Source organism: Cryptotermes secundus, unplaced genomic scaffold, assembly GCF_002891405.2.
Source record: "Cryptotermes secundus unplaced genomic scaffold, Csec_1.0 scaffold537, whole genome shotgun sequence".
NCBI lineage: Eukaryota > Metazoa > Arthropoda > Insecta > Blattodea > Kalotermitidae > Cryptotermes > Cryptotermes secundus.
In genome coordinates, this window is record NW_019740661.1 from 1,705,233 (window position 1) to 1,777,321 (window position 72,089).

General features: G+C 39.2%; 2 protein-coding genes across 3 annotated transcripts in view; both read left to right on the top strand.

The window, feature by feature from the left end:
* The first annotated feature begins 8,141 nt into the window (after window positions 1-8,141).
* LOC111872513 (eukaryotic translation initiation factor 4 gamma 2) lies at window positions 8,142-55,954 on the top strand. 2 transcript variants are annotated; one of them, XM_023866510.1, is made up of 17 exons: window positions 8,142-8,229; window positions 10,950-11,055; window positions 16,893-17,003; window positions 17,748-18,008; window positions 18,626-18,811; window positions 20,877-21,038; window positions 24,814-25,025; window positions 28,979-29,157; window positions 31,758-31,910; window positions 33,262-33,401; window positions 33,766-33,934; window positions 35,189-35,341; window positions 42,825-42,985; window positions 43,745-43,996; window positions 44,291-44,477; window positions 50,026-50,147; window positions 54,938-55,954. In XM_023866510.1, the coding sequence occupies exons 4-17, from the start codon at window positions 17,787-17,789 to the stop codon at window positions 55,007-55,009; spliced, it is 2,370 nt and encodes a 789-aa protein (XP_023722278.1). In that variant the 5' UTR covers window positions 8,142-8,229; window positions 10,950-11,055; window positions 16,893-17,003; window positions 17,748-17,786; the 3' UTR covers window positions 55,010-55,954. The 2 variants fall into 2 exon arrangements, with proteins under 2 accessions (XP_023722278.1, XP_033610610.1); XM_033754719.1 differs by lacking the exons at window positions 8,142-8,229; window positions 10,950-11,055; window positions 50,026-50,147; window positions 54,938-55,954 and adding an exon at window positions 49,697-49,895 and having other exon boundaries at window positions 16,921-17,003.
* A 2,552-nt stretch (window positions 55,955-58,506) lies between these two features.
* The window catches only part of LOC111872504 (MOB kinase activator-like 2), a 72,960-nt gene continuing 59,377 nt past the window's right edge, over window positions 58,507-72,089 (top strand). The window contains exon 1 of the mRNA XM_023866492.2: window positions 58,507-59,030. Within this exon, the coding sequence (XP_023722260.1) occupies window positions 59,026-59,030 (5 nt within the window). The 5' untranslated portion in view covers window positions 58,507-59,025. The remainder of the gene's footprint in view (window positions 59,031-72,089) is intronic.

The window sequence follows — 72,089 nt, forward strand, 5'->3', positions numbered from 1 at the left end:
TTTACAAGCTGAAAAACCCGTTTAAAATCTGACAGGTTCCTGCAGTAGACTTCCTTTCATTGCAAAACAAGGCCACTGGTTTCCAAACATTTTCTTGTACAGGTGCTTAATGATTAAAGAAGTGAGGAATATGATGATGGGGGAATGAAATGCGTACAGAATGATGTGAGAAATTTCTTATGCAGTAGTCATTGATTAATATAGGGGGAAATGTCGTGTATTCAGCTAGTTCAGTATGATGCTTCTGGGTGCTGAACATTTGATTTCAGCAGCCACCATCATGACCCTGATCCAGTTCGGTACACTTGACATTTTTGTATTAAGCAGTTCCTGTTTGTCAGAGGCAGTTTTAGACTGGTTTTTAGGTGCATATGCATATGGCCAGAATGTCTAATGAAATCACCCTGTCAGTATGTTCACATGAAACGAAATTAGAATGTATGAACTAATTTTAATTAAATTTGACGTTTTATGGATTTTATGGAAAAGTGACAAGCAGTTTTGATTTTCATTCACGTTCGACAATTTGAGTGACCACTTTATATAAAATATAAATAGTTTTTTAGTTTTTCTCAATAAGCACTTAAAATAGAAAAAAAATGCAGAAATTAATTTTTTGTTTACTGAGATCGGGAGAAACGACACTACAGCATTTAATTAAAAATTATTAACATTGCCAATTACTTTTTCTTCGCGTAATTTTATCAGAGCAGGACATTTTGTATTCCTCGTCTTCCCACGATCCCTAACAGCACACATCATTTCTTTTCCATTTTTTCCTTGGAGAGCATGTTTATTGTCATGCCATGCATACCGTAATTCCTTCTGTTGAACGTGCCTATTAATTGTGTTTTGGGGCCGGAGAAATTTTTCTATAAAGATCAGTGTTCTGTTATAGTTAAGTGTTGCTGTAATATCATGAAAATAACGTTACACTCTGAAGAAAGCAGCCTTCTTGGATGTGGCGCCGTGAAGATATTGTGTTAACCGACGTTTCGAAGGAACGTAGCGCCTCCATCTTGAGGACAGAAGAAAAAAGAAGAAAATCCGCGAGCGAGGAACCAGCGTGAGCAGGCGCTAACAGACTAAGTCGAATAAACCCAGATGTAATCGACTTAGTCTGTTAGCACCTGCTCACGCTGGTTCCTAGCTCGCGGGTTTTCTTTTTTTTCTATTCTGAAGATGGAGGCGATACGTTCCTCCGAAACGTCGGTTAACTCAATATCTACACACATCCCAGATGACTACTTTCTTCATAGTCACCGCCGTGAAAACATCAAATCTTACAAGGTTGCACTCTGACTGACAGCTGGCTAATTGCAGTCGATAGTAAATATTGTAGCATATATTATGCAGTTTTTGATACCATTTGATTTGAACTTTATGAAAAGTAGAGTTTAAATGTGGTCCCTTTGTATCATCAAGTAATATACCATTAAGACGTATGGGAGAGTGAAGGTGAGTGGTCAGGTTCACGTCTCGGCCGCTTTGTCCCTGGGGGAAAAAAACTCTGGTGCGCACTGGATGGGAGGCTGAGTGAACGCTAAGAGTCGTTTTAGACGCTTACCTTTGCCGGAAATTGACCCTAATTTTCTGGTCGCGTAGTCGTTAAATAGCTGTGCGGAGCACCGAAATAAGGGCCAAATTTGATCAAAATAAAATCCGAAAAATATTTCATTTAACTTTTTGCTCTGGAACATTTCGTTTTGACTCTGAAAATACGTAAAATTTAATATCAAACTGAAGCGGGCGATTCACCGTCATTTGATAATTGCAGGCTAACTAGGTTAATTTCCAGATGCAATGCTGTTTAGCAGGTCGTCATATTGCGTTTGATCTAGCTCCCCAAGGAATTTGGACAGTGTAGAGGCGTAATGAAAGGAATTTCAGGCTGATAAGTGTTCGCAGTCATATAGAACGTTCTCGAGCGTGGGTCTTAATGCTCCGCTCACCAAGAAACGTTTTTTGAACAGCCTCATGGTCACACGATTGGCAGTGCAGGATATAGCCTCCTCTCTCTCTCTCTCTGCCCCCTCCACTTTGGTTTTGACAGTCAGCTGTTGATGATTCACATATGCCATGTCCTTCGCACGCGTTGCCATATGCATTGACATCTACATTTTTTAATATCCAGGTTCGTTGCAGTAAGTCCTGTTCTTGATAGATGGGGTATTATGGCATTGTCTAGATGGTAGCCCAAGAACGAGGAAATAGAATTGTATGTCAAACGTCTATGTATTAAGTCCGTCAGTAATGCAACTGTCGTTACAGCATTCACCATTCAACACCAACACGACATGTTTCGGCCACAGACGGCCATCTTCAGGTGTTTCACTGCGTCCAAACTGTTACATTGCTTTGATGCGCGTTACAGTCCTCTTAAAATAACATAATTAATTACTTAAAATTCATTAAAATCTTTCGTAAAATCCTATTCCCCCTAGTAAAGGGCGTCGTCCACTTGTTTAAAGTTATGTGATATTCCAGACAGTTTTTCCGCAGCTTGTTTCTGTTTCATTGGCCCATCTGCAATATGTCCTTTGGTTGTGTGTTATTCCCTTTATCAGCGTGTGGCGGGGCTCTTTCGCTGGGGGTAAAGTGGCCGGGGCGTGAAGACAACCACTCACCTCGAACTAGCGCAGAGGTCAAGAAAATGTGTCTCTATACATCCACTTTCCCATACGGCTTCGTGGCATAGTGCTTAATTATTTAAGCACAGGAACACCCTTACCTTGCCGTGATAATAGATAATGATGATCCTCATTCAAGCTGGATGCGATGTTTCGTCAATTACTGGCTAGGGAGCCAAGTATTGCTATTTACGTTCCCGAGCATGTACACAGAGAATCTCATTCGTCCTGGATAATTAAATAGAAATTTTCTTGAACTAGTTGGAACGTAACGTTCTTCATTTCAATGTAATCTTTCACTGAAGCCCAAATCAGTTTGTTGGATTAAGGTCAAAGGGTAAGAGAGGCGATTGAGTGTTGATTGGCCATGTTCTCCAGGAAGGGCAACTGTTTTGTGCGCTATGAAACGTGGTTCATTTAGATTGTTTTAACATCTCTTTATGTAAAAAGGTGTTACGGGCGGTTAACCAGAAAATAATTTCACCTTTCCTTGAAGATGGGGGGGGGGATTAATGTGGCCATCAACACAACACTTTATGAGTAAATAAAAGTAATATTGACGTATTAACACTGTTTTTTGTTCACCGCAACTTATTTCAATCAGTGTGATCATCGTGGGTGCAATAAGTACATAATCCTCATCATGAATTGCTGGACTAATATAGATCCTTACTAGTGAACATCATGAATTAAATTTTAAATTTCTAAGTTTTTGTATGTATTTGTTACTTTATTGGAGGAGCTATTTCAAGGAAATGGCGGCTCCGGGCTAGAAAACCGAAATTAATGGCCGCCAAAATTCGTTGCGCTGACCACGCAACACCCTCCAACCGATAAAGTTGGCACTAACTTCGCTGACAAGCGGCGGTCGCTCGGTCGGTATAGTTTGCTTGCGGACTAATACCACGGCGTGTGTTTTATTACTTCCTTATGGTATGATAAGATTAAAAGTTGAAAACTGAAACATTGAATACGAAAAGTAGTTGAATAAAATTGATTGATAAATTATAATGGAACAGAATACGGTTAGAATGATCTCTGTAATATGTTTCGTCATGTTTTCCACGATGTTTGTATATGTGAAAATATAGACGAGCTTGTATATGTACGTATGGTTGTTGTAATTATGTGATTTGGTATGGGTGGCTACTTACGTTTCATAGAGATGTGTGGTGACCAGTCGGTTGTAGGTGTGAAGTACAGTAGTATCCGTTTTGTAGATCTATGCTACATAAATTGGGCGATTAGTTGTATTCGATTCGTTTCGGACTTTCTGCAACCAGAACAATGACAGAGGGACGGCATATTTTACGATAGTGCATATTCTTGTATTTATAAGTTTATTTCGATGGAAAGCAATACTTTCGTTGTAGTTCTTGTCGTATATAGGAATATAAGACAATCGATTCAGTGTGTAGAGCTGTAGTAAAACGCAGTCCTTACGTCTGTAGCGAGTAGCCTGATTCACAGATCTGTATACTCAGAAACGGAAAGAATAGTCCTCTAGTTTCATGAGACAAGGCATTAAATATTTACAGTTGCAAGACTTGTCCACCCTAACGCAAACCCCGTAGTTTTCCGTTGAAGTGTTGCCCGGACATTTGTTGGTGTGTAAGAGGACGGACCCACCAAAAGATATTGCTGTGTCATTTTCCTATGTAAGAATTGCTTATTATTCTTACGTGCTACTGCTGCTTTAAAATTCTTTTTAACAACAGGTTTACCAAATTTTTAATCACACTTTCAATCGAACCGGTGTGGAGTCTCAGGGTGACACCATAGTCTTTTACCTGTGGACGTTCGCACAAGAAAACGAGATGTTGGTGTTGCTGGGCCATGAGTTTCATTTGGTATAAAATTGTTTCTCGTTGCTCTTTTATGAATTTTAGTCTCTTGTATATTTTTTCAGACATTTGCCCTTCGTTTTCAAACCGTTGCGGTCTGGGTTCGATCCCAGTTTTGCTCTTGTTGATTGTGTGGTAGACAGAGTGACTCTGGGTTAGGTTTTCTGCTAGTATTTGGATTTCCCTTTCTACTTTCTGTTCCATCCTATCATCGATGCTATATATTCCCGATAATGACACCGTTGTTAAATAACAGCCAGCCTGACATTTGTCTGTTTTTCAGGGCGTTTCAGTTCGCCTCTTTTATATAAAGTCTGAACTTTTTAACTATTTTCATAGAGCCTCATACCCTGCGTGAAAATTAATTTTTAAATAAAACTGACAGAGAACTCAGAGCTCTGTAATGTTGACCCTTTTCTTCTTACATACTTGTCGACTTCGGTTTTAGGATATGCTCTGACTAGTTTCTTGTGTGGCGTTGTGTATAGTTTTGATATCTGTTATATTTTTTGATAATCCGCCACAGTGTAACACGAACTTTCACAGCATAAAATAAATCTTATAGTTCTGTCAATATTACTGCTTTCGTTTCTGTTTCAGTAATAAACATATTTTGTGTCCTGACATTACCACCGACTTTCTCACTAAATTCATATCGATGCCTGAGCTCCATTCACTGTCATTTGGCTTCTGAATTTTGTTTTATTTGTGGCTTATTATGGTGGCGTTACGAATGAATGCAGTTTGGAAGAAGATGTGGAAGGAAACTGGTATGGCATAATTTGAGATACTCTTTGGTATTTTCGCGAAGTGGCTGAGGAAAACCATGGAAGACTTGAGGATAGTCGGTCTGCTGGAAGAGTTTTGAGCCGGGCAGGCAAGTCGGAACCGTTGTCGTTTTAGGTAGCTTGCCCAGTTTGTCCTCTGCAGTTGATGTAGTGTCATAAATAATTACCGGACTTGGGGCATACATCTTAACTCAAGTAAGTCGGAAGATGCAGGTAATATTTATGACAGGAAGTAAACAGAAAACATTTGTAGGAAANAGGAAGATGCGGGGTGAGGAACGTAAGGTAATATTTATGACAGGAAGTAAACAGAAAACATTTGTAGGAAATATCCTCAGCGGACGCGGTTCTCGGATGCAGTACATAACTCGATTTCGTCTGAAGGCACTTAGCCATTCTGCATTTGCTGGAAATATCGAGATTTGAAGACTAATGTATTTTTTCCGGAATCCCGGGGATCGTATTGCTTCGTGCCAGATTCTGCGAAGCAGTGACGTGTGTCAGAAGGCCTTGCCGAGTTAAGCCGAGGACTTCAGACTTCTTTGTATTCTTAGTTCCGTTTTTCAGTTGAAGATATCAGGCAATTTCGCATGTCCGTGCTCAGCAACTGTCGTAAGTGAATTGATTTAAACGAAGTTTAGTATTTACAGAACGTTCATGAAATGCTTGGGTTATGTTGAATTTTGGACCAAATTATACAAGGTGCGAAGGTCGCTGCCACTTCGACGTGGTGTACTGGTTAGCTTCCGAAGATTCCATGTTCGAATATTAACAACGAGGCTTAATTTTTCTCATTCTGTGGAATCTGTTCTCATCGCCCAACACGCATAATATTTCGTAGCGATCACCAATACATATTTGTAAACCTTGGACACTATATAACGTACGAAGTTGGTAAGGCGAAGGTAAAGCAGCAGGCACTGAGTTGGCGGTTATTTGTGTCAGTATTTTGAACCCTTTGCCGCCCAGTAGCTTAATCCTAATCTGGCGAAATATGAAAACCCATTTTTCTTTGGAATTTTATTTTAAACCGAACTACGCATTCAAAGTTCAATGAACAGCGTAGACTTAATTATGAACAATCCTGAACTCTAGTCCGAAGGATGATGGGTAAACCATAACCATGTTGCCAGGTTAGCGAGATTTTTTTGGTATTGCGCGCGTCAAGAACTGCATCATTCATCGACAAGGTTGTGCAACAATTGGTGTGGAGCTACATACTGCATGTGCTAGCAAATATATGATATCGTGTTTTTGTACTTTTGTTATGTGATTCGAGGTTTGGCAACAATGCGTCATCAGGCCACGACCTTGAATATTTGAGCAGTGTTGAACTTTGTCTTAGCTGGGCTGGTTTTCGAGCAGTGCTGCCGGGTGTCATTGACCGTGGAGATGCGGAGCGTACAAAAATACATATGTAATGTTAAGGACGCATTTGTATGTTTCGTTACTTTGGTGATTCTCCTACGTTAACACAATTAGACAAGATTATCGCACTAATTATTTTACTTACGTATTGATTGCACAACTTCACGATAAGTTATATAAAGTTGTCCACATACGACTACTTGTAGCTAGCACAAGAGTCCCTGGAATATAATGGTCTGTGATGTTGCGCCTTGTAGTCTCGTAGTTCNAAGATTTGAGGTTTTCAGGCGGTGACTATGAAGAAAGCCGTTGTCTTATATAAAGTTGTCCACATACGACTAGTTGTAGCTAGCACAAGAGTCCTTGGAATATAATGGTCTGTGATGTTGCGCCTTGTAGTCTCGTAGTTCATTGTTTCGGAGAAACGAACTGCTTCTCTATTCATGGTCGAACAAGGAAGCAAACATCCAGCAGGCTTCTGCAGTGAAGATGGAAGCAGTACGTTCCTCCGAAACATCACATTTCAGAAGATAGTGATTTTCATAGTTATCGTTGTGAGAACTTGTAATTAGGGGTATTTCTTCGACTTGAAAGGGACTGAAATGTGATTTCGGGGTAGTACACGTGGTTCATACGGGGTTCTCAGGGGTGAGTGAATGGCGTACGGAGGTAGGGGAGGTGCTTAGGAGGGGGAAGCTGTTCGCGTCGATGGTTGCCATGCCTGGTCGAGGAGGCAGGAGGGGTATTTAATCAGTAGAGCATTGGAGTGCTGTGGACGGCAGATTTTTTTTAACATCAGTGGTGAAGAAAATATCAACATTTTCATGTGCTGATCAATGTAAGTTTTTGCGTCTGGTTGTGGTGTTTTTAGCTGTTGTGTAGGATTCGTTTCACGTCTGTCTTTTATGCAGGTTTTTTCTTGAAATTACATCTTGGTCAACTAAAGCCAAGGCCATTTTGAGTGAGACTTGCCGACGCAACAGTTTTCTCTGCGTTTTTCTTATTGTGTGTTGTGGTTCTAGGTTGTTTAGACTGAACTGTACAGTATATTGTGTTCATAAAAATTACTTATGTGGCCAGAAATGGACCGATTTAAAGAGAAATTCCTCTTCTTAATATTGATCTGTCTCCCCAAGCAAAATTTCAAAGATGGCGACTGCATATTTCTACGTTCAGTTGCTGAACTAAATATTGGTGTATTTTTGTTACATATACTTCTATTTAATGATTGAAACATTTCTTTATTTTACTTTCGAAATGTTTATATTATATCAGTGGGACTGCTTTAAAACCAAGAATCCCAGTAATTTGGGCAGTGGCTTGTTTTGGGGTGAATGAACTTCGTTTCCTGCATTCAGTTATATGTAAGCCGTGGTTTCATTAATTGTTTCACATGCCTGTGTTTTTGGCATTCTCATTTTAGTGCCCTTATATTGGAAGATTTTGGTTCTGTTGTAATGGATCAAATGTGTCTTGTTTCAGCTTCCCAACCTCATTTATCCTAAAGTGAAACTTGTTCATTGTTTTGGGGGCCGATACACAAGCAACAACGGACGGCCCTAGAGGACCGGGGGGTGCTTCTCGTGTCTTAGGAGGAAGGTGAGTCAGCCATTGTTTCTTGGCAACCTTTTAATTATGTGCCCATCTAACATATATATCTTCTTCATTCCTAGCTTGAATGAAAGAAACTGTAGGTTCCAAAAAATGCAGTGTTGCTGGAAGGAATATTTTCAGGTGTCCACATATACACATTGACCATTTTTGAACTAAAATACACACTGGAGAAACTTATGGTTCATTTAACAGAAAGGTTCAAATGTGGATTCACCAAGAGTATGGCATGTTACACTGCTTTCTGTGGAATTTCATTGGTTGACTTTCAGGGGTCTACATGGAGTTATAACACTGAGGAGAATCCACATAGGCATGTCACATCTGTGAAATGACTTCCAGAAGCTTCCAGAGTTTGTATTTACTACCACTACAGGCACATTTTGCTCTTGATTTGACCAGTGCTGCATTTTGACTGAAGTTCACAGAGCACAGTGAATAAATATTGCTTGTGTATCTGTGTTGCATAGTGACAAATTGAGTTACTGAATATTGAAGTCCGTTAGGCGTTACTCCACACAGTGCTACATATACAGGGTGTCCCAGGAGGAATGTGCCAAACTTCGGGAGGGTGTTCCTTATGTTAAAGTATGCCGATATAACCCAAAACACCTATGTCCAAAGTTGAACGGTTACGGAGATAATGGCCCGAGAAAAGTGTGGTCTTCTAGCGGGTCCACGGATTATACCTATCAGCTGAGAGGAATTATCTCTGTTTGTCCTTGACTGCCGTGATTCATCCTATCCGTGCTTATGGAGTTGGCTTTATCAGAACGCGCAGTCAGCACGTTACGTCATCGCTTACCATTCATGTGTCATGTACAGTGCTTGGAACTCTTAAACGACAACTTTGAGATGGCATGCGAGTTTTTTGTACTTCAATTTTATGGCTTCATGTCACTCACAAGTTAGTTTGATGTTACGTACATTATTAACATTACAGAATCCACATATTCCTGCCAGTTTTAATATCTATTTTGTAATCAACAAGTGTGTAACCCCGGTCAAAGTTTGACACTTCTCTGGCCATTATCTCCGTAACCGTTCAACTTTGGACATAGGTGTTTTGGGTTATATCGGCATACTTTAACATAAGGAACACCCTCCTGAAGTTTGGCACATTCCTCCTGGGACACCCTGTATATGGATGTGCATGACTTGTTGCCAGAATGTAGCACAAATTCCTGACAAGGATCAATAATAAATCCTTCAAGAGTGTGGCAAGACTGAAATATTGGGGAATGACCATAACAAATCAGAATTACATTCATGGAAAAAGGAATAGAGGATATCAACTTCAGGGATTATTACCAATAAATTCTGAATCTTCTGACTTACTATTCTGTATTCAAAAATATAAAGATTGAAACATACAAGATTTTAATTTTACATGTTGAATTTCTCGTGGGTGATATGCCGTGTCAATTTGAGTTGCATTATTAGGGTTTTGGAGAGTGGCTCCACCTCTTTCATTAGGGAATGTAGTGATGGATAATACAGCTGTTTGTTGAGTATATACATGCTGTAAGCTTGTGTATGGTTCTCCTGGTCTGCTAATTGTCCAGTAGTTGGGTTCAAGCAGGCACAGTTTCATCGTGCGTATGCCACAGTAAAGTTTGCTTATTCTCACAGTATGGGTTGATAGTGACCATTAACTCTTTAACTTCCTTGGATCTTAATGATTGTTGATGGCTGTGCCTTGTTGGAAGTATGGCACTAGCTGAGTTTCAAAACTGACTTGACTGAATGTCATGTCTCTTTGAAGTTGTTTTATGTTTCCAGTTCTTGGAGGTTTGTCTTATTGGGCTCCACCATGTAGTTATAGCCAACAGTGTAATATTTTGAAGTTTATAATGTTCTGATTCAGTGTTTTGTTAAGCCACCACTGACTTGTCCAGATGAAATAGCCTTATATATTATCTTGTGCACCCTGGCTATCCAATATGCTTTTTGCTACATTCGCAGGGGAGTGCAGAATATTCGAGGGTTCATGAGAATTAGATCTTCTTTTCCTGGTTTCAGTAGGTGTTCTGGAAAGTATTACATCCCTTATGTTGAACCTTACCAGGGGCATGCTGATCTTGTTTGATGGGGCCTTCATATGTAATATGGTGGGTCAGTCCAGTTGACCCTAGTTACTGTAATTTACGTTGGGAGTTCACCATCTGATGTCTGTTGCACTGTAGCCATTCTGTGTGAAGGTAGTTTTGAGGCTTTGGATTTGTATGTTGAGACTTCACAATCCTGTGTGCTTTTGTGCGTCAGACAGTTGTTGAGAAAACGCCAAATTTTTGTTCCCTGTTAAAGTAGAAGGTCTTTGAATACTAACAGATTTTATCAAGGTAAAGAGAACATGCTGGTCATGTATTACATTTAGGTTTCGGCGTAACCATAACTGTTATTAGATGAGTGAAGTTATATAGTGACATCTTAAACACATTTTCTTTGTATTACAGACTGTCTGTGTTTGTCCATAAGTTTTTTCCATGTCATAACTGCAGATATCAATGTAGAAACCTGCATATTTTGTTGCATCATTCATGTTGATTAAGCTTTAGTGCTTAGCTTCTGTCCCTCCTCAAGTTTTGCTTGTGAACATTGTTGCTTGGTTTTAGGCTTCCTTAATGGCATTTTGGCAGGAATTGTAGTTGTTTGGTGTAAATTGTGCATAGGGGATAAGAGAATTGCATGTTCATTGTTTATTGCAGGGACGAATCTCGCTCCCTTTCCACAAAGCGGCGCTGGATCCCTCCTTCAACCGTAAGACGAGATGCACTCACCCCAGAAAATCGCAATGATCTCATTTTCCGTAAGGTAAGAGCTTTGTTTTAACAGGAGGCTGGGGTAAATTGCAGAAATGTGCTTCATCACCTGTACTTGCAAGATATTGTTAAAATGATCAAATAAAGTAAATTGAGGCTGCCAGGGCATATAGCATGCTTGTCTCTACTGGAATCTCAAAAACAAAGACTACCTGGATCCTAGAGGGGGGGGGGATGAAAGGGTATGGGGAATTTTCATGACTGCCTGAGCAGCTGTTAGGTCTAAAGAAAAATTTTGTTTTTGTTCGTGTGTTACGATAATGTAAAGCAAGTACAAACTAGTCTCTGGGCAGTGCAGTATTGTGTGTGTAGTGTCCAGTTACATGAATTTGGTTTTCTAAGTGCCCACAAAATATTTGCTAATGCATGCTTGTGATGCAATGGCATTAGACTACAAACGGTCTCTGATAGTATTTTGCTGATACTCAGTGCATACTTTACACAAAATAACACAGAGTTACTGTCGTGCCATTTTTGAAGGCATAGCAGAATTGTAGCTTCTCACCTCTTGTGGAAACAGTACAAATTATGAAATGTTGTAAACATGTCAGTACAGTGACACCTCAGTATAAAGTGGGTGGCTTTAAACATCCATGTTACAAGCAAAGTTAGCTAGCAATTTATTTGATTTCTGTAAACCTTCTTTACTTTTTATGTGTATAAGTACACAGCCAGTTTAAAAGGTATATTACACTTATATTTTTTTCAGTTTCACTGATATGTAAAACTATAAAAAATAATTTATGCCTCTAAATTCAAATAAACAAGCAGTTTAGTTTGCCAGAACTGATAAAAGTGTTCCTCTTTTGCATGATGCATTAGACTTTCTGGGCATTTAAATTCTGGGGTCTAAAGTAGAGGTCTTGGGTTTTGCATTGTATGTCAAAAGAAACTCTTCTTTTGCAGATTTTGAAAAAGAACAGTACAAAAAAATACATTAACTTAACCAGGTCTGCACAAGTCCCAGGTGCCAGGTCGCTATTCTGCAAATAATATTTTATGTATTCTGAATTATTGTCTTTGCAAATATAACAGTTTCACATTCATACCTTGTAGTTCCAATACTGTCATGCACATGGCAGCCACAGCTTCAGTTAATAAATTCATGTGACTGTTTCAGCCTGTTCCATTCATTGTCAAGGGGGAGTACTTATATCTCTGTGACAGACTACCCTTATGTCATCTTGATTGGCATACCTGAATATTCAAAGTAGAATATTTAGAAGCATTATGTTTTGTGTGTCCAGCATCTTATGTTGCAAACAACTTAATACACATGCTGTGTGATATTTCAAGTTTTAAAAGGAGAAGCATTTTGTAACACTTGTAATCTTCTGTCTGTAATGCAACAATATCAGTATAGATTTAGATGACGTTTAATTGACTAAAATTTTTAAAATGTCGTCAAACTGTATATACATTCTGTGTTTATGTGCTACATGTTTTGGCCACATAGGGCCATCTTCAGGCAACACACTTTTAAGGAATCCACTGCACTGTGCACTTTGTCAATAGTAGTGAATACATCATTGTTATTAATCTTGATGTTATAGGGTGTCTGTTCTTCCTATCTTTTGTATTGTGGCTGCTCTCTGCTATATATAATGTTTATTAGTATGATTCTGTCCTTAATTCTTGGGTTATGCTTGCTTTGTGTGCCTAGATGTTGTATTTTTGTACTTATATGCCCCACTGGGTGTACTGCTGTCTTGGTTGTGTGTATCTTGTGTTGATTTGTGTGTTTCATGAACTGATTTGGTGGTGTTCTCCCTTAAATATCTTTCTAGGTGGTGTATGTACTGCTAACTACTGGTAAAGTTCATGTACTGTTTGGAATATATAGGATTGTGTGCTTCTTTTATGAGTTGTTCTTGCTAATTTTGTAAATGTGATAGGTGTTAGGTGTCTGCCTTTCCTTCCTGCCCTTTTGATGTCCATAGTTATCTGTTGTTGTGCCAAATGTATGTCCCTTATTTCATGTATGATTTGAATATCTGGAATTACCACTATTACTTCTGATGGCATGAGTATGTTCTTTATGTCTTATATTGAACATTCTTCCTATTTGACCATATTTTAATGGGCAATCCAGGCATTTCATCTGATATATGCCGCTATTGTTATATTTATGTCTGCATGATGTTTTCAGTATATTGTTGAATGTGTTTTGTATGTGAAAAACTACTGTAAGTTGCGTGTTTTTAAAAAGCTTGGTTATTTGTCCTCTTTTCTGCATTATGTAAAAGTGGCCCATTTTGTTTTGTGGTGTTTAGGATATTCGTGTATGTTTTGTTTTTGTGGTTATGGTCATTTTGTAAGTTCATACAAAATATGAGACAGTCTCAGCTGACATTTCTTTGCTGTTCTAATGTAGAAGAGAGATGTGAACTTAAAACTTTTATATAAGGTGATCAAAGTAGCAGACGTTTCACCAGAAGAACAGCAATCCCTCAGTTGAATAAGGAATTCAGAAGTACTGTATAGGAGCATGGTATTTGTCTCCCATAAAGGGTGTGGGAGATGATGGTAGCACTTGCTCTTACATGGCATAAATGCATAGCCTAGCATACTGCTCCTTTCAGTTATTGTATTGGGTGACTATTTCTGGTATAATCACAATTTCATTTTGACCTCTCTCACATTCCTAATCTTGTTATGAAGCTGCTGTAGAAATGACCAGTGTTTTTAATTTGGAATGCCTCATCAGAGCTTGCAAAATATGTATGTACTTCACTCCAAGTAGAAGCATATCAAGACCTTCGTGCTCACATATAAGAATAAAAAGAGGGGTAACGGAGGGAGGAATAGAAAGTACCAGACATTTGGTAATACCTGGTTAGCTAAATGATTCTTCAAGCATCCTGTATTCATTGGTGATGCAGTCACTTGCACTCATACTAGCATCACAAGGGGAGGTGTGCTAAGCTTTATGTCAGTGCTGGAACTAGGTGCTGCTCCATTACAGGAGCCATCCGCTGGTGTAATGTTGGTACCATTGCATTACAAGTGTTGTAACTGTTGTCGTCTGAATCACTTCTGTGTCCTGTCGTTAGATCTATGTTCATTGTTTGTTTTCCTGTTTTTTGTAGGAATCTGTTTCTTCACTGAGGGGCTGTGCTGGAGCTGTTGCACTTGCCGCACTCCAAGCTGCATAGTCATTTGCTCTAGATTACTCTTTTGAGTTCATTACAAGCAGTCTTCACTTGTGAAAGTGCTGCCAGCATTGTCTTCTCTTATTTTATCTTTTCCAAAAAAAATTTGCTTTCACTGGTTTTCAGTTGCCATCAATCTTTTCACAAGCATAACCAACATTGTTTGCATTATCTTTCAGTGATAATATGTTTAGATATTTTGTAACTTGCAGTTCAGAGCTGACGAAACCAGGAAGTAGATGTCTAGGATAATGGACATTGTAGGCTTGCATAATGCCTTGATTCATGGGCTGAATCCGTGCATTCTTGTTCCTTCGACATTTTCAGTTTCAGGACTTCAGCAGATAAATAGGCTGACAATGATCCAGCACTGTCAGAGGATTTTCTTCAGATTTTTTTTTGGAACACAAAGAAATGTATCCTACTGGTGGTATTAACTCACTTCCATATCACAAGATGAAAATGTCTCACATCATATTCATGTATTGGAATGCTTTATATAGGTTACAGGCAGAGATTACATGTTGGCATGCTTGAAGGCTAAATACTTTCACCACAGCACAGTGGTTTTAGCTTGTGATTTGAGTCTTTTTGGCCCACAGGAACCAAGTCACTCTGTTACTCATACCTGCTTTTCTAAGATATAACTTTTTTGTGTTAGCTGTTTATAGTACAATGCTGTTTCATCACAATTGTGTAATTGTTCATTAGTGTACTTACCATCTCCACTTACTTTATGTAGAATTTCAGGAAATTGCTCAGCTGCTGTAGATTACCTTCAAGACAAAATTGGTACATTCCATATCACATCTTCCACAACCAAAGTCACCATCCAATAGTTTTAGAATTTCTTATTGTGGCAGAGTTTATTGGATTTAACTGCTTCAAATTTAAAAATTGCCCCACTTATAGGCACACTTTCACTGTATTTTGTAAAATTATTCTTTTTTCAATTTGCTTAGTGGGGTGTGGAGTCCAACTGGGTACAGTTGGCATGGCGGCCACTGATTGGCCTATTGTAGCCTGCCCCGGGTGATTATGATGATGGAGAATTTGGTGGAATGAAGATTGGCAAGGGAAACCTAAGTACTCGGAGAAAGCCCACCCCAGCGCCACTTTGTCCACCATAAATTTCTCTTGACCAGACCCAGGATCGAACCCGGGCCACCACAGTGGGAAGCCAGCGACTAACCGCTTGAGCTATGGCATGGACCTTGTATGAAATAAAATGAAATTTTCAAATCTTTGTGTCAAGTATACGGAACTCATACTGCAGTTATCAGAGCCCAGTTAAAGAACATTAATTCTCAAGGCAACAGTGTTCATTACACATTGCAGAGGCATGTAGGCATTACTTCTAAGAAATAGCTTGTATGAAAGGAAGGGCGAGGCTTTGCAGATAGCATTGTCATGCACTGTGGTTTACGTGTGTGAGAAAGAAGCGTTTGTATCAGGTGAACATGTAATATTTACTTAGGTAAATAACAGTTCCGTCTTTTCCCAATAAAAGTGTAAGCCATGATTTTATGAATCTGGTAGTCATTCCTCTTATCTGGCCACTTTCACATTTCAGGACCACCACTTAATAATCCCATCCTCAGTTTAATCTAATAAAGAAGCAAGTGCACAAGTAAATATGGTAATTTTTAAATGAAGTAACCTTGGGGTGATTACATCTATGTTCATCTATGTTCGTTATTCTGTGCTGGTGATTATTATTATAAAATATCACTTCAGCTCATTGTGAACCTGGCTTTAAATGTATTATGCCCCCTTTTTCATCTGTGTTAACAAGCAGTCCAGGGTTATTTGAAATAAAGTACAACAAGTATAACCCCATGGAGCAGAGTCCTTCAGGAGGTGATTGTAATTCAGCTGAGCAAGAAGATATTCACTTTTTATGTAACATGAAGGATTGTTTACTGTGGTCATAAGTACTCTTCCAGACCTAATTTCATCAAGCAGATTGGCTAAAGCAGTAATGCTTCTCTCTTATTTTGGAGGTGTCTAGCTTGAATCTGAAACAGGGCACATAACTATCCTGAGGTTTTTTGTAGTTTTACTCAGTCTCTCCAGACATGATAGGATTGTACCTTAAGTTAGACCACATCCTTTCCAGTTCACTATCATCCCATATTCAACATTGTGTGGTATGAGTTAACTGACAGCATTGTTAAACAGAATCACAAGCTACCACAAACCTCATCCTGAACCAAATGAATTTAGTGCACACAGGACTGTGTCTTTCTTGGGGTTATGGTCTAGAGTTTGGTAGGCATTTTCTGTTTCCTTGGTGTGTGCTACGTTTTCCATCCGTTTTAGCCTCCTTAATTTGAGCACTTAGTAATTTGTTTGATGAAAGGAAGTGAAAAAGCCCTTCATCAGTTTCCTCGACCCCCATACTCTCTTTTGGGTCCAGATATTCTTCTCAGAAGCCCGTTTTTAAACATGCTTAATTTGTGTGTTCTTTGTTTGGCTGGCAGACAGCCAAGTTTAACACTTACATATAACGGGTACAATTATATAATTTGTTCTAGAATCAGTTTATAGTGTGGAATATAATTACAGGTGTTATGTTACTTTTTTCCTATTTGTGTTAAGGAAAGTTTGTATGCATGAGGAGGTTGAGGCTTGTCTGCAATGTTACTTTAAGGATGCGTGTTATTTATTTATTTAGGTGCGGGGTATACTCAACAAGCTCACCCCAGAGAAATTCCAGAAGCTGAGCGATGATTTACTCCAAACAGAACTTAATTCAGGTGTGATTCTCAAAGGAGTTATATTGCTGGTAAGTGGTAATGTGTTGGAAATTAATATTGAGTATGTTTGCATTTGTGAACTTAAGTTGTTTTAAAATTTAACAAAGTTCAAGGATGTGGAAAGATTTGTAATAAGCATTGACAGAACTTCTCTACATATTCAGTCTCGCTGAAATTTAGTTCCATTATTATTATTATTATTATTATTTTATCTGATATGTTAACCTTCTAAACTCCCTGTACATAATGTACATAATGTACGTACATTTTGTACGTAACAGTTTCTGTGAGTGGGAATGGGGATTGAGGAAAATGCATGATGTGGAAGTTGGTACAGTTGGGTTAAGATAGGTGAATCAAGAGGGTTATGATCTGGGCATATGTGTTGCTTGATGATAGTGTTCTGGAAACTTAAAGCCTCCACATGGAAGATTGAGAAGGATTAAATTAGGTTAGCATATTAACTACCAACATAATAATATGATTCACTGTGGGCTGTGTTTCTCTGAAATACAGTATTGAAAGAAAATGATCTCTCTTACCAGACTTGACATAAAATTCAGGTGTAATTGATGCCTTGACTGCCATAGTCATAAGTTTCTAATAGTGTGTGTATTATTTTTAACTTTAACCACACTGGTCAGTGTATTGAAATGGATTGTAAGCAAGTAGATTACTTTATTCTGAACTGAATTGAGCATGGCTCAGGATTAACAATGTTAACTTCCAGGTTCTTTGTTCATAGAGTTGCATGCATCCTTTTTGTGTTGCAGATCTTTGAAAAAGCCCTTGATGAGCCCAAATACAGTTCTATGTACGCACAGTTGTGCAAGAGGCTGTCTGAGGAAGCTCCAAACTTTGAACCACCAAACAGTCCCTGTACCTTCCGTCTGCTGCTTCTGAACAAGTGTCGAACCGAGTTTGAAAACCGTTCCAAGGCATCTGAAGCATTTGAACATCGAGATGGCCCCCTGGCGCCGGAGGAGGAGGAGCGACGACAGCTCACCAAGCGCAAAATGCTTGGAAACATCAAGGTTTGCGTGATTCTCATTGAATGTGCATGTTCTTTGACCCATGTCGTAGTATATTTTCGATCCTAGTGAAACATAAGTGGTTAAGGTTTCAAAAGTTCCAGTCTTGTCATAGGCTACATAAAACAGCATGACTTCATTATTTAGGACCAACAGATTTTTAGTACTAACATAATACTTTTTATGTTATTTCATCTCTGTTTACTAAAACTGCCAGCTGTCCTCATTCTTGCTCAGTTTTCTCTGCACATGTGGCTAGTCCAGTAGTTGTGATAAAACTGTAAGCACGTTTAATGATACTGTGGTGTAGTTATGAAGTCCATAGTGAACGGGGTATAGTTGCAGTACTTTTGCATTAAGAGCAGTAGCGAAACTTGGACAGACCATAAGAAATTCAGAATTCATAAGTAACGCATATGACAAATTTTCAGTCCTCGCCGCAGTTCTTTCACATATTGTCTGAGGTTGAGCATGAAATTTCCTTTTGTAATTCAATTTCTGTTTATTTTTTCATTCTTGGAACTAAATTTTATAACATTTTCTCTTCATCTTACACATTTCATCTTCCCATTATAACCTTTTTACATCATTAAACAATTTATTTGTGCTGTTTTCTGCAGTTTATCGGAGAACTGGGTAAGCTGGAGATATTGTCAGAGAGTATACTCCACCGCTGCATCCAGCAGCTGCTCTCTGACAAGAAGAAGAACCGTGGAAGTGGGTCCAAGGACATGGCCGAGGACTTGGAATGCCTCAGTCAGATAATGAGAACTTGTGGGCGCATTTTGGACTCTGACAAAGGAAAGGTGGGTGTCTCCTAGTCCTTGGCTTACATGATGTATACAATACAGTGGAACCTCATTATTGTGAAAAGTCATGAAATTTTAAAAAGATGTCTGTTGTGATAGATACTAGTAATACCCAGAAATGGTTGAAATGCAATATAATACTATATGCCACCAAGGTTTGAATAATAATGCAGATACAGTAATATTTCTTTGGATTGGTTATAATGGGGATATGACAATAAATAATTCAGTATTCTCATTGTTAGCATTATCTGAATTGAGATTCATCAGCCTCCAATTTAAGTATCGTGATGGTACTTAGTATTATATATTTTAAAGTTCTTGCAAGTTGGAAGGTTTCATGTGGTTGTATTCTGTGGGCCACTATCAAGTACATACTCTCACTTGAACCTGTTTGGGTTTAGCGTATTGTAACTTGTTTGGAATCAGAAGAGTCACTTCTATGGAAACGCTAGAACAGACCGTTGCATAGGAAGTAACAGTAGCAGTATTGTAGCCCCAACAGCTGGCTGTTGCGTACGAATCGCAGAATCAACAGAGCAGAGTTTCCACGGTTATAACAGAGGGTTCATTTGCATAGAAGCGGCCAAGGTTATAAAACGGGGTTGAATGCATTCGAACAGTTAGTCTTGGAATAGCTGCCGCTGAAGAAGGTTGGAACCTAAACGCCAAGGGATTGTGTAACCTGTACTTGTAAAGCTGCAAGTCATAATAGTTGTTAAGTGTGCAAGTGAATTGCAATAAAGATTCGCTATATTTAATACGGCGTTAAGTTATTTGTAGCGTGACATACCCAAGTATGCTACAGTATATTAGCACCAGAATATTCTGAGTATATAAAGTAAAAACCCATTAATTTGGTATCAGTTAATTCAAAACACTTGTTAATTTAAAGTATATAACATTCCCCAACTTGAAGTGCACAATTTTTTGTGTTTTTTTTGGGTGGTTATTTTGAAGCACAGTTTATTTTTATTTCAGAGCTGCATTCCAGCCCAACAACAGCCTAAAATTTGAATTATTCAAAATTGTTGTAACATAGCTGCACTAATTTCCCCCGTAAGAATAAGAATAGTACCTTATGCACCCCTGAAACTTCCCACCTGGGAAAGAATTCTGATGACCTTGAGCACATGACTGGTTTAGTAAGTGTTTGTGAGTCAAAACCTACCACAGTTGTTTGAGAACACCACCCTTATTTAATATTGGTGGGAAAGAGTAACTGAGTCTTCAGAGACCTCTAAGGACCAGGTATAATCAGTTGCATCTTTCACATAATAGATATTCACTTTTTTTGCCCTCCAGTAGTGTGAAAAGTTGGTGAAAAAGAAAAGTAATTGCTCGGGAAAGGCAATAACTGAAAGCCGAAGGTAATGAGGTTTGTTGATAATAAAAGAAAGGAATATGAACTGAACAGCAAGCTGTCCATGGGGGTGACGTTTCAAAGCATATGGGAATATGTGGTACTAGGCATAGTATGTGGAAAAGGTGAGGATTCATGTATGAAATGATCACCATCCAAGCATCACCCTCACCTATCATCTGGGGCTGGTACAATAGGCCAGAAGTGGCCACAGTACAAGGGACTTAGTCCCACCCCACTAGCAATAAAAAAAATACAGGACATTTGGGAAACAGCTAGAAAATCGTAGGATTAAAGGATTATTTTGAAGTGTTAATTGATTTTTGGGGTTGAATGCAGCATCAGTAGTGGGTATTTTTTAGATCTGTGGAGTTTCAGTCATGTTTAATAGTTACATGCTTTGTCCCCTCCAGTAGCACAGATAATCAGAAGTTCTGTGTGATATATACGGTTAATGAAAAGTGCTTTGAGAAGCATCAGTAATTATCAGCATGCATTGGCTTATCGCTGTGCTGCTGAATGTGTTTCCTCTACCACCTTATTCAGACACAACTTATGAGATGTTTGAGCAACTAAGAATAATAAATTTTTGTCAGCAGCATTCAAGTGACAGTGACTGATTATTGCCAGTACTTCATTCTTCAGCTTTATGGTATAAATTTTGGGGTTCTCTAGGGCCACGATTTTTGTTGTTTACAGAAACTGATGAATCAGTATTTTGAGCGGATGAGCACTCTCGCAGAGAATCAAGAGTTACCGCTGCGAATACGCTTCATGCTCCGAGATGTCATTGAGTTGCGTCGGGACAAATGGGTCCCCCGCAAGGCGACCAATACAGAGGGCCCCATGCCCATACATCAGGTATTAATTTTACTGACTACATCCAAGTGATGACTGCCATTGGTTGAAGCAATGATGATACCATGTTCTTATTCATTCGTGGTTTCCACCAGAAGGTTCTTGTAACCTTGTGAAGGTTAGAAACGTCTGAGCTTCATCCAAATTCTTAGTTTAGAATGCCCAAGAGTTCTTGTCCTATTCCTTTTTCTTCATCATGATATAATTCTTTACATTAGGGTACCATAGAATACAATGGAATAAGTAATAAATTGTCCATAAAAAAGAAAGTGGGTTTGGTGGGAAATAGAGCCCTTATTCATTAGAGCAGAACATGTATAATGCCATCCAAGCCTAGATATGAGTGCTGTGTGGCTCCCCATACTAGATCATTCAAAATAGAAAGTTTGTCATATTAAAATATTTTTTTTTGACATAATATGTGTTGTAAAATGAATTGGAGCAGTAGATTTATACATTTTTGTCTGCATTTAAATTCTGTTTTGAAATCTCTTTCAGCAGAATGTTGATTTATGCAAACATTTGAAGATGTGCAGTTACAGTATGTGTTATCAAGAAAAAGTTAAATAGTTCTGTCCAGTGTGACTGGTTAAGATTTTTTGTTTCAATTATTCATGCCCTTACACGTTTCGGTCCTCAGAGACCATCTTCATAGGGACACCTTTACATCAGTACTGTTGTCTGTTGCTCTTATTGTATGTATATATGCACAGCTACCTGCCATTGGGCATATGTGGGTCCCAGTGCCAGTATTTTTTGCTTAGCAAGCATAAGTGCTCATGCAGTTTGCTGTGAAAGTGTTGACATGTCTGTTCAATCTGAATCATTCAGCAGGCAGCATGGAAAATAACATATTCTTTGATTAAATGTTGTAGATTTGAACAAAACCTTGCAGCATTTTTGGGTAAAAATACAATATTTATTTTCTGTTATGTGCTCAGAAATAAAATATTTAATTTACTTTTTATTTTTATGATTGTTATTAACATCAGGTGTTCCTTGTATTTTCATGTAATGTGCTAGTTTTGTCATTTTCCTCTAGGTTTCTTTGCATTGTCATGTATTATTCTTTCCTTTGTTACAAGAAGATGGAGACGAATTTTAGGCCTGACACACAAGAATGCTCAAATGTTCCAAATGTATTTTTAGATTACAGACTTTTTATTATATGATGGAATGCCAACTTAAGTCTTTTGGAAGGATCCAGCTCAGAAGCTGAGAAATTGTTTACAGTGTCAAATGAAGACATATATGCAATATGTTTATCACAATTATGTTTTCCCAAGAAAATATAACAAAATTATTTTCTAACCATTTCATATAAGTAATTATTGACTGTCATCATCATCAGTAATCTGTCAGACGACAGGTCAACAGTCTCTTCCAAAACAGTTCCTCCACTTAATGCGATCTAGAGCTTTCTCCTTCAAATGACAGTATCCTCTTCTGCCCCCAAGGTCATCCAGCATCTTTTTACATCTTCTTCCTCGTCTTCTTGTCACTTCTATCCGCCCCTCTATCTTTCCTTCAATAACTTCTTTTAGAAGGCAGTTTCTGCGTAAAACATGACCAATCCAATTAGCTTTCTGTTTTCTTATTTCGTGTAGGACATTCCTCTGCTCACTGACTCTAATTAACACTTCTTCATTTCTCACATAATCGGTCCAACTGATCTTCTCCATCCTTCTCCAACACCATTTCGAAACTTTCCAGATGTTTCTGATCTACTGCCCTAAGTGTGCATGTTTATGCCCCATACAGAGCTATGCTCGAAATGTAGCATTTCACAAGTTTCTTTCTCAAATTTAAGTCCAATTTGCTGGTAAAAAGATTCTTCTTCTTGCTAAATGCAGCTTTTGCCATGGCAATCCTGGATTTAATTTCACAAGTACACCTTCCATCATCTGTTAACAAGCTACCCAAATATTTAAAACATTTCACATTCTCCACTTGTTTTTGGTTTATCTTTATTGTGACTGGGGTTGGTTGTCTCGAAATTTTCATTACTTTTGTTTTCTCCACATTCATTTCCATGCCATAGCACCTTCCAATTTCAATTAGTCTATCAATCATGCCCTGTAGCATAGTTTCTTCCTTAGCAATTAACACAAGGTCATCTGCATATTTCACAGTTTGAATAATTTGCCCTTCTATTTTGAAGTCTCTGAGCCCATCCAGAGCTTCTTTGGTAAGGCATTCACTGTACAAGTTGAACAGAATTGTTACCACAGAACAAATCCTGTGCTGCTTTTCTGTTTAATTGTAGCTTGTGAAGAGCAACTTAGGATTTTTGTGGCTTTTCATGGTATATTCTGAGTAACTTTATATTTGATTCTTGTATCCTGTGTATTTGTGTCATGCAGCTCTTTTGATGAATCCATCCAGGTCTCAAGCTTATTGTGTTCTTTCATAACAAGCTTATTTTTTATGGTGAGGTGTTATTAGCCCGATGCCTAACCCCCCCCCCAGGTGGAGAACCAACCTTTGATGGCTGTCCACGACTGCTTATTCAATATATTTGCAGTTGAAGGCCATCTCCTTCATCTGCAACCAGAGGATGTGCCATGCCTTGTTGACAGGGGACCCACCTAATCTCATTTGATGAAGTTTATAGTCATTTTTCCTCTGATTGAGCATTCCTACCTTCTTCAGGAATAGTGTCGATTTTTAGGTTGCTTCTCCACGTACATTATGAACTATCTACATTAAAGTTAGGCTCTTTCAAATTTATGATTTAATTTTCAGTAATAGACCTTACTTTTGCAGACTAATAAATAAATTCCTTCATTGTCAGGCTGTACATTGATCCTTATAATATATGCCCTTTAATGCTACCATAAATTTAGCTGTACCTGTAAAGATGCAGTAACAGATGCGGTATCTGACTCAGAAACCGTTTCCATTATTGCAGTATCCATAGTTTCTGTAACATGTCAGTTTTTATTCGATGTATAGATTTCAGATTTGTCAATAATTCACTTTCAGAGACAGATTCTTTGCTGAATATTTCTGGATCTGTCCTTGATGTGGGAGCTCTCAGTTGAAGAAACTCATTTCTGAAGACCCACAGTCACTCTGCTTTCTGTGACTAATTCAACTGTTCAACTCTCAAGGCCATTTTACCTATCAAATAAAAGTAAATTTTCAGGTTATGTGAAAGAAGATTCATTTTACGTAGTAACAACATGAATAGATATGTTTTACTTATATTTTTTAATAAAAATAACATTGAGGCCCAACATAGGAGCTTATGCTGACAGCAAAAATAGACTGGTTGAGCAGCAGCATTGATAATCTCCAGTGTGGCCATAAGAACCTCTATGTGAGAGTCCTTGCTGGCAGCTAACAAGCTGCAGGGAAGTTAGAGATTTTTAGAGCTTAACCTGATTATTTCACATCATTTAGATTTTGGTGGGTTGAATAGTGGGAGCCACAGAATCTGCTCATGTCACTGTTTTATTCCTACTCATGAGGTTTTTAGCAGATAATTTCAAAATACAGTTGAACCCCCATTTCTGTTCCTCAGCTTAAGGATTTTCCATTGTTAAAGGTTTGGTTTCAGTGACACTGAGTCAGTAAACTCAGTGTTAAATTACTTGCCTATAAATATTTCCTCTGATGTTCAAATCCACTACCCTGAAAAGAACCTTGAATTGGGACTTCAGTAAAGTTAAAGTAAGCTACAGAGTTCTTTTTATATATTGCATAGACCCAAACTGGTACAGTAAGCAGTAAATGAGACTTGGTTAACATATTGTCTGTGCCAATTTGATTTTAGATTCGTGACGAAGAACCTCGCAATAGTGTCCGAGGAGGCTATCCTCCCCATGTCGGGCCTGGTGCAGGCCCTGCTGGTCGAATTCCTGGAGCTGGAATTCCTGCTTTGTTTGGGCATCCCCTTAAGATGCGCAGTGGCTTGGAAGAAGTGTTGCCACCTTTCCCATTGGGTACATCTCTAACAACCATACCAGTTCCACACGACAAGTTCTCGTAAGTTGTTTTTATCTCTGTATTTAGAAAAATTAAATTGTTTTCAAGGGATTTTAATGTATATAATTATGTGGACTTTGTTTATCTGGATAAAGCAGCAATGAAATAGTTTTCTCACATTTCCACCACAAGATATTTATCAGGTGCTGCTTTGAAAAGTTGAGGCTTCATGTTTGCCCCTGAAAGTGTGAATAAATTTTGTTTTGAATTTGGATCAGTACTTCAAAATAATAAGTACATTAAGAATGTAAAACTTGAACAAAATTTATTTTTATATGCCTTTTTTAATGTGGGTACTTGAATAGTATATACAGTGAAATCCTTGTATAGTGTTGCCACATGCAATGGCTTTTCATACAATTTTAAGACTTCTTGTTTCACCCAAAGCATATTGTAGACACCATATTATTTTCCCATATTGGTTGAATAGAACTTTGGTATAGAAACTGTTTTAATGTAAACATTTTGGTTGTCCAGAGCTCTTTCTCTTGGTTTAGTGTAATCATTCTTGAAGCAACAGTTGGTATCCACATTTTCTCTTTGCCAGAAATTATTCATTCTGTCATTCTGTTTATTTTATGTATGATTAATTGGTTTGTGAAAAGAAAATGGTCCAATTTGTTGTGTGTTAAGCCGGCCCACACGTTCACTTTGGGGCTGACTATCCAATTCACACGTGACATTTTGATTTTGACTTATTTACATGGAACATCACCATGTCCAAGAGGCACACTTGGCAAAGGAAATTGGGTGATGTGTCAGTTCCTACTAGCATTTCCACAGCAAGGTTTGTGTGTGCCAATTGGTCACTTGGTTTAAGTGCATGAATCATTAGAATCATGTACGCTCTTACGTGTAGCCTTTTGTATAGCACATCATGCACTGTTGAGCATGGAATTTGTAACTGTAAACTAGCAGCATAAATTGATTTAAAATTAAAGAAAATGGATGCAAAGACATTGCATATACTGTCTCAAATATGATTCATCTTGACTACATTACCCTCAAAATTAAATTGATTGTTGTTCAGCAGGCCATTGTTGGTTGCTAAATGCCATACAGCAGTGAAATCCATTTGACCAGTAAAGCCCATTTTGAGAAAATGACTTTCACCTTCTGGGTGTGTAGTGCATGTACTGTTATTTTTCTATATACGCCTATGCAGGTGTATATAGGGATACGATCTTCAAAAATACTGAAATTTAGTCAAATCTTTGAGCTATATTGTGGGGAAATAGGCATTCGGTGTTTTGGGGCCCATCTGTAGGTGCTTTGGTTTTGCAAATGGAATGTTTATTGTGATGTGTTGTGCTATGGAGGACGCCCCCCCCCCCTGCCAGCGGTGACATGCCGAGTGGAGCCGAAGTGAGCCAAGTCCAAGCACGTTGGTTGCTAAGCAAAGCGAGTAAACAGCGGTTGCTAGGCAAATCGAGTAAACCGCGGTACCCATTACATAACACGGGACGCCACAGTTGCTATGTAACAGTAAACAACTCCCAACAGTGTTGCTAGGCTATCTGTAAACAGGTGACTAAGCAACAAGGAAGCAAGGCGTTTTCCCGTTGTCCGGCTGAGGGTTTATAAGAGACCTGCACTGCCTACGAAGACAGTTAAAGAGTGTATGATCAGGAGTGGCACAGTTGAAGTGTAGCAGCCTATGAAGCGAGGAGTTACGAGTCACGAGTTGGCCAGGGAAGAGTATGCAGTCAAGTAATTGTAATACTGCAGATGGCAGTAGCTGTGAGATTGTAAACTGTGTGATTGTATGAGTGATTGTGGAATAAAATTCGCTATATCCAATACAGCGTGAAGTTATTTGTCGCGTTATACACCCAACATGACATTATATTCAGTCACTGACTTAGGATGGATAAGCTTTTGAATACAGAATCTGGATGAAATCAGTCTTGACTGTTTAGGTACTATGAAGGTGCACATCCCTACTGCCATATAGGCAGTCTACCAGAACCACTTTGTGTTCACGGGTGTGGAAATGTGTAAATCCATCAATTTTTTAGATTGAGTCTTTCAGTGCTCATGGTATTCTGACACATTGGGGGGGGGGCAAAGTTGAACCGTGGAAATTTTTTCTAATTTCTTTTGGTAGCAGAAAGTAATGTTTGGTTTTTAGACTGCATCTGTGGTCTAGTGGCCAGAGTTCCTGGCTACAGATCCAGAGATCTGGATTCGATTCCCAGTGCTACCAGATTTTCTGAGAAGTAGTGGGTCTGGAACGGGGTCCACTCAGCCTTGTGAGGATAATTGAGGACCTTTTTCAAGGAAATAGTGGCTCTGGTCTAGAAAACCGAAATTAACAGTGTTGGGGATTTGTTTCACTGACCACGTGACACACTATCTGCTAAAGTTGACACTAACTTCGCTGACAAATCGCGGTCGCTCAGTTGGTATAGTTCACTTGCAGACTAAAATCATGGAGTTTGTTTTGTTTTTGTTTACCAGAAAGGAATGTTCGTTATTTTAAAGGTTTAATTATGTCACCTGAATGAATACGTCTTTCTTATTAAGACTTCATGACTTATAAATTTTTGATATGAGTGTCCCCTTAAGAACCATATTTTAAAGTAAAAAATCGTACTGTGGTCCAGGACCTTTATGTACCCAGGAAGGGCCCCCACATGTACCTCTGAACATTATGATTTAGTATGATTTTGCTGTACAGAAAGGGAATAAAAACTATGCATCCCATTGTTATGTGTTTTTTAGGAATAGAGTTGTTGCAGGTTGCACAAGAAAAACCTTGGATACTACCTTCATATGATTTTACGCTTGCAATTTATTCGTGTCTATAAAGACTACATGCATACAATACAGTTGCAATGGTAATGTAATGGTATTCTATGTATGTACTGATAATGAACAATCACATTGTAATAGTAGTTTCCGCAAGTATTGATATGTCATTCTGAAGATAGTCACTCTAACCGAAACATATTGTGACATGTTGACCCCTACCTCCCCAGCGGCACGTGGCAGTAACGTATCGCTGCGTAATAGGCAAGTCATCACCCCGCCACTCTCCCCGCGGTGACGTGCCGAGCGGAACCGAAGTGGTCCGAGCGGAGCCAAAGTTAGCGGAGTCCCCGCATCCTGGCAGCTATGCAACGCGTGGTGACGCGGAACCGCTTCCTACTGTGACGTAGCACACAACAGGCACCACTGCGGCTATATAAGGGAACTGCACAGCAGCCTGCGAGTTGAGTTGTAACGTGGCCATCACCGAAGATAGTTCCGAGTAAGCCTATGAGCGAGGGTGTTATCAACAGTTCTCCAGTCAGCCGACTACAGTTGGAGTATAGCAGCCGTCGCGGAAAGAAGAACTGGACGTGTGTGTGATTGTGTAATCGGGAGTGTGTGATGCAGTGATACATAGCTCCCCTACTGTAAACGTGTAGACTACTGAAGACAGAGTGAACTGATTTGCGCATAGGGTTATAAAGTGTGAAACCCTGCAGCAGTGTAAACAGATTAATGCGGTTAGGGTTATAAAGTGTGAAACCCCGCAACTGTGTTATAATTAATTGTAGCCCTTACTTGTAGGTCGTTGAATAAACCAATTAACGATCTCTACGGCGTATTCAGTAACGAAACACGTTACAATATCGAGGATGAGAGATTAAAAAGGAGAAAAAACATTTATCAATCATACTGGTTGGAGATGATAATCAATTTGTGAATTTCTGTTACTTCTTTCACTGCCACTATTCATGGTTCATCTCTGCTTGATGGTATTTGTACTCTCAGTTCTCTACTATTTTACTTTTCTCTCTTTCTCATTTTTAAGTAATTTTTGTTATGAAAATGGGTCTTTGCAAATTTTCTTCAAAAATGTACATATCAGTTCCACTAGTTTTTTAATTAAAATATTCAAGAAATAATGATTTAAGAACCTTTCAATTTCCATTCTTTATCATGGGCTTCTCTTTGTGATATAGATTTGGCGGAAATGGTTTCCAGTCCAACTTTCGCCCTGGTAGTAGTCAGTCACGGCCACATCAGCAGCAGACTTTCTATCCTGGAGCTTCTAATGGCAATAGACAGAACTTCAATCAGAACCACAGCAAACAGAACCACAATGTCAACAACGCCCAACAGCAACAAAACTTCAGTAACTGTAAGTATGTTACAGCTCTTACAGTACACAATACAGTTTGTCTCATTTTTTAGGCATTCCTTGTTTTTGGTACCTGAGGAAGAAAGTGGTATAGGAGTGTCACCATATTTCATTTCATCATTTCCATATATTTTCCCCAAAATTTTTTGATTAAAACCTTCTCCACTCCTTGGTTTATGCTTTGGAATTGTGAATGTGCCCAAGCATGGAAAACATATTTGGCCAATCCATAAAAATTAAAATTACTTTAGTAAGGCTGGTTATAATGGAGCCTTCACTTGGTGTCATTCCATGCCAAAGCAGCGTATCATTTGATGTTACTAACTTGGATTTGAGTGAAATTTTGTAAGCCTGTGGAATTTGATGATTATGTGATATATATGGCGTTTTTCCTTTCTTTATCAGTTTCTAAGGTGCTGAATTTTGAAATATTAATTTTTCCTTAACCTTTATCAGACGAACGTCATCATATGATGATGTTAAAAGTTAGGGCAGCTGGCCGAACGACATCATATGATGTCGCGGATTCCACGCATGTAAGGTTTTTTAAAATTAAATTAAAAATATAAATTGTTGTTTTATTTACATGATTTTTGGTCACCACCTTTATAAGGAGACAGCCTTCCCTCATGCGTGATCTAATGTAATCTACCGATGTCATATGGCCGAACGACCTCACATGATTTCGCGCATTGCACGTGTGTAAAGATTTTTTTAAAATTAAACTTAAAATTAAATTTTTGCTCTACTTACGTGATATACATTCGCCATCTTCATGAGGAAACAGCCTTCCCTCCTGCGTCATCTATGGTAATGTGGCCTTCGAGCTGTTTCTCAATTTCAGCATCTTCCATACGACGTCTTCGTGTGGCTATGGTGAACTATACGACTCTCTAGCAGTGAATGGTTTACTGCCAGCACAAAATCTCTGTGTGCTTAGACCATGACCAGAAGCCATAAATCATAACCTCACACCCACACATTCAAAAATCTCATTCACGTCTTGGCTGAACTCAATATCTGCTTCAAACATGCTAGATGATGTCATGGGTGGCTAACCTTATATTGCGATATTTCAAAATCATTACAAAAACAATGGTTTGACTGCAATGAATGAATGAATGACTGATCTGGCAACACCATATTCCGAGAATGTACTCCTGTGTCTTTCTAACAGATATTACACAGCGAGCGATTTCAGACGCCCACAGTCCTGCATAGCGACATGTCCCATACGATAAATAAGCTTCAACAAGAGATAGCATTGTATGTGAGGTCGCCATGAAGGACTTACACTGCTAAAACGCATGGTGCAGAAAATGTATTATACTGCTGGAATGCATGGTGCAGAAAATGTATGAATTTCGGGATTTTTTTTTTTTTATTGGAATCAGTGTAAAAATTTTTTATAGATATTAAAATCTGTAAATTAGAATATCTGATTCTATATTCTTTCTAGATTAAAGGAGCGTTCATTTCGTTCGTTTATCATAAAAAATGTAGAAATCACACCATTTTTAGAAACATGCTTACAATTTCATTGCTCTAGAAGGGCGGGCATTTAAATAAACTCCGTCCAGCTGCCCCTGCCGGAAATTAAATGGCCTGTCCGATAAAGGTTAATTCTCCTGGACTGTAATCCACTAAACTGCATACAACTCTGGTTTTAATTATGGGATTGCTTATTTGTGTACTCTGGAGGATTGTGTTATCCAAGTGTCCACGAGAGACTTATCAAAGGACTGCCCCTGTAAAAGGTAGTTGGAAAATTCTCAAAGAGAATGGAGTTGTGAGGAGGTGAGTCAGAGTTGAACTCCCAGAGTTGTGAGACAGTACTTGGAACAAAGGATGACTGCTGGCGAGGGCCCGTAGCAGTTTACCTGACTGACTGAAGGCAGCAGTCTAATCTTAGAGGCAGTGTAGGGCATAGTGTATGTGGATGGGAAGCAGAAATTGCTGTGAAGTATTGGTCAGTGCTGTCTGGTAATAAGTCACCAAATGGTAAGACAGTTAAGTTGCAACCTGAGGTCAGATGAATATAGGATAGTAGAGACATGAGGCCAGCACAGTGCAGATGTGTATCCAATGCGGACAGAAACAGACTTGAAATAGTCTACGCTGCAAATCATGAGTTAGTTCATTCCATGCAGATACCAGAAGAGTACAGTGCCATTATTGAGCTGTGGTGTTAAGGTGATATAGTGAGTGGACGAAATACAGACGTTAATGGCTGCTGACAGTGAGATGGCAACTGCTCCAAACAGTATTATTCATTGACATTGATGATTGCCTGCATTATTGATGAACTTGCTGCCTCTATCCTAAGTAGGTGCCATTGAAATGTTGGTAAAGATCTGTCAGAAGTCCATAATCTTCATAGTCCATAAAAATCTCCCATTATCATGTTCGTGGTGTTATGTGAGAATCAATTTCAGGCACATATAAATTGAGCCACAGTCCTGATTGCCCCTCTCAGCACACAGGACAGGCGATTCATATGCACGAAACAGCAACAAATGTTTGAATGAGTAGCAGATTTAGGTTTTATTAGTGGATATCTGGTTTTGGTACATTTTGTATGCAGTATTATATGTTTTCAGCTGGGAACAAGGAGCTACCGCCTCGTTTCAAGAATAAGATTATGTTGGCACAACAACAAGGTCAAGGCAATCTTGAGGATGTTTCTTTGAGACCTGCCCCCATGTCCATGATGTTCAAACCAACCAATACTAAGCCAGTGTTGCTCAATCCAGGTATGCAAAAAGATAAACTTTTTTGTTCTTTCATTTGCTTTGGTTTTAGTGGCCATCTTTGTCCTGAAAAGCCAAGAAATTATTCATTGCCATGTTTAATAGTGCGTATGAAACTTCAGGCATAATTAACCAATACTGAAATGCCTGCTGGCTGGCCACGAATTGAAGGCTGTATTGAAAGCAGGTTACAAGGGAACGAAAGCTGAACTGTAAGCCCATCAAAAAAGGACAATGGCCATAATGAAGGCCGGAATGGAAGAAGTGAAGTCTTTAATGGAGCATCAGGAAGTTGCTAAAGAAGAGTCTGAAGTGGAAACTATTGAAGCACTGGAGGACTGGCCTCTTAGCCATAGGGTGGCACCAGAGAAATTGACCAAGGGCATTTGTGGGTCCCAGAAGAAGTGGGCTACAGCCCACAGACAATCCGCCATGCCAGTCCTGCCCAGTGTGTAGCACATGGTCTGATGATTGAAAAGAGATGACGGTTGGGCCCAGAATGCAACAGTGGAATTAAGGACTAAGGTTCAAGATGGCAGCTGTCTCAGATGAAGTAGAGGATGAAACAGGAGACAAGCGCTACACCTCGGAAGTGTGAAGACATTATATGAGGCCCTCACACAACTAGTATTGGAGGCTGTTAAGTGAGCAGTAGGGATTTCTATCAGGTTGTGGAAAATGAGTGAATGAACATTGTGGAGGTCAGTCAGTTGAACTGAGTAGAGTAGAGTAGAGTAGAGAGTCGTTCAGTGAGTTGGTTGGTGAGCCATTCAGTCAGAGGTCTGTTTGTTTGAAGGTTTGTTAGAAGCTGGTAGGTGAGGTTGCATATAGTTCAGGAACCCAGAGGCGAGGGAATGTCCACTGTTGGAAGCCGCTGCCAAGGAACAATTTGTGAAGACATGACTGTGGACACTAGTGTGGAATTGTAAAGTGTAGCCTCATGCTGTATCAGAGTGTCCAATAAAATTGACCATCAATCCAAAACCCATCTGTAGTCATACTGATATATATGACAATATTTAAATGTGGTAACAATGAATAATCTCTTCTGTGTGTGTGTGTTTATGTGCTTGCTTGGTGTTATGTTGCCAGCTATTTTGACATTTAGAGTTGAATTTTAGTTCTTACTTCCAGAAGCCTGTCTTGTAACTGTGATGATAAATAGCTACTACTTCATTCACAGTTTCCACCAGAAGATTCTTTGAGACCTACTAAAGGGTGAAAATGGCTGAGTTTGTAGCACATTATGCATTCTACCTGTAGTAAACCACAAACTGCTTGCATTTTATGTTTTGACAGGTGGGTCATTCTGTTTGATTTGGATGTTGAATGCAGATGTTAACAAATATTACAGGTCGCCCCACTGGTTTGATGAGCGAACCACTAATGGCTCCACCTCAGCTGAAGCCAAGCCCTCCACTGCTGCATAAAGAGGCCCCAATACTCATTAAACAGGCCTCACTTGACAAGAACAAAGGGGGAAAGAAAGACAAGGTATGTGTTTACACTGAAGTTGGAAATTATTTTTAGTCTTCAAAGTAACATTGTAGTTTAATGTGGTATCTGTGTAAAAGTATCTGTCATGAGCACAGGGTCTTAGACATAAATATGACTTCTCTATAACATTTTCGTTTTAGTAGGCCAAATGAATAATGTGCATATTACTGCTCTTGCCTGCTTTATATTGGAGAACTTTTGCAACAGTGATGATGTCTACTGCTTCATTCGCGGTTTCCACCGGACGGTTTGTGAGAACCAGATGAAGGTTGAAGGCGTCTGAGTTGAACCAAGAGAGTATTTTCACAGCACACCTGATTAGCTATTGCTCTGTTTTGTAAAGCCACTTTTGTGATTTTAGGGCCCCAGCAAAGAAGACATCCTTAAGAAGATAGAATCACTTATGGAAGAGTACCTTCGATCTGGTAATGTGCAGGATGCCCTCAGCTCATACCGGGAACAGAAGATACCTGACAGATTTGTTCGCTATGTTCTACTTGCCATCATGACACAGACCTTGGACAAAAATGGTAAAGTAATTATCAGTGGTGAAACTTGTGCAGGCAGCTGGAGGAATGTCAAAGAATGTAATGAGCAAGGATATAACATTCACAAGCATAATGTGACTGTAAACAGTAAAATTTGTGGTGGAAGTCTTATGACATTGGACCTGTTGAGAAAGTAGTGATGTTAGAAGTCTCTGAGAAGGTTAGACAGGGTTAAACTCTTGTGTATGTTATGATTTAGAGACATGGAGATTGTATTTGTCGTAGGAGTAATGGCAACTGCTTTCATGTGGGAATTATGCTAGTGCAGATTGTATGCAGACATAAACTACTAATTGTGCATTTGTAATTTTTTCCACCCTTTGTATGCACATGGAAGCTTTTAAAGAAATGGTGCCTTGTAAATTATTCCAGTAGCATATGTTTTTAAATGTTACATTTTGGGCTAGATTTAGAAACTGGATGATATAGTTGAAACATTCAGGGTTTCTACTCGGTGGCTGTATGGAATGATGAAGGTTATAGTTGTTTGAGCTTCATCTTACATAGCTTTTCTGAGACCTGAAATTTCTTTCCTCTAGAGAAAAGAAGCATTCCTTTTGTGTTTAAGTTGAATCTTCAGCTATTGTTTACTTTTGTGGATTGAAGAAAGTACTGTACCGAGCCCTTGACCCTGTTACGAATTGATCTCTGCTTGCTCAATCATGCAGCCTACAGCCTGATTGCTATACTGACTGGGAGGTATGTTTCGACTACTTTTGATTGCATAAGTTGTGTACTGTGAAGATATTATTTGGAATGCTCTCTGTTCACTAATGAACTTCCTTCAACCTTGAATGAATTTCTTTTATGCTTGAAGGATAGGAGCCAGGATAGGCAGTATAGTGACTGGCTATAGGCTGGATGACCGAGGGGTTGGAGTTCAAGTCCCAGTAGGGTCAAGAATTTTCTCTTCTCTACTTCATCCAGACCAGCTCTGGGGTCCACCCAACCTCCTATCCAATGGGAACAAGGGGCTCTTTCCCCAGAGGTAAAGTGACTGCGGTGTGAAGCTGACTGCTCACCTCCAGCTAGTGCTGACATCAAGTAAATGTGGATCTGTACATCCACTCCGACATACACCTTCATGGCATAGTGCTTATTTAGTTAAGCACAGGGACTACTTTACCCTTACTCAGAAAGGCTATCAGCTGCATGATATTGGCAAATTGTTGATACATTTATTTATTGTGGCCATCTGAAACCAGCCCATAAACATGTTGTGATTATTCATTGCAGACGCAGACCGTGAGCTGGCAGGTAATTTGATCATAGAATTAAAGAAGGAATCGCTTGTGACTTCTGCTCATTTCCTGGAGAGTTTCCGTGAACTTGTTTCACATGTGGCTGAAAAGGATCAGGAGATTCCACGCATATATTCTCATGTTGCAGGTGAGTGGACCGTCTTTACTGCTCTATCCCATTCTTCTACAGAATTTGAATTTAAAATCTGGAAAAGAAAAGTCCTAACGAAGTCTGGCATGATGTTAGTTATTGTCTGTAATCTTCCTGGCTTCTCCTTGCTTTAGCGTTGATGGATTTCTAACACAGATTGTAGGATGAAAAGGCCAATGTAGGAGACCACAGTCTGTTATGTTTCACACTGTGGATATAAAATTTAGTGGCCACCTCCATAATGTATTCAATTCTGATGGCTTTTAGGATGTAGCAGAGCGTGACTGGTTGGGACCTTTGTATTCATGCAGTTGCTTATTAGGGAATTGAAAGGCATGCAGAATTATTCTGGCACATGCCTGCATAATGGAACAAACATGTAGAAATTATCATTTCAACTACCATGTATACTGGTGTATGAGACTGATGCAAAGACGATCACACATTTTCAATTAAAAGTTTAAGTTTTGGGCTTTTTTTTTTGCCAAATAAGACGTCTATAACAATTTTTTATACTAAATGCACTCAAATCCTGCAAAATCAAGATTTTAACACTGAACAGGACATCCTATTTGCACGTTTATTTCTTGGGTCTTGTACCATCATTCTTGTTACGTAATATCCTTTGACAGCATCATAATTGTTGGAGGAAACAGGTGATACTTCTAACTTGAAACAAACCTCATATTACCTTCTGTTAGATTGAGTTATGGTGGGGTCTGGGTATTACAGTAATGTTGTTAGCCTTTGTACAATATAACCTAGTATGCAGGAGTAATTACCCGAGATTGTCATGACAACTGACCATCATATTCATAAGGTCTACATACACACACCAGGAGCCTGCCAGGCATGGGGCATACATGATAACTACATCATTATTTCAAGTGCTACATACCGACACCTATTCAGCTTCATAAGTAATGCAAACAAAAATCCCTACACAGTGGTGTCTGGATAAAGAGCCGACAGCCCTCAAGCAGAATATTGAAAAATTCTAACTAAATTTTAACTAGACTTTCTTGGTTTTTAATTGATTTTCATAGAGCCCATTATTTTAAATTAGGATATATCACATTCATTGATAGAAGAAGTGGGATATACCACACAGTGAAACAGTTTTTGGCAAAAGGACTGATGATGGCCATATATGGCTGAAACATGTTGTGAAAGTGAACAGGAGATGGAGGAAATAGATAAGTTACATCGTGGAGGGAGGTATAGTTTGTGGCCATCTGTAGTACAGTATTTAATAACTATTAACAGGGTTGTCTGGATTGCCGGTTTGCTGTGATGTTTGTTTAGGCTATGTCGACTGTTTCAAATGGTTTCAAGTTCATCCTGATGACTGCAGATCTCACAGTTGTGGTGAGGTTATCCCTACAGACATTATTTTAAATTTCTGTACCAAACATGAGGTTCAGTTAGGTAATTATGGTAGGGTTAAAAAGATGCATAGCATGTAAGGTTCATGGCCCATAGTTTTGGAGGGCTTGAGCTTAAAATATAGTCTTGTACATCAGTAACTTCTTCCCCCACTCTTGTCTTACTGAAGCTGTGATGATGCTATATTCTTAACATTCGTGGTTTCCACCAGAAGGTTTTTGTGACCTTGTGAAGGCTGGAAGTGTCTGAGCTTCAATTTTTCCAGTTGGTAAATTCTATGCAGTCTGAAATATTTTTGTATTTTTGCTTTGGTTGAGGACCTTTACAGTGTTCACTCCACATTTTCTTTATATTGGTACTAAAAGTAGGAAAGTATATTTTCCTGGACAAGGAAAAATTCCATTTTGCAAGTTTTTAATGAAGCATCTTTGGGTATCTGCATTAAGTAATATGAAGTTACAGAAACCCTCAGCATAGATGTGAAGAACAGTAAAAGTAAGGAGACTTTTTAAGGCATTGTCACATGTGGAATATGAAATTTGCTTAAGTAATTGTTGCAGCAAATTAAGCTTGTAAAATGTTCATAGTAATGAACTTTTATTGCAGGAAGCCACTCAGGCTGAAAGTAGTACATTGTAAATGTCAAATGTGTGGCTTGACTGGTTTATAAAACATGATGCATGGAATGTGTGTGTTGAATGTGGAAATTTTCGTGCAGACAGTAGTGCATGGTAGGGATCCTGCCTGGTACTCTACAAGGTTATGTGCCAGCATATTTCTGTATCTAATGAAATGGCTGTTTTGCAAACCATGTCCTAGCACAACCTTTGGTGTGTACCCATGTGGAGAGAGCAAAAAATGTTTCATTCAGAGATACTGGGTTTTCGGACTTTGTCCATCGTCCAGATTCTAAATAACTTAGAAAAACACAAATGTTTCATTGTATTGCCTTATTGTTCTCATGGTGGTGAGAAAATAAATCACCAATTATTGGAAAATATGCTATGCCAAGGTGTTTTAGAAAGTGTGTGTTCAGTGTAGTTATCAAAAAGTAAATGAAGTTATGTTACTGATGTACAATTTAGTATTTTGAAATAATGAAAGTGGTTGTATTAGGACAATCTCTGAAACAGGGCCCAGGCATAAAGAAGCCAAAAATGTTCAATTGAAAAGGTGGATAGGAAGTGACCCATGTGAACTGCATTCACAGTGGTAAGCCATGAATATCTGAAAGGAAAGAATTGTTGAAATGCTTGCCATGGTACAAGCCTACATCCAGAATATGGGGAGCATTGATAGAAATGATTGTCAGCTCCACATTTATACAAAATCCAGGGATTGGCTGAGAAAATATTAAAAGATGTTGAGGTATATTCTTGACACAGCCTATTTCAGTGTTCATTGCATATTAGAAAATGGTGAAAAGCCTGAAGAACTGGACTTTGTCATCAGTTCAGGAGAAAGTTTGGCAGTCAGTTACAACAGTCTCATGTGTCTTTCCAAGAAACAAATCCAAAAAACAGTTGGTACCATTGTCCTGACCTAACAACAGGCGAAGAAGACTATATTGGTGCTTTTTTTATGTTGGAGAAATTAGAGGGCACTAAATAGTATTTCCTATAGCACGTTACTACACTTGCTACGCAGAATTGAATTTATGATAGGTATGTTGGTTATCTTTTTCTAATTACCAGAGCCAAAGCGGCTCATCCTTCCTTTGCCGTCGGTAATAGTCGGCGTTCAACAATGGCAACACTGTACAGCGCGGAATAAAGAAAGCTAATACATGTTCGTGAAAAGCATCAAGCATATCACCAGAATGTATAGCAGCCAAGATCTTGGATGCCAATGGGCCCTTAGCAAATCCATATAGAATTTGCAAAATCTGCGCCGTAGAAATACAGAACGCAGGTGCCATAAGTCGCAGATGTACTAAAGCTCGTAGGAACTCAATAAGCTCGGATACAATGAGTCCGTCAGTAAGATGAAGACTTTCGAGCATTTTGTGTACAGGATTAGGCAAGTTCACAAAACGGAGAGAGCCTCCCAAAGTACTCGAATCACAATTAACCACCGGAGGTACCACCTGGCTAGGGGATAGTGGCTGCTCCTGAGAAGGTAAACACGTATCAGGAGTGAGATTAGGGGCAGTCAAATGCGTTCCGCTCTGAAGGTCGGACGGAGCGGCACCCTGAACCTTAAGAAAGGAAACAGCAGCAGGCTGATCCCCTGAAGGGTGACTCTTCTGCAAGGAATCTACCTGCGCAATCATACGTGGTGTGTTCAAAAAATGACGGGAATTTCCGTATTTTGGAAAAAATATTTATTCATTCGTCTACATTAATGTTGTCGCCTTCAAAATAGTCCCCATTCGATATTATGCACTTACGCCAGCGCTTCTTCCAATCATCGAAACACTTCTCAAACTCGATTTTTGGGATAGCCTTTAGCTCTTTCAGCGATGCGCTTTTAATGTCATCTATGCTTGTAAAACGACGGCCCTTTAAGGTTCTCTTTATTTTTGGAAATAGGAAAAAGTCACACGGAGCCATGTCTGGCGAATATGGAGGCTGGGGCATCGTTACAGTATTGTTTTTGGCCAAGAATTCACGAACAAGCAACGAAGTGTGAGCAGGTGCATTATCGTGGTGCAAAAGCCATGAATTGTTTTTCCACAAATCCGGGCGTTTTTTTCGGATTGCCTCACGCAAACGGCGTTGAACTTTCAGGTAGTACTCCTTATTGACCGTTTGACCTTGAGGCAAGAATTCATGATGCACTATGCCATTAAAATTGAAGAACACAGTAAGCATAACCTTCACGTTCGAACGCACTTGTCGAGCCTTTTTCGGTCTTGGCGATCCAGGATGCTTCCACTGAGACGATTGAGCCTTAGTTTCAACGTCATATCCGTAAACCCATGTTTCGTCACCTGTTATAACACGTTTCAGTAATTCTGCATCATCGTTGACTTCCTTTAGTGATTCCTGAGCAACTTCCATTCGCCGCTGTTTTTGTTCAAAATTCAGCAATTTTGGAACAAATTTTGCTGCCACGCGTTTCATACCCAAAACATTCGAAAAAATTTCATGGCATGAGCCAATCGATATGCCAACATCATCAGCGACTTCTCTGATTGTGATTCGGCGATCATTCATAATCATTGCTTTCACTTTTTCCACGTTTTCATCGGTTGTTGATGTGCTGGGGCGTCCGGGGCGCTCGTCATCTGCAACGTCTTCACGGCCATCTTGGAAACGCTTATACCACTCGTAAACTCTTGTTTTACTCATAACAGACTCACCATAGGCCTTTGTTAACATTTCACACACTTTGTAACACTTTATTTCATTTTTTACGCAAAATTTGATACAAATTCTTTGATCCATTTCTTTTAACAAACGAAAATCGCCAAGCTCATAAAAACACGTCTAACCTTAGCGGCTGCCACAGACAAAGTAAGCAATGAATACAGCTGAAAATTTTATTGTACTTCAGGGGCATGTATACCAACATAATAAAAAAAAAATTTTGACAATTGGACTCTCCAAACCCGCGAAATTTTAAAATTCCCGTTATTTCCTGAACACACTTCGTATACTGCATATATTGGTGTATTGGAAATTTACCATGTCCGCCCGCACATCTGGTGCGAGTTTGCCCAACTGCAATAGATGACGTAGCCGGGTACTGATATGTCGCAACCGATGGAGGTAACGAGGAACATCAAGACCAATGGAAGAACAGTCTGTGTTCTCCACCAAATTCTTAATCTGCTGAAAACGATGATGGCAAAATGTTACCACTTTATTAGGGGCCAGGAAGATATCAGAATTAGTACACGCGCCAGGGTTTTCTTCTACTTCGCGTGACTTAACGGAAAAGAGATCGCAAATCCGCAACATTTAAACCTTTCGTATTTATACCACGGACCTCCAACTCATACGCTAACTCATCCTTGTGCAAAAATTCGGGTACGATAATTTGTGGTTCCATAATGCTACTAACGAAATGGACACGAAACAATTATAATAACAAGAGCATAACAACCAGGTCACGTTCCATATAGCCTACCCAAGTGTCCTACACAAACCGAACCACCATAGCAGGGCAACCCACGCTAGGACTGCGTGCAAATACACTACGAACACTAACCAGACTCTCAGAGGAAATTACGTTGACCACATAGCCACGCTAACAATGCGTGCTACAAAAGCAACCAACCACTATAACAAGCGACTACGGCCGTCTAAACCACAGTTCCGTCCCACCCTGTTTTCACTCAACCAAACCATGGACATGGACCCAACCACGAGAACCCAATCATGCTCTGCTACCACTTTTTTGAAGCGTGGGTACCCTTCAGAAGATCCTTCTGGGTGCGTATAGGTTCTCGTGAACACAGGACAGGGCGAGCAGGGGAGGACAAAGAAATCAGCAAGGTGGAAATACCCAAAAAGAAATAACCAAATCAAATATTAACAAAGAATAAAGATAGTATATTAATAAAGAAATAATACAAACATGATGTAAATACCTGTATCAGAATGATTGCAGAGTTCGCTGTTCTAAGATAGAATACCACATAGAGAAATTAATTTGGACAGTCGAGGATGACCTCGACCGGTGGTCCGAAATGAGAACAACCTACCCCTTCAACGGTTGGGAAGCCAAGAGCCTAGAGCTCCACTCGGTAGGCTCCTAAGCCAGCTCAGGAAGGGAAGGAGAGAGGGGGAGAATAGAGACAGTAGAGGGGAGAATTGCACACACAGATCACGGACATGAGCCGATGTCACATTACTACAGCACTGTTGCTGATTTACACACTTTACAATGACTCCTCACTAATCATCTCACTCTATTTCCACTAGTCTTCGCTATCCGCTTCCTGGCAACGGATTTATAACATGGAAACTGTAAAAGTGTCGCTAAAGTACACACTTCCAAACCCACTGCACTATGACACACACAAATTTCGTTTTTGTGATTCCGCTGCGACTATTTCTCTCTCTGCTCGCTCAAGAATTCTGCTCACTTTATAGCCAAGGAATGGACATTGACCAAAAGTAAACGTATATCATGTTACACCTACCCACTGTTGCTGTGTGACAGCCACCTACTGTTGATGTGTGATGTCACCCTTCCTACGCCAACTGCCAGACACAGAAAACACAGTTTGCTCTACTGTTGCAGGGGTGTATTTTATTTACAAAGCTGATGCCTGGCAATGGGTTGATCAAATATATTGCCAAACTTGTTTATGTTAATGCAGAAGTAATAGAAAAGGTGTTGTATGAGATGGTGATTGAAGAATCATCTTTCATGTAATGCCTTATAGTCTGGTAGAATTTGCTGACTTTTGGAGGAACATACTGCCTCCATCTCCAGGGTCAAAGTGTAAGCCAAATAAGCAGGAAGCACTTTGTTTGCTGAAATGTCTGTAAGCATTTATTAGGCTACGTGGTGTTCCCAGAAGTTGTACTGTTTACAGAGTAGCACTTGCTACAGTGGAAAGTCAGAAGTGCTGTTGAAGTAGAAGACTTGCTGTGCTTAAATTGATAAACTGACAACTCACAGGAAAGTGCTTGTGAAAGGAAACTTGTTTGTTGGATAGGCCATACACCCCTGTTTATGGCTGTCCTTGATTTCAGATGGAATACACGTTTCCCCATAGACGGACTTAGAAAGGCGTTTTGCAGTATGTGTGTTACCAGTGTGTGACTTTCTTTGTGAGGGTGTGTTAAGTCAAATGGCATGAGTGTGCCATGCGTTTGACAATAATAAGATATGTTTTTGTTAACCAGTGAACGCCTTATTGGGCCTATCCAGTTTTTCAGAGGAAATGTTTTTACTAGCAGGTCGTGCTTAATATATTTTCCATGTTGGACCAAATTCTTGTTCATAATATTTTGCAACTTAATGGATCATATGTTTAAATGTGGTAATATGGTGTGCTAATCTCAGGATTGTAGTAAAAATAAAATTACTGTACAAAGATGCCACGACTAAAATTTTCAGGTCTAGAAAGAATTCTCTATTTTTGAAATTACGAAGTGGCCCAAAATTTTACCAGTCTGCTTCTAATTCTCATTAGGTTTTGCAGCCCATGCTGTCTCGGAAGAGCTCATTACTCTTGTGGAAATCTCAGAGATAACAGAAAATGGTGCATATTACCCTTTGTTCATGCTGATTTTGCAACAACTTTACAAGACTCAAGGCAAAACAAGATTAACACAACTCTTCAATAATAGTAAGGTAAGATTTTTTGACTGTGGTCACTATCTTCAAGGAACTCATGTACTTTATACCTTCATGCCTACTCTACTTTGATTTCACTTCAGTCCAAGCAGCATTTGTCAGTTTATATTTTAAGTTATTTTAATTCCAGTTAAATTTTCCCAGCTTAGATCAGAAGAAAGTTCCCTGCATGCAAGGTTCTCTTCTTGTTCAGATCCCCCACCCCCACATGCAGAGACTTCAAATGAAGATTTCACTGTATTTGTTACTTACAGTTCCAAGCAAGGCAGATTCTTTTGTGACATTTTCTGTTCATGTTAATTCCAGTCTATTTTCATTTAATTTGTTGTATGGTCATTGTATTGATGGTCTTGCAGGGCCTTGTCCAAACCTTGAATATCACCGTAGACATATTTTGAATTATGTGTTGTGCTGCTGGTTGAGAAACTGTAGTAAGAAATTCTCAGTATTTAAAGTAATCAGATGTTGAATTAATAGGGGCTTATTGTATGCAGAATCAGAAGCAGCCATACAGCAGTGTGGAGCTTTGTTTGATTCTACTATTTCCCTTCATCATCAAGCCTTGAGGTGTTTGAGTGTAGGTCATTTTAAATTGAGGGAATTGGTATGTACACTGTACAATCTCTTGTGAGATCTAAATGTTTGGAATCCCTGGTTTTCATGAAAGTGTTGTGCTTTGCTTTGGGGGGGGGGTCGAGGTGTGACATGTTCTGCAATGCCATTTACACGAGCTATAGGTAGTTTGGAACATTGCAGGTTAATCTGTTGAACATGTTGCCTGAAGTGGACCGAACTAAGGACCGACTCTCAGAGATCCTTGATGACCGTGGACTCACATTTCTGTTTCCACTTCTGCGGATCCAGTCGGAACTGTGGAAACAGTTGCAGGCAGATCCAAATCCTACTCAGTTCTATAAATGGATCAAGGAGAACCTAGATCCATCACATCACACAAATGCTGGATTTATCAATGCACTCATGACTGTGCTCGTCAGATACATCACTCAGGTAAACTAACTAGTGTTCAGGATCAGAGTAGCTTTGTAGCCACTAAAATTGTGTATCCAGCCACATCATTTTGAGCTACTTGTCTGGCACATTATGAAGTGTCTTGGCTTTGCTGCCCTGACATCTCTCACTGTTAAAATAATTAAATTTGTCTAGGTATGCTCATAATTGGATTGCAGACTTCTTTTGTACAGTGTGTAGAATATAATAGCAGGAGGTGTTAACTATAACATTACAGAACTGAAGGTGCCATTGAGGCTGTCACCACAGCTAACTGCTAACATGATTTATTAGGAATCTACATTGGTTGAGGGGTGTGACCCAAACACAGTCCCTGACAAGGCTCTGCAGGAGAAGGAGAAAGCATTGCTTGAGAAGTTGAAACCGGTGCTGCAGGCATTCCTTCATGAACAGACAGACCTGCAAGTGATGGCCGTGTACTCTCTGCAGGTCTACTGTTACTCACTGCACTTCCCAAAAGGTAACAACAAACATTCTGCATGGATTCTTCATACATTCAACATTAAACTGTCGATTCATGTGTGGAGTATGACACCTCTGTACTGTTACCCTTAGTTGTCTGGGAATGTGGGATTTTAAATCCTCTGGGACTGGATGGTGGCATAATTTTATCTTGGGAATTAATATTGGTATTATTACATGATAAAGTGTGACTAAAGATGGGGTTTGGATTGGTAATTGGATTTATTGAACACATACAGATTTTAACTACTATAGCACTGTTGCTAATTCACACACACTGCAGTTCACTGCATCACATACTAAGTCGTCTCAGTCTGCTGTGTGTTCACCGGTTGTTTGGTAACAGCTTCCATCACCATAGCTTCCTAAACTTCTCACACTCTTGCTGGCTGTTGCCTATCACTGCAGCTCCTGGGATGATTTTTTTATTGGTAGTGGGTTGGGACTAAGTCCCTTGTACTGCGGTCACTTCTGGCCTATTGTACCAGCCCCAGATCATAGGTGAGGGTGATTGTGGAGCAATTGGTGGAATGAAGATTGGCAGGGGAAACCAAAGTACTCGAAGAAAACCTGACCCGGCGCCACTTTGTCCACCACAAATCCCACTTAATCAGACGCGGGATCGAACCTGGGCCACTGCGGTGGGAAGCCAGCAACTAACCACTTGAGCTATGGTGTGGCCGTGAGCTGAATTTACTGGCTTCCATTGACGAAGCTCTCAACTTGACTCCACTCCACTAACTGAACTCAGCTCAGTCAGTTGTGTGTTATAGCCTCGGAGCAGACCCAACAGAAAGCACCATTCTTCTGTTGATGTTGGTGGTATGGTATCACCTATTCCATTGCAGTGGCACTCTCCGCCTGGTGCTAGACTATGGCAACATCACTACCCCAGCTCTCTTCTTGTTAGGCTGATAAGTTGTTTACTGTGCTGTAACCTAGTAATGGCCCTCTGCATGCTACATTGCACCCTCATTAAGGCTCTTTGTCCTGAATAGCCTACAGGCATACTACCATTTCTTCTTTTCTGAGGGCTGTGCTTTGATGTCTGATAGGTCCTGCCTTCCTTCCCTATGGCCAGTTTTTCACAGTGATTACTCTCCAACTGCTCCCATTGCACCCTCCTAAGCAGATCCCTGATAAGGGTTTCAGTCCAGGTATACCACCATCGTCCTTTTTTTGGTCAGCGCAGGCAAAAGTTCCGAGAGTCATCAGTGCTCCTACGTCTCTGGCCCTTAAGCTGCTAACAGTCTCTTCTTTCTCTTGGGTGGTGTCTGGCTCTTCCACAATATCTCATTTTCCATAGTCTAAGGGAACACTCAGCTGCTCGCTTCATGACCTGCAGCCTGACGATTTGTCCAAAGGCCTTGTAAAATATTTTCCTGCTCCCCAGATGCAGCTCTTGCCTCAATCTTTGGTCCTGTATGCCATTGTTGCGTTTAGGTCTCCCCTGCTCTGAGTAGCAGCCATCTACATGCTACAAACAACTCCATGGCTTGAGTCTGCAAGTGAACTATACTGACCAAGCGACTGCTGCTTATCAGAAAAGTTAGTGCCAACTTTAGCGTCTACACGCTACTGTATTAAAAAATGGAATTCTCAGCTTCCTGGAGCATGCATAATTACAGTAGTGCAACTTGCAGCCTGCAAAGGTTAATACTAATGATGTTTATAAACTTAAAGGAGTTCAATTTGAGTTTAATTTTTGAGTTCAGTCACATTCGTCATGTGAATCTGCAACAACACATTACACACTCATCTCCCATTACTGAAGAGTCAGACCATTTTTAGGTGTCTTGTATTGACTCTGTATGGTCTGGTATGTGCCTCTACTGTTAGGTTTCTTCTGTTCCCCCTTTTATTTTGTCTGTAAAAGAACTCAGGATGGGAAATACTAACCTTCATTAGCCATGTGGCACATCATTGTTGTGGTGGGCCTACAGTTCAGTTGGACATGTTGTTAGAGTACCCTTTTGTATAGCGCCAGGCTGTGGCAACTATGATACTGAAACTTTTGTTACTGCTGTCTATATACCTCTGTTATATATTGTGACACATGGGCCATTTCTAGGAAACGAATTGGTAAATGTGTTGCCAGGGAGAGATTGATTCATGGAAACCAGCTGGTTATGGAATACGGTTTACATGCTATGAAAACTGGAAGGTTGTAAACACATGAAAACAGACCGTTGCTATGAAATTAATGCATGTTTCCATAACAACAAATGAGGACAGATTGACATAGGAATTGTTTGAGGTGGTGATCTCTATAAAGTTCTCTCGTGTGTTTATACAGTGGGAAAAATGAGTGTGGCTGTAGAAAGGTCAGGTTCCCGAACATTACAGTTAGAAGACTGGAATAATGTGCACTGTTTAACCTTTAACATACAGACTTTTAAATTGCCGGGAGCCCTCTGCGGCCGGAATTTAAATGTCCCCCCCCCCCCCAGAAACACCAGTGACTGTGATATTCAGCCTTGAGACTTGGTGATATTGAAAATATAATCACATATACAATAATATTTTGTTCAGACTGTACGCGAGTTTGAACTGTGTCACTTCACAGTTTACGATACCTTGCACCCTGTTGCTCGTGCCACTTCTCGAAGCAGTCCACGGCACACAGAGCAACATCACAATTTTTGCGACAGAAAATGGTGCTCCTGCTTTTCTTATTTAGCGAAACACACAGTGTCTTTATTTGTTTCCCTTTGGTTGGCCAGCGTTGTGAATGTTTCACCTCCAGTTGACTCAGTTGAGCCCCAGATAACCTTGGCCTCCCCTGAGAAACGCCACTGACCGTGATATTAGCCTTGTGTGATTGAAGAATCATCTTGGGGGAGAGGGGTTTCCAGCAGAATCAAATAAATGATGTTGATTGACAAAGTGACACACTCACCTGTTAGTAATACTCGCAAAATAGTGCTGCAATGTAATTATAATACTAGTCGAAAAGAGTGCCAGTCCAACACTGATACCGAAAGTCACAGTGGCAAAGATGCCTTTTACTCACAAAGTAATACTTGCTCAGTAGGTTTATACCTCTTCCAAGACACAAAATAAAAATGATATATAAAGAAATATATGACAGTCTGACACTGACTTTTTAACTGATGAAGAAATATTAGACAATCCGACACTGACTTCCTAACTGATAATTCACCACTGAAAACTAATCCTTGAATATGTCGTGCTTCCTTGAAAGCTCTGCAAGCACTCATCTGCAAGCATCGATGAATATTTCCTTATCGGTTCTCAAAAGAAAGCTGGGCTATATTTGGCCGACCAGGTTATAAACAGTCATATCTAAACGTAAATAGTATTGAAACCAGTACCTTGATAAACGATTTCATTGTTTAGAGCTAAGGAATGAACCACTGACAGTGACCTTACTGGGTTTGTTTTGGTTTCAAACCCAAGATCAAATTGTCAGCACTCTCAAAGAGAGCAGTGTCCTGCCGCGTATAAATATAACATTGGGCCAACAAGGGGTGCTGCTTGCTGCATATATATATATATAAAACATTAGGCCTTAACGGTTAAATATCGCTCAGAAGTTTCCATTGTAGCTTGTTACTCTCTTTCACAGTAGTAAACCTTTCCTCGAGACAGTATTCCATTTTAATGGTGAGATGTTTTATTAAAAGGAGTGTGAGGTTGGCATGTAGTTGATAAAGATAATAGTGCTGGATTTATCAGTGCACTCATGAATGTGCTTGTCAGATACCTCACTCAGGTAACTAGCCCTGAGGATCAGAGTAGCTTTCTGGTAGTACAATTAGAAAAATGACAAAATGTAATATGTTTTATTTTTATCAGTATCAAACAATTTTTCATATATTTGTGCCAAGGAAACCATGTGGGGAATTACTGCTGTTGGTAGTACTTCGAGCTTCTGTCCTGGTAACATATTTCTGCCTTTCTTGTCTGCTGTTCTCACAGCAGTGTGACTTGTGTGTTAGTATATACTGCTGCATCTTGTGTGTGTCTTTTTGCTACAAGCTTAAAATATTGTCACAAGACATTTATATATGTTGCACTCAAATCTGAAGCAGCCTTTCAGATTTTATTTCTGAAATGAGGGAAAGAGCCTCATTTTCCATTTGTTTTTACACTTCATTAATTGAGTGTTTGAATGAAACCTGGTCTCACTGGGAATGGAACCTTGGAAGGATGTATTGGTATACCATTGCATCTCTGTTTTTCTGTAGTGAGAACATCTTGACCTAGTATGTTTAATGGAAGTCGGAAGTACCATATGTACTCATGTAATTTACATACTTTTTACTTAAAAGTTATGTCTGAGATCTATGCATAAAACGTTAGAATACAACTTCTCATTGTATAATTTTACACAGTAGATTGAGGGAGTTAACAGAGTAATGTGATATGGCAATGTGGACATTTCCTACCATGAAATTTCTTCACAAATATTGACGTGAAAATTGTTCTTGATAAAGTTTCAAGTGACAGTCAATACAGTTAAAGCTGGTTGCAGTGCGGCAAGGTGGTAATGGATTTTGATCATGCAATTGCTGGGCAAGTGCTGATATAAAAATGCCCAACACATAATTTGAAGAAAGTCGTCTTCTGGGTTTAGGCGCCATGTATTCTTCGTTTTGGCCAGAAGACGACTTTCTTCATGGTCATCGCCATGAAAACCTCAAAACTTACACATAATTTGAAGTTCCCATAATGCATATAACTTTCTCAAGAATTATCATTTGAAGCAGTAATGAGGTTAAAAATATGGTTTTTATTTCTTCCCCCCCCCCCTTGAAATTATTTGTCTAAATCCAAGGATGTGTATATTATCTAAGGCCCTAATTGTTAACTAAATTGTTTCTCAGTTGAATCTTGTTAAGATTCCCCCTTTTTTTCACTGTTATAAGACCAAGTGTGTGGCTGATGAAAGTGTTTTGTTTGGTCCTTGATCACTGGAGAAAGCTGTACAGCACTCTAGTGGTAAAACAACCTTAATTGCATTCAAAAAATGTGTTGACTATACTTAAATTTTTAGAATATATAACATGTGCACCAGTTCCAGAAAATTACACAAAATGTGAAGCAGAGAATAGTGCTGCATTTGCAGAAAGCATGGCATAGGATGCTCAAAAATGAGGGATTTTAAATTAGAATAGTTTTACAGTACATTTTCATCTTTGTTTACTTTGGAGTTTTGTTAGTGCACGTTTTTTTCTGTCCCTCATTTTTCAGCCAGATGCAAATCTTGGAAGGGGTGTTGGAACTTTTCAACATTTAAGAACTTCTCTGGAGCCTACCTCATACCTATCCAAAGGATACTGAAAGCTTTTTGAACATGAGATCATCTAGTGTCAACATCCATGATGTCCATATGCCTTCATGACATGAGGCTTATGTCTGGGATAAAAATGTATTATTACTGGTTATTCTTCTGTTTCTGAATTGTTTTCTAAGTATGTGGAAAGTTGTGTGATTTGTGAATGAATTTGGTTGCACTGCACACATTGTGCTGCAGTTTGATTTATATTGCTTTGGTTATAGTTTGTAAGTTGTTCTTGCAGGTATGCTGCTCCGATGGTTTGTAAATCTCTATGACCTGGAGATTGTGGAAGAAGATGCATTTCTCAAGTGGAAGGAAGATATTACTGATGCTTACCCTGGCAAGGGGAAGGCTCTGTTCCAAGTGAGTTATTATGCACGTGAGTTTGTGACTTGAAACTCACCTTGATAAGAGATTGAGTTATACATTATGCATGAAATAATAGCATGTTTTCTAACCTCAGAGCAACTTCAGTCATTACAGAAATTGTTTCATTTCTCACTTCCTATGAGGTAAAGTAAGCAAGTGGGGGAGAAACCCCATCAACTTGACATGACAATAAACTGTGCTATTTGTTCCTTCCTCATTGTTGACAAAATGTAATATGCTGTATTTTTATCAGTATCAAACCATTTTTCATATATTTTTGCCAAGGAAACCATGTGCAGTAGTAGAGTTTTCTGCTTTGAACTTGAGAACCACTTATCACAAGTTTGCCATCCAAGAGATTGGTAATAACAGCATGGCAGATGTATGGGCCTACAGTGGGCATGACATGGTATTAATGAATCTTGAAAGAAGATATACTTATGAATAACTGAGAATTGTGTAAATTTATTAAAATGTTTATTTTATAGAATAATGCAAGAGCATGGTGGTTGTGTGAAATGTGTGTTTGACTCTTGGTCTTATAGCAATAAGTGATGAACCACTGAAGCTAGGAATTTGAAATTTGGCATATAGGTCGGTAATAGATGAATCCTTTATGGTATCTTGTTTATAAAGCGAAATTAGAAATAGAACTTAAAAAAAAATGTTCCTAAAGAGAGTTTACATGACCATGAGGTGAATGTGCAGAGAGACTGCGGTTTTTGCCATATTAGCAGATCATTCCAAGTACAAGAAGTTGTGCAAGCATGAGAAAATTTTAACTTCTCAGTTCAGATAATACGAGACATCAATTATTGAGTTATTTTTCATTACTTTCATGTCTACATGAGAACCACTTCAAGAACCTTACAAAATATGGCCATGGCATAATAGTTCTGGCCTTAACTATCTGGAAAACAATAAGACATACAGGAAAAGTATATTGAGCATATTCACGTTCATTTGGACTGTTTGTATGGAACAAGTTATGTGTGAGATGCATGCAGAAATGCATTTTGTTCTTCATGTACAGGTTTGTTATTATCTAGTTTTAGCTAAAATTGAATCATGTTTACAGACTTAAATAAAACTCCTGAATATTAAATTCCATAAAAACCTGTGTAGTGGTTCTTGAGTCATTTAATGCAGATGGATGGATAAACAGTGAATCGTTCTGAATTACTGGGTTTTTTTATTATTTTGTCCAACTGGTATTCTAAAAAACTAAAGAACACAGTGTTTCAGAAACTGGATATGTTTCCATTCTCAGCCTCCTCCATAGTGTAAGGCCTTCCATCGAGTTCACTATGGGTCAGAGAGTGTGATTCCTTTTTGGATGTTCTGTCATCAAGAAAGGAATGGCATTGGCCACCAAAGTTTATGGAAAACCCATCCAAGCCAGCTGATAACTCAGCCTCATAGCTAACCATGTGCCACACATGAAAAGAATTTTAATTCAAGTTCTGTTTAATGAAATAAGTAGCCCAAGATATGATCTTCAGCTCAGCAGTTATCCTCAAGGTTTCATCCCCTCGGTCATTAATTCCAAAGGTAGCAGACCTCTAGCTGTGTGGTGCATAAATATGGCTACAGTCTGAAAGAGTTCTTCTAGAAGAATGAAAATTAGCTGGGATGAAGCCAGGATTTTTGAAATTGAAAGTAAGAGCAGGTATAGGAAATACAAGGAATTGGCCCATATGGCATGCTTAACCCACCTGAGAGTCAACTCACTGTGGACATTTCTCCCATTTGGATCCCCCTTTTCACGGTTAGGTTATCAACTCGCAGATAAGAACAGTGTGATGTAAGATTTTGATCATGGGTTTCTATCAGGCTTTAGTCACCAGTGTTCAGCTTTTACTCCAGAGGTGGTGTTAGCAGTAGTCACAAAACAGTTTCACAAAATTTCTCATTTAATCCTATGCATTGTTTTTCTTGGATGTGGTTTGTTGCATAAAATTTTCATCTCCCTTTCTGTCTTAGTTTCCTGCCCGTGCATGCTTTATCACAATTGTATTGTATATTTTTCCTGTTACCTCCCTTTGTCAAAGCGCAGTCTCATGTTTTTATATACCTGTAATTATACTGACTTTGGTTGTCCAGTGATTGAGGTTAGCTTTTTTGAAGGGACCCAATGGAGTAGGTGTCTCCCCCTCACCCGAGGAAATAAAATAGATCCAGTTTCCGGAACACTCTCTAATAATTTAGAATATCTGATGGTGGATGAAATCTAAAAACGCACTAGTTCTGAGTGTCATACACCATCTTTAAAATCTACAGTGAATCATACATACAATTTTGTAACTTCTTCATTTGAACGCATGATGAATAAATATTGCCAGACATGCATTTTTAAACATTAATGTCATATAGTGATGTACTAATTAAGTGGACTTGAGGATTATGTATTTTAATCGTTCTTTGTGGTGAGTACAGTTTATATCCAAAGATGTATGATAGTGTAGTCTGTATAGTAACTGACTATGGGCTGGATGACAGGGGTCAGAGTTTTAGTCACAGTAGGGTCAAGAATTTCTTTCCACAGCATCCATACTGGTTCTGGGGCCCATCCAGCCTTCTGTCCAGTGGGTACCGGGAGCTCTTTCCCCAGGGATAAAGCGGCAGGAGCGTGAAGCTGACCACTCACCTCCAACTAGTGCCGAGGTCAAGAAAATATGATTGTCTAGAAGATGTGGGAGCCTCAACCTCTCACAACCCTCTTGGCGTTCCATGGCCTGTTACAGGGATAACTTTACCTTTTTACATAGCTGTGCCACAAAGTGCCTGTATGACAGCTGAGATGATCATGGACATAAATTTTTAATCTCTCCCACATCCACCTTTCTTGCCTGACATCACTCCTTGTGGCTACCATATCTTTGAGCCACTCAAGGAGGTCTCTTGGTGGAAAGACTCCCTGAATCAGTGACGAAGTGCAAGAGCCTGGGAATGTGTGGCTACACATACAGCTAAAGGATTCTCTCCCCCCCCCACGCATGCACTTGTGCAGAATCCAGGCATTAGTAAAGTGCTGGAGGATGTGCATTGAACACAACAGGATAATATATTAAAAAATGCAAAGCTGTACAGAACCTCTTTGCCCTAAATTAGCTGGTAAACAAATTTTAAGGTTTTCATTTTACTCACCCATGTAAAAGGCTACCAGTTGGGATAGGAGCTTAAAAGGGGCTGTGATTGCATCCTTCTACATCCTTTGTATTTTGGTACTCAGTTTCATCATCACTATCACCTAGTGCTGCAGAGTCTTGCCTACTGACAGTGCCCCGTACATGTACCATAAATACTGACAGTGGCTGGAAGCCAAAAGTGCTCTTGCTAGGTGATGGCCAGTAAACATATTCCCATGGCAGCCAAAACAACATACTGCTGAAACGGATGGGCATACAACAATAGAAGAACTGTTGAAGACAGCGTCTGTTGGGTCTGCCGAGGCTGTGTAAATTGCAACTTTTCAGGCAGTTAGGAAGGTGAAGACACTCCTGGTACCAAGGGTTACTTGTGAAGCAATTGACAGTTGGTAGCAACATGAACAGGACATTGCTGGGATTCTGTTACCGGGCAGTTTCTAGTGAAGCCAGGGAAGACTGATTATGTGCTGTATTGATTTGTAAAATGTGTGAATTAGGAATAATGCTATAATTCTTCGTAGTTACGATTTATAAGTGGTCAGTAAATTCGGTTACCAGGCCATACCCATGTCTAGTCAATAAATAAATGACAGTGTAATGTTGCAGTATTAGTTAAAATTTTGCATATAACCATGGTGCTATTTATTCTCTCATTTATGTTGCTATAATCAGAATTAGTTGACAGAAGTAATGCTTCTGACATGTTCAGGAGCTACCTAGTCAAGAGTAGCAACAGTGATGAGGGTACTGTGGATTCCCAGCGAATGCTGAGTTAGTACCTCAAATGAGGCTGTGAATTGTTCCTTCCACATCCTCTCCAGTTCACTGATCCTGTCACTTAATATTGTCTTGTCTGTGCTGCTGGCAGCATCATAAATAGTCCATAAAAAGATAAAGAAATGAACATGACAACTGAAGGCTCATATTCTGTCATCCATGACATAACCCTAGGACATTGCTTTTGACTTATTCTGGAGATGCCAGGTTTGAATCTTGGCTGGGACAGTGACTATTCTGGGAGACGTTTTTCTTGGCTGTCTTCAGTCCCTCCAAGTAAATGACATAGAAGTATCTGACAGATTAAATCTGACACCGACAACACACAACTTTATTAATTCTAAGTGCTGAAGGAGCAACAGTGCAAATTTTTAATTAACCAAATTTTCTGTAGACATTACTTTCTAGTTGTATTTTGGGCTGAAACGTTTCTGAGTAAAACTGGGAAATGTAGTTTTTGTTATGTATTTTAGTTTAACACAAATATTATATATAATCTAAATTGCCTCCACCATGATAGAGCAAGACTGGCTGGAGCAGTTCCGGAATACTCTGAACATTCATTTCTTGAACAATTGCATAAGGCAGTATGAGTCAACCCCTGCTACCTGAACAGTGTATGTTCATTTGTTTGGTGTGAGTTGAAACATGGCTCATTCTGTAATTATTTGATAAATGTTTGGAGCTGCAGAGAAACTGAGCTCTTAAAATGTTTCAAAACAAGCTGTAATTAACAGTAGTCTGGTCTCTTTCCGTGTATGTTGCTTGGTTTCTCAGCTCTGTCCCATTCCGTACATCCCATAGCAGCATTCGGCTATTTATTGTGAATGAAGAATTAACTTTGTTGGATTTTTGCAGGTAAACCAATGGTTGATGTGGCTGGCTGAAGCAGAATCTGAGGAAGAGGAGGAGGAAGATGGAGATAATTAACTGCTGCATGCTTAGGAACAGTGATAAGGACAGAAATTTGTAGGTGAAGCCATGTTTTAATTCTGCAGTGGAAGGATGAACTCTTCAAAGCATTTTATCTCTAGGATCTAAAGGGGGGAGGGTGGTTAACAAGGTATCTTTTATAGTAGAGTGGTTTTGTGTGGAGATGGTGGTGACAGTGACTTAGAATTATAATGGAGCACCCATTTTAACAAGCAGAATGATAACACATCCACAATTACCAGCATAATATGAAAATTGTAAAAAGAAATACTGCCCTGCGTAGTTAATGAAGGGTCTGCGATTTTGAATTTTTATTAGCACTCTCTGCATTGTTGGACTTTGTGTTTTCTTACATTGCTGGTTTCAGACGTCTTGAGCGGTTAGTGTACTAGTGATTTGGTTGTAGATGAATGTGGTCGAGCAAGAGTGCATGGCTGGAAAAATGAAATCTGAGAAATTCTACCTAGGTTCTATCCAATTATTTTTGTTTGTACTCTTTCCTCCCCTTTTTTTATGAGTCCTTACCATTAAAATGTGCTCCCTTTTTATTGGCTGCTTAACTTAGTTGCCTCCCCTTTAGTTACCAAGACCCCTGTATGTTTTGGCAAAGGGGTTATTTCCTCACAGCTGGTCAAAATTCAGTGGTTTCATAATGAAAGTGATAATGCTGTTAGTATTGTAACTGATTATCTGTTTGTTCTAATTATAATCTTGAATGTCAAGGGGTTAGGTATCTACCATAAATTTTTGTGACTCATTTTTATTCCTATTGTTTACACTGTTATATTAATATACATTAACCATGAGTTGTAGCTTCATTCCAGAGGCATTCTTTGTAAGTAGTGTGGTCATGTCTATAATGAATTGTTATGAATGTCTGTACTGTCTTATATATAATTAAATAAATGCCTTGGTGTAATTTATTAAATTTATGGTAAATTTGTGGTTTCTTTTATTTTAGTCGTGTGGAATATGAAGTGCCATTTATTGATGAAAGTAGGCCTATGTTTTTAAGGTACTGTCAACTGTGAAGTTGTTTTTCCTGTCTGAGTTGTGTTCACAGTGTTGAATTTCATATGATTTGTTATATTAATGCTGTGTAAATAAGCTCTTGCATGAAGGTGTGGGATGTCATTATATGAAGAGACAACCATTTGATGAACTGTTCTATAATATTTATTACAGTTGCACAGTATAGACAGATGAACCTGAGTTTGAAGAATTGAAGAATACTAATAACAAAGTGAACTCCTTGAACACTGAACTAGAATTGTAGAACTGTTAACTGTAAACTTCCACTCAATGTATCTTCTTATAACCTAGAGTTGGACATATAGAAAACATGTCACTGTCCGTGTTGTAGGCTTTGCCTAGCAATATCTGTTTACTCGCTTTGCCTACCAACCGCTGTTTACTCACTGTTGCTAAGCAATGATACTTGCATTGTCACATTTGCTTGACTGTGGGCAGTTCCCACAAAGGTTTCATTATAGTAAAACCCCATGCACATCTTGCTATTTTTTGGCAGTTTCCTTTTTAGGTGCATTTCAGAAAGTGAAGCTGGGCTTATGGACATGTGAATGTGATTGATAAGAAAGTGTGCTGTGCCAAAATGACTGGTGTGTTAATACATACAATACATGCAACAAGATAATACATAGGCATGCTTTGGTGACTTAGGGGCATCCACTGGCTCAGGTGGCATTAGTTATTGTTGCCGCTGGATGTTTCCTTGTGGAAGTCTTCCTGGGCACCAGATGTAGCCAGTTAGCATAGATATGATACGCTGTAGAACTTTATTTTGAAATTTTTAATTTTATGAAGTCGGAAAGAATTGAACAAGGAGTGTTGTGAAGTATTCAATTAAAGAAGAGTTATAAATTGTTTACAGATGACCAGGCAGGCATTTGTTTTTGTGAGGTACAATTTCCGTAACGTACAATTGAATTGTACATGAAATAAAAGAAAAAATTATGCGTTTTTCTTGAGAAAGAGTGGTCTGCTCTAATCTTTTTTTGCTGAATTTCCTTATTTATAAAATTCATGAATGAGGTTTAAAGATTGTTAGACAGTGCTGTTTTCAGTGTAGAAGAGAATAGACACACCTGTCTACTTTATGGCATCAAAGACCCACAAGACCTGAAACTGAAAGAGATTTGCCATGACTGAACGTTTAGTGTGGTATTTCAAAATTTGGGATTTGGGGCCTAATTTTTTTTTAAATATGACTGGCTTCATGCCAAAAATGTTGCAAGCAAGATGTGATTCAGCACCTGGGCTTTTTGTTACATAGGCAAGATAGAGCACCATCTTGCTCCCTGTTACTGGGTTAGAATTACCCAAATGCTGCAGTCCTCTGCTTCTTATAGTTTTGGTTACACTCTTATTCAGCAAAGCCACAAGATCTTGACTTAAGCACAGCATATCAAGCCATTGTCAGCATGCTGTTAGTGATGTGCTCAGCTGGCATGTAATCACATGCTCTTCTCAATAGGAATGGATTGGTTTGCAATATATTAAGATAAATTAGATTTGTGAAGAATATCAGTATGAGATCTGTGGTTCTCATGCAGGTGAGTATAAAGATGGCTTATCATCTGGGTTGTGATGCCATGCTCTCTGGTAGAAAGTTAACGTGTTGGAGGAGACTGCAACCTTCATCTGTAGGGTGGCAGGTTCCAGAAAACACATCCCACAAGATGACACACATTATTTCTGAAAATAAATATTTACATGAAACTGGCACAGATTTATTGAAAAATTATGTATAGGTTGGTGTATTTAAAATAATCGCCCTTTGAAGATGATGATGGTCATTACTAGGCTAACCAAATTTGTGTAAATTGGAACTCTGCCTTGAGCCAGTTCAACTTTAAGTAATGCAGTGGTTGGAATTTTGCGTTTTGTGGATTGCAGTTTCACGTTCATTGTAAGAGAAATTGTACAAAGAAATATTCATTGTCTGAAAAGGAAGTGTTTTGAAATATTTGCAGAGTAACATTCTGCTTATTACATAAGCAGTTAAAACTGCATCTGCGTGACTGGTGTATTTATGAAATTGCTCATCCTTTTGTTGAGCGAATTGAGCCAGTATGTTACACTGAAACATCAATTTACCTTTCCCATTGCAGACTGCCAAAGTTATGTTAAACCGACGATTAGTCGGCCTATCCAAGTCACATTGCGACTGACGGTCAGTTTCTCTGTCTTGGTTGTCTTGATGTTGAGCCCCGCATGGGGCTCATGACCAGATTTCCCCCTCCCCACACATATATGAAAGTTACTGTAGTGTCCATTTGGGGCGCCCTCTCTAACGAGAGGTCGGGTCTGTCATTTGTCAATCTTAGTCCGTATTAGTAAGTCCATTGTCAGTATTTACTTATATTTACAAATATAATAGTAATTCATATTTCTTTGTACTGTACAAGGCTCAGTACAGCAAATTATGCCCTATTTCTAGTAGTCAGAGCTACAAAAACCAGCCAGTAGAGAAACAGCCTTTGTTTGCTCTGAGAACCGTGCGAAACACAAAAATGCTGCGGGCAAAGTGCAGTTTTAGTGTGTTAACAGTAGCTGGTCCACACAGTAACAAGTCGGCTTTATGGGGTTAAATCGGATTACACGGCATCACAAATCAGTATTTTGTTAGACCCTACTGTCAACATCGTAAACATACACTATGCATCAGTATAACCAGAGCGGGGATCTCGTAGAGCGCACGATTTTTCCCTTACATAAAGTTGCCAACTCAAGGTGTGACGTTCCCTGAAGGATGTTCTAGGCAAAGTTTGCTCTTTTTGTTATATAGATGGCCATGCGCTGTTTGTCTTTTAATGCTGTATTATGGGGGAAGTGGTTCCTGAAGTGTAAGTCGCCATGTTTGATTATACAGTGAATGGCAGTGGATGTGCTAGTCAAAATTATTAAGCTAGGCTCTGTTTGTGTCGATATTTAAACAATCTTCCAAGCTGGATAGGCTACCTGAATATCTCCGCGACACCGTGGATTGGTTTATGGGGTGAGTACGGTTCATATTTATTATATAAACTTCAGTTAAAGTTTGGGGACCTGTAAACTGACCTTACACTCGGTAATTGGTTGACAAATAGGCCAAGGACGCTGTCAGTCATTATGGCAATGACAGTTCGAGTGACAGAAAAGTCTAGATCTGTTTACATTAGGGGCATCAGAAGGTGCCCCGATAAAGATATGGAATCTTCCGTATCTGCCATTTTATCACTATTGATTTTTACACCATTCAAGAATGTTAATTCTCTTGATTCTCAGGCATCACAGTTTCTTGAGATTTTTAATTTTAAATCTGTTTGACAACAGCATTATTTGATAAATTATGCATGTGGTCACCATCGTGCCACATTTAATGTACCAAAATTATAGGTATCTGTATATAAAAGGGCAGTTGCTGTGAGGTTTCCAGTTAGTACAGTGTTTGTATTCAGAATATGTACAATAGTATACCCACCATTTCTATTAACAACAGATCTATACAATTGAAGAGAGTGGGTACATGGCTTAAATTGAATCATGAATTAATAACACCCTTTTTAATTTGGATAACATTTTTTCAGACAAGTACTACTTACATAGACACTGTCCTTATAGAAATTATATTTAACCTGTCAAGCTTTCTGATAAATTTTATTATAAATGAAAGATGACATTAGAACCACTTACATCCCATGTGACCAGATGTGATTAATTTGTTGTTGGGGTACGTGATTGAATATTATTTACAGATTCAGATGAGATTTCTTTGTTGATCTGAGAACTCTGAAAGGAAGACCAATTCAGAGGAATTGACATTAATATTACAATTTTCATATCTTCAGAAAAGATGAGTTACTTTGTTCGAAATGGGAGAGGATGATATATGGTCACTATAAAGTGTGTCATAGGATCATTTCTGTTGACAATAATGTTAATGTGAGTTATGATGTGTTCAAGGTGGTGAATATAAAGCTTACTGTCTTCTGGGGTATTACACTCTTTAGTTGCATAGATAGGTACTTCTCTATGAAAGTACATGAGACCACATCCCAGAAGACTGTGATCTCTAAGTGTCATTCTGATCTCTGTCAAAGGAAAATGACATCTCAGGTGCAGAAGGCTTCGATAGAAAGAGCAGTACTCATTCTTTGGCTCCCTAGATCCCCAGACCTTACTCCATGCTGTATTTATGGGGTTATGTGAACCTCTAGAGTACTACAGTTTATAAACATTTTTGCATTCTGTACAAACAGAATTGTGCTGGTATTTTGAAAGCTTGTGGTCACACTGTTACATTTTTTCTATTTGGGGAGTACCTGACAGAATTTCAAAATGAAGTTGTCAGAAGTTGAAAGTGAAGTAGTGACTGCAGTGCTGGCTCATTGCGGTATCTCAAACTTGATAGTTCTGTTGCAGAAGATCGTAACAGACTAGCTTTGGAAAAGTGCCTTTAATTGATGAAAGAATTCTTTATCTAGTGGTTGAATGCATCATGTTGTTCAAGGTGAAATTTTAATGATTTCCAGAGTTGTGTTGGCTTGATTGATTTGAGGCTTATATTATCATTGTAAGTTGAATATGAGTCCACAAATACTGCTGATTTCTGTCTTTAAAGAAAATCTTTTGGCTGGATATGATACATGAGTGTTAAGGTCCCTAGCTATGAACACTGATTTCAGGGCACAGATTCAGAATGTACTTCATGGCCCATGAAGACAAACATATAATTCAGGAAAGAAGAACCATCTGTACTTATAGTCATAACTGTATAAGAATGAATTAAAATGCTAACAGGTTGTTCTTCTGTTTTTTGTGTTAATCCCATAAATAAGTAGGCACATTTCTCATTTAAATCCTAACTTATCAGCATTTCACACAGTTGATATTTTGATTGTTGCTTTGTATGACATGATGTCCTGAAATTCTGTGATTTTCTTGCAACCAGTATGACATGACTTTTTTAAATTGTAGAATCAATTTCCAGAAGTGTGAAAGCTTTTCATACCTATTTTATGTACAGTGTTACATGCCCAGTCATGCAAATTACTGTCACTAATATTTGTGTTCTCTGGTTTTAGTGAATTACACATGCAGCCGTTTCTTGGCTTGAGTCAAAGTGGTTCTCTTTTTCAGTTTGATATTTCACATATACAGCTGTGACAAAATAAAGCAAACTTATGATACCCTTTCCTTCTATCACTGATCAAGTAATGCACAGCATGCTGTTGGCCCTTCATTGGAACGTTTGATATGGAATATCTGCTGGACTTGTGTTAAGAACTAAAATTGATGACTATTCTTCAGCAATTTTTGCTTTCTTGAAATGGCAGCTCCACATCCAAGTTGCTTTAAATTCATTTTCAGCAATTTTGAGCTTATTAGTAATTTCCATGAAATGATTGCAACAGTACTGTTACCATCAGTAAACTGCATTTGGTGGTCTTGAATTGAATAATGTGAGCTTGCTGCATTAGTTCCATTGACATTCCTTGTGTTGTAAGTGAGGGAACATTGGCAGGATTCAGCATGTCAGAAAATAAACATCCATGGAATGACTGTAATTTATACCTTTATTGTCTGAGAGTATGAAAGAAACTATAAAAGCTGAAAACGTGATCATGTAGGTGATCAGCATGGCATCTGTCTGCCTGGTCTGACATGTGCAGATTGTGTTGCAGTCATCTTGTTTGTCCACGATGAGGGTACGAGTGTGACTGCCAACTCCATTGGCACTGGCACAAAATTATTATAACCTACTGATATTTTAGATTCATCTAACAAGTAACTGAAGTCATGTAAGGAATCAAATTGTCTATTGGAGAAATTTTCTTCCATTATATACTGTCTTTTATGGGCAGTTGCGTTTTGTATCAACAGCAGAAAAATTCTTGCTCAGTAGTTTTCATTACTGCCTTAAAGTTTAGATGAGGTTATGACATGACAACTTGTGTGGTTCCCATGTAATATTTCAGTGAAACCAGTGAGTTTCGCTCATGGGATAACTGTTTGTCATTTTACTCTGTCCATGTGTGTGCCTTGATCCCCTCCCGCCTTGAGGGAAGATTAAAGTAGGGAGTAACCATACTGGTAAATCTGATTTATGTACCCCATTTTACAGTACATATAAAGCTTGCAAATCTTAATTGTTTCTAGTACATATTGTCATGATTGTTGGAAATATAAAAATTATGCCGAAATGTGGCATTAAAATTTAAGATGTCATAATTATCAATATTGAACAATGATAATTAAAAATTAGCCACAAGGGCATGTGAGAAGAATGTAAGTTATCAGACATATACTGTTGCAAAATAATAAATTTTTGCAGCTAACCTAGCTTACACTAGGGGCATATGGTAGCGTAGTTGGGGCTATGCTACAAGCTGGAAAGTTGTGGGCTCAAGTCCCGATGAGGTTATTGGATTTTTTCAATTGAACTAATCCTTCCAGACACACTATGGCCCCTGGGGTTCTCTCAGCCTCTAACAGAAATGAGTACCAGGAATTAAGTAAATAATTTTCCTGGGGAGTAAAGCGTGGCCGGCACGTAAGGCTGACAACCTTACTGCCATCTTTGAGCCGATTGTCTAGATAATGTGGGAACCTCAACGTCTCGCAACTCTATGGGCCTTCATGGCCTGTTACAGGGATAGCTTTACTTTTACTTTAACCTAGCTTACACTAACATTAATTTGTGACAGAGCAGGCTGTCAAGTTTCTGTTTCTCTGAACTACCTTCTGACATTTTTCCACTTCCGTCTATACCGTTTATTTAATAATCTCTTTCGTCTTCTTTGTTGGGTCCCTTTGCATGCACAGTCTGTTCAGTTGGTGGCACATGGGTCATATGTGGTCTGCTGGGTGGTTTTGCACCTCCCACAATCATATCCTTCTGTTCCCAAAAATATATGCTAATGGTTTCCTCCTCACAAAAAAAGGTAGCAAATCTTGCCAGAAAAACTGTATAAAATTTGCTTACTTAAATATTCTATGCAGTTTTTCAGTTGATTTCATATGACACGTAATAACATGGACAAGAATGGAATTAATATGACTGCAAGATCATAAACACTATTAATACAAGATAGTAAACTTTTGAAGACTGATCTTTATGGAATGCATCCTGTTGCATGATCAAACTAATCAGTTATCATGTTCTAAGGTGACACAAAGAATGTATAACATTCAATTTGTATTCACCTGATGAAGACTAGATAAAATGGTCGAAACATGTGTTTTTAATAAAACAAATTGAATGTTATACATTCTCTGTGTTGCATTGGATGGAATATGATAATTGATTAGTTTGATTACTTATATTTAAGCAGTGTTGACCTGAAAGCATTTGACTAAAATAAATTTGTTTGCCATTAGGGTGTGCTTCATAGATCTGGTCATTGCAGTGCAGATACTGTATCTGTGTCAGCACAGTGGAGAAAATGTGATTTTGTAATACAGTCCATGGGAAGGTAGCTAAGGAACAAAGTGACTACTCAGTAGGTTGAATTTTGGAAGCGCTGATCTGCCACATATCCTGACTTTCACTGTGTCATTCTTATACCAGGGCTTGTGGTCTGTTTGAAAATTGTGTTCTGAGCTAGAGATAATTGTCCACAAAAGATATTGCATTTAATTACATGTTGTTTGATATTCTAATTCCAGTGGCTGTATCTGTACTTTGACAAAGTTAGTAGTTGTGAATGATAGGTAATTCTAATTTGTGTACTATATTTGTCAGTCCATCTTTAATAATTCCATGTATTGTCGCACTGAACAATCGAGTTACTCAAAGATAGCAGTATTAACCTGTTTTATGGTAATTTCATTGCATTTAATTTGACACACTGATGAAGAGCAAAGAATTAAAAGTAGCTGGTTTTTAGGCATGAGATTTAAATCTCATTCATAAGGAGAAGAAATGAACTTTTTCACAAGGAATTGATCCCAAATATAACATTTTTCAGGATGTCTGCTCTCAGTACTCAACCATACCAAGTGATTGATTATTAATACACACTTGCTGCTAGTCAAGTGATGACAGTGGATGCAAGGGTGTGGAAGATTCTTCTATACTGACAGAACTCTTAAAATTTAAAGAGAAATGTGGATACACACACCAGATAGTCAACCACAGGAAATCAAAACCTTATGCCTGAAGTTCTACTTCATGATGTAACAGTTGATGTTGTGCAATGAAGGTGAGAATGATCATGGTACCTGTGTTTTGTTCAAATAGCATTAATTTGTACTCCAAGGAGACAGCTAGTTGCAACTAACAGGCTGCTATTCGCACGTTGAATGCAGATAGCGGAAAGGCTATGCTCTGGCGCATCTGCCAAGTATCCTCCCTGTACAGCTTCGATGGTTATGACAGACTAAACATTCATGAAGCATACTGGGGATTTGGAAGTACTGAATTTCAGGCATAGTATATTAAGTTTTTAGTATATGAATATGAAAAAGAGAAAAGTGAGGACTGATCTGAATAATGCAAGAAGAATGAAGCAGCAAGTGTTCTTTTTTATTAATAACAGATAATAGAGTTCAGGTGTTGATTTTTCTCACACATTTTGTGTTTGTGGATCATTCCTTTTGGACAGTCATATACAAATAAAATACCATATTGGTATTAAGAAGGAGAGAAGAGGGTGTCAGGGGCCTGGTTGGAAACCTAGAAGAGAACAAAGAGGAAATAAGAAATGAAGAGTTTTCTGATTCCACCTCTTACTGTTGTAGAAAATATTCTAAGTGGGACCATTTTCCTGTAAATTTGAATGTAAGAATTCCAATGATTTATTCCCAGAAATATGACATGAAGAAGTATATACACTTGAGAAAGTGTTATATTGTCGGACATTTCAACAGATTTAATAGAAGCTTTCACAGTTCATGGAAATATATGACAAATATTTTTGTAAGTTTTAGCATCTTCCACGTAATGAGAAGGCAGGTGAACATGAGAACAGTGAACACTTTGCCATATTAAAATGATAGAAACGGCATGGAGTTTGAAGAACAATTGTAAAGATCAGCAGTAAACATCCAAGTATGTGGGGAAACTGTGAACTGGTTGAGAATTGTAGGTTACAGTGCCAAGGAGATGGATTGTTTCACATTTTTTAAAGTATTCGTATGATGTAACTGAGTTTAATGTGCTGCAAACAGTGCTTAGGGCTGGTCATAAAAGTGCATTTCTACCTGTAACTAACTTAAATGCAGCTCGTGGTGGTCCTGTGACAGGGTGTACAGAAAAGATTGCAGCTTTATGCCAGAAGGTACAGTACAGTGCCAGTTTTATTAAAATGCTATTGCAAAAGACAAGAAAATGGATGATACCCATGAAGGAGACCACCTTGAGCTCGTATTAACAAAGCATCTACACTTATTACTTTTCATCTGAATTACTCATATTTGTGCAGACATACGTGGTAGAGTCATTAAGTTCGTGGAATATGGTTTTACGCATTATATTAAATGGAGGAATTGTTTTGGCCGCTATGCAAGTCTGCCAACGTTGATATAGCTGTCGAAAGCATTGCTGAAACATATTGGCAGTAAATACCCGTACGACGCTTTGCGGCCATTCCACGAACTTATTGACTATGGTAGTATTACTGAAACACCAATAATCATTCTTGTTTTATAGAATTTAGTCATGTGACTTTATAGTTATATTTTTTCAGGTGCTGAAATGATAATATTGATGACTCTCCAAATGTTAAACTGTTTGTGAAAGGAAGACAGTTTGGGGACAATAAGAGAATTTCGTTTTATGATTGATGAAGTGTGACAACAGCTCTAGTAGGTGCCCTAGAATGGGCCCACTGTTATTGTTCAGAATGATGCTGTAGTCAGATATAGGTAGATGTATCAGTACACGACATGCTACAAAGTCTTTATATATTAATGCCAAGTTAGGAAATACGTGCATTGCGTAATAAAGCGTCCTCTCTCTTCCACTGTTGTGTAGTTATTTCGGAAACAGTAAGATCTTCAGAAAAAAAATGTATTGGATATGAAATGTGCGTTTCATTCTTCTTTCCGACATCTGTTACAGACATTCTTAATTCTGATAAATATTACGGAGCTACGTGAATGAAGCTTGAAATGCACGCAAAAACGCGTATCGTGTAAAATACGTACGTTATTGTTGTTCGATGTTACTCGACCTCGGAATTGGTGCAAAAATTCTAGTTATGTCAGATTTGAGGTTTTCACGGCGGTGACTATGAAGAAAGCAGTCTTCTGGATTGTGGCGCCGTGTAGATATTCTGTTAACCGACGTTTCGGAGGAACGTGTCGCCTCCATCTTTTTTCTTCTACCCTGAAGATGGAGGCGTTACGTTCCTCCGAAAAGTCGGTTAACACAATATCTACACGGCGCCACATCCAAGAAGGCTGCTCTCTTCAAATTCTAGTTATTTTCTCCAATGTTAAATTGTATGAAAATTTGAAAATCTTGGAGAGTTTTAATGCTTACAGATGGACAGCTATTTTAAGAGACGCTCTGCAGGGATGCGAATACTCGTAAATATGTTTTAAAATTAAAGTACTTCGCTAAACAATAGATGAATAATGGGATCTGTGAATATTATAACAAAAGTTTGCATAGTACTACTAGAAAGTATCAGTTTAATCACTGTAAACTTTAAATTCGTCATATCTCAAAAACGTAACTTCATATCGGTATGTTACTCTAATCCATCGTAAGCGTAGCATGTTCATGGATGGGCCGATGACAAACGTGCTAAAGCTTGGAACACTCGAGATCGTTTTCTAGTCCCAACCAGAATTCTTGCATTGTAGTTATTCGGTTATTCGGTTATTTTATGGCAGCATGGGCTGAGTGTGTGAAGCATCAGATGAGAGCAGGTGGGGTAAGTATGAATGAAGAGCTAGGAAGGATGTGAGAATAAGCGATCGTCATCTGATCAGGAATCCAATCGAGGAATTGTGGTAATCCAAGAAGCCCCTCAGTCTAGGTAGGTGTTCCGTGACAGGACTTTGAACTGGTTAACCCTGATTGCAAACCGGACGTGTTACTGTTAAACCAATCCATTCGGCCATGGCATTCAAATTAAGCCGGTTGTCTGCTTACAGGATGACACCGATTTTGTAAAAATGAATTTTTACGTAACAAATTTGATAGCTATTCTTTGCGGCGTCTTGAAGTTTTGTTTATGTAAGTGCTTGGAATAGTTTTAATTGACCTATGATATGTTGTTAAGACGACTAAAATTACGGCATGGCGACGGCAAGTGATGTTCTTGCACGACGACGGTGAATCTTTGTAAGCTGATCTTTGAAATTTGCATGGTGACATTTCATGTTTAAAAAGACAGGAATAACTGTCGAGACGTAGCTGGGTTTGGGTATCTTGTTGTACATGCCAATACGAATACATATTTTGTATTGGCCCAGTCCTAGTTCACGATATTTCATTTCATGGCCCTCGTCATGAATTTGGGCCACTTTAAATATCAAGAATTCGTCGTTTCATGAATAAAGGGAAGACAGACCTGGAACGTTCAAGTATACGAATACGATTGGAACATCAGTTTTAAACTCTTCTGTAATTGTAAGATTTGAGGATCTTCCATGCACGACAGTTAATATGGTCGTCTGGTATATGACGCCACGCCGTTTGGAGGATGGATACCAGCGTTTCGAGGAGCCTGTTGCGTCCATCGTCACCTTTGTGCCATGAAGATTAGGTGGAAATGACCTGAAAAAGTCATAAAGCATCGTGAAATTAAGTAAAAATCAAAGGTAATTTGCAAGTTGAAGCAGTAAACGAACAGCCCCCTCGTTAGAGACTACCCGGCCCAATAATAGGTAGGTAGTTGGGGCCTGATTTGTGTTAGTGTGGAAAGAAGTCGTGTTTAAGTAGGGTACTGGAGATGTATCACATGTAGTTCCAGGATTCATTCAAGATTGCTGTTCTACAATTTCGCGTAGTATATGGTGTGAGGTTGCACACCCTTTTTCCCTGTCTGTTATCGATTGTCGCATCGCGCACTGTCGGCTTGTTCCAAGGTCTCGCCAACGACACTTCGTTTTCGTTTCCTAATGAGTAAAATCGTCCCTAATCCTTCATTGTCGGTTACGTCACTTCAGTGGACAGTGTAGTGGTTGCCCCTTTTGAAATGTCGATTTGCTCTAATTCAACTTTTCTTAATAAAAGTAGCTTATATAATCGTCGTGTCGGTCTCTGTCTGTCCCTTCCAAATGTCCTTGTTACAATTGGAAAGATTTTTATTAAACTTGATATGAATATCGTGCCTTTGATGGTTGGTTATCCATCCCTCTTATACTTAATTGCTTACAATAAGTGATACCAGTATTGCTGCCTCATATTGCGGCAGGTAGGCCCACTCGGTTCGAATCCCGGCCCGGAAACAGCATAGCTTGACATCCTGTTTGTTTTCCTCAGCCGTTTCCAGCAGCTGGTAGGCAGGGTTCTGATTGCCACCTGCTTTGACCCTGGTTTCTTGCTCGGCTTATTCTTCGACCCTGAAGATAGAGGCGATATGTTCCTCCTAAACGGCGGCAAACTTTCAACGGACTACACGGCGTTACATCCAAGAATGTAGTGCTCTTAATAACCACCGCTGTGAAAACCTCAAATCTTTCCTTTAATTTCTTCAGATTTCTCCAAATAGTCAATAGCCGATTCTTCCCATATCCATTTCTACTCATTTCTACTGCGGAATGTTACGGTGTAGTGTTTAGCAAGGAAATCTCTTCATATTCGGAAGGTGCCAGTTCAATTCTTGGTCGGAACATCGGCTGTTCTGTGCGTCCTCGCGGCACTTTGAAAGCAGGCCATGGCCAGGTTTTCTACGTCCTCTCCCAGTCGTTTGTAGACTATCACAGCTACATGTGTCGTTGTAAAATAAACTAATAAAATGCAATTTTCTTGGTTGAGAAATAGAAGCGGCATTCGATCGGCTGTCCTCCGATCTTTATAAAGAAATTGCATGCCGCCGGCATCTCGACGCCTGTGACGCCCGACCGACGCCACTCCACAGGTCTGATTGATTGGTTTTTCAAATCCAAACACTGATGTGGCTTTGCAGGTTAACGTCAAACGTACTATCTGTTGCCTCCCGCCATTTGCAGCAAATTAGTTCCGGAAATTATCAGCAGCTATCCTTGCACAATAGTCGCCAAGAAAGTCGGCAGTTTTTCTTCTTATTCATCATCTTCAGCTCCCCCCCCCCTCCCGTCTAAGCCATTTCCTTGTTATGTAAAGTTCTGTACACGTTTCTTATTCCCTCCATATTGCAAACTCGTTTTTTTTTTGCCTGTCAGAACAGTGCTACTTGACTGGATGTATGATCTAGCGGAGAGGCCGCCAGTGGCGTGAGCAAATGCAAATAGCATGATGTCTAATCTTTGTGCTAACACCCGTAATTTACTTACATAAAGATAGCTAACAGATGCTTTGAAAATGTGGCACATTTCAAATATTTGGTAATGACAGTAAGAGCAAAAAAGTAAAGCTATCCCTATAACAGGCCGTGAAGGCCCATAGGGTTGTGAGACGTTGAGGGTCCCACAGTATCTAGACAGTCGGCTCAAAGATGACCAGAAAAATTATTTAATTCCTGGTACTCATTTCTGAGTGAGCCCCAGGGCCATACTGCGGCCGGAAGGATTAGGTTAATTGAAATAAAATCCAATGACCTCATCGGGACCTGAACCCGACTTGTAGCATAGTACCTCAACCACTACGCTACCGCGTGCCGCCCCCTTGGTAATGATAGTAAAAGGTAAAAAGGTAAAGCTATCCCTGTAACAGGCCGTGGAGGCCCATAGGAGTGTGACACATCGAGGCTCCCACATTTTCTCTAGACAGTCGGCTCACAGATGGCGGTGAGGTTGTCAGCCTTACGCTCCGGCTTTCCTTTACCCCCAGGAAGATTCCTGGTACTCATTTCTGTTAGAGGCTGTGTCGACCCCAGGGCCATAATGTGGCTAGAAAGATTAGGACAATTGAAAATCCAGGAACGTCGTCGGGAATCGAACCCGCAACCTTCCGATTGTACCGACCCAAAATTTGATTTAGGAGGAAATTAGGAGATGGAATTTGGGTAACGTGTGCTACCATTCAGTCCAGAGCAATTTATCTTCCCGTCTGATGTTTAAAAACATAACAAATAAAATATACAAAACAGTAATTTAGCCTATCGTTTTCTTATGGGTGTGAAACTTAGTCTCTGTCATTAAGGGAAGAATATAGACAGAAGGTATTAGAACATGGCGCTGAAGAGAATATTTGGACCGAACTAGGGATGAAGTGATAGGAGGTAGGAGAAAACTGCATAAGCAGGAGCTTCGTAACTTTCACTCTTCGCCAGATATAATCAGAATGATGAAATCAGGGCGGATGAGATTCACGGATCATGTAGCACGCATGGAGAAGAAGAAGAAGAAGAAGAAGAAGAAGAAGAAGAAGAATGCATGCAGGATTTTGGTGGGAAAGCTGGAATGAAAGAGACCACTAGGGAGACTAGATGTAGGTTGGTTGAAAATATTAATATGGATATTAGAGAGAGAATGGGGTGGTATGGACTGCATTGATCTGGCTCCGAATAGGAACCTTATGAACACAGAAATGAACCTTCGGATTCCATAAAATGCTGGGAACTTCTTGAGTAGCTGTACAAATGGCGGCTTCTTGAGAATGGCTCGGCTCCATGAAGTTAGTTGGCCAATGTACTTGTTAGTACCGTAAGTACTGCATTGATCTGGCTCTGAATACGGACCTTATGAACACAGAAATGAACCTTCGGATTCCATAAAATGCTGGGAAGTTCTTGAGTAGCTGCACAAATGACGGCTTCTTGAGAAGGGCTCGGCTCCATGAAGTTAGTTGGCCAGTGTACTTGTTAGTACCGTAAATATGCAGGTCGCCGTATATGTAGTTCTTCCTGTGATATATGCCGATTTATGTTTCACATACGACACTGTCAAGGCAGCAAGTGACCACTTGCAGAACTGAAGTAGGTTCTGAAGATGAGAGGCGGCCGTGTCGAACCTTCGGTTTCTGCTGTAAGCCGCTGTTGACTGTTTACCTGTGGTTTTGACTTCGAACTAAAATTCTGGAGTGCACCGCTGTAGAAGAGGTTAGCGGTAGTACCTCTTTCCTTCGTACATAATTCGGCACTTTTGTGTAGTGCGTGTGAACATTGTTTATTGCTAGTGGGGTAGGACTAAGTCCCTTGTACTGCGGCCACTTCTGGCCTATTGTACCAGCCCCAGATGATTGGTGAGGGTGATTGTGGAGCAGTTGGTGGAATGAAGATTGGCAGGGGAAACCGAAGTACTCGGAGAAAATCTACCCCAGCTCCACTTTGTCCACTACAAATCCCACTTGACCAGAGCCGGGATCGAACCCGGGCCGCCGCGGTGGGACGCCAGCGACTAACCGCTTGAGCTATGGCGCGGCCCACACGTGAACATTTCGCAAGCCACTGTGTGTTGCGTTGCGGTTATCATGTAATCGTATATAGCCTGAGTCTGATTCTTGTTTTTGAGCTCAGTGAAAGTGCTGTATTACGGTGAAAGTGGTTTCTTGTCTTGTGACGTTTGTGGGAGAAAGTTTCAAAACGCTGGCGGAACAGAACACAGGATCAGACAGATGGAAATATATTTCAGCATTTAAATAGTTTGGTTATATGACTTGACCTGTGACGTAAAATGTAGCGTCCTACATCTGCTTAGTAATGTTTTATTTCTTACGTATAAACTTAGAGAGTTCATGCAAGGCGTGTAAGGGATAGTCAAGGTGAATGTTCCATCCTGACATTGATTGCATATAATTTCTCTTCAGCGAATATTCAGCGTTTCGAGCATGTTATTTTATTTCAGTAACAACTGTGTTCGTCTAAATTTGTTTAGAATTGTGCGTGTTTTTTCTAATTAGAGTTGTACATTGTATTTTTCAGTTGACCTAATCATTCCAGCCGCATTTTGGTACTGGGGGTCTATTCAGCCTCTGACAGAAATAAGTACCACGAATCTTCTTGGGGGTAAAGAGCGGCCGGCGCGTAAGGCTGATAAC

Coding starts and splice junctions, on each gene's coding strand:
- LOC111872513 (XM_023866510.1), top strand. CDS start 17,787: ATGTACGCACAGTTGTGCAAGAGGCTGTCTGAGGAAGCTCCAAACTTT. Junction 18,812..20,876: donor TGGACTCTGACAAAGGAAAG/GTGGGTGTCTCC, acceptor TGTTGTTTACAG/AAACTGATGAATCAGTATTT. Junction 43,997..44,290: donor TCGTCAGATACATCACTCAG/GTAAACTAACTA, acceptor ATGATTTATTAG/GAATCTACATTGGTTGAGGG.